The sequence below is a fragment of the Mobula hypostoma genome, chromosome 18, assembly GCF_963921235.1.
Source record: "Mobula hypostoma chromosome 18, sMobHyp1.1, whole genome shotgun sequence".
In the NCBI taxonomy this organism is placed as follows: Eukaryota; Metazoa; Chordata; class Chondrichthyes; order Myliobatiformes; family Myliobatidae; genus Mobula; species Mobula hypostoma.
The window spans coordinates 35,621,384-35,693,472 of record NC_086114.1 but is presented as its reverse complement, the minus strand read 5'-3'; the positions used below and the strand labels follow the sequence as shown (position 1 = coordinate 35,693,472).

Here is a 72,089-nt window from a genome sequence, read left to right as displayed (position 1 = left end):
GGGTGGTAAATTTGTGGAATTCAATGCCACTGACAACTGTGGAGCACAAGGCATTTGGTATATTTAAAATAGAGGTTGATAGGATCTTGCTTACTAAGGACGTCGTAGCTCATGGGGACAAGGCAGGGGACTGGAGATAAGAGGGATTAAAAAAAAGGCATGATGGAATGGCAGAGCAGACACAACAGGTTGAAAGGCCTAATTCTGTGCATATGTCTCATCAAACCCCCTCTGCCAATTTTCCACCCATATCTGTAGCTGATCTGGTGGAAAGGTGGCAGGTGGAATTTAATCTGAGGGAGTATGAGGTGTTGCACTTTAAGAGGTCAAATGTAAGGGGGGAACTATAGGACCCTCACGGCATTGATCAACAATCAGTGGCCACTTCATTAGGTATACCTGTATGCTTCTTAATGCAAATATCTAATCAGCCAATCACAAGGCAGCAACTCAATGCATGAAAACGTGCAGACACAGTCAAGAGTTGTTGTTCGGCGAAACAAGTGAGACCTGAGTGACTTTGATGCGGAATGATTGTTGGTGTCAGATGGGGTGGTTTGAGTATCTCAGACACTGCTGATCTCCTGGAATTTTTGCGCACAACAGTCTCTAGAGTTACAGGGAATGGTGTGAGAAACAAAAAACATCCAGTGAGTGGCCGTTCTGTGGGCGAAAGTGCCTTGTTAATGAAAGAGGTCAGAGGAAAATGGCAAGACTGGTTCAAGCTGAAACAGTGGTGTGCGGAAGAGCACCTCTGAATGAACAACATGTTGAACTTTGGAGTGGATGGGCTGCAACAGCAGAAGACTGGGTTCCACCCCTGTACCCAATAAAGTGGGTGTATTTGGACGGCAAGGGACCGCTGGACCGGAAGGGTCTGTTTCTGTGCTGTATCTTTAAATAAAGAAGATGGCACAGCTAGAATAAGTCCCTTTGACCGCTACCCATTCTCTTCTACAGACAAACCAGTTCTGAATCTATATGCCCAATTCACCATAGATACCATGCATCTTAATCTTCTGGCTGAGTCTCCCATGAGGGACCTGGTCAAACATCTTACTAAAATCCATGTAGACAACATTTACAGCTCTATCTTCATCAATCACCTTTGTGACCTCATCAAAAAACATTATCAAGTTAGTAAGACACAACTTAACCCACACAAAGCCATTTTAGCTCTCTCTAATTAGGCCATAGTTTTCCAAATGATCACAAATCATAAATCTATCCCTAAACATTCTCCCCAGTAACTTCTCTACTACTGACATGAGACTCACTGATCCATAGTTTCTCTGGTTCCCTTCTTGAATAATGGAACAACATTAGCTACTCGCCAGTCCTCCAGCACCTCACCTTTGGATAGAGAGGACACAAAGATATTGGTCAAGTCCCAGCAATCTCATCTCTTACCTCTCTCAATAATCTGGGGTATATTCCATCAGGCCCTGGGGACTTATTTACCCTAATGCTCTTTAAAAGTCCCAACACTACCTCTTCCTTTACCTCCTTTTCATCTGGTTAAAGCACAGAGAAATGAGGATCGGGTTAGGAATGGAGAGATCTTGTCTGCAGAGCAAGGAATCTCCATTTGTATGAAATTTAAACACAGAGAGAAATTTACAGAACTGACGAATGCACTTAATAATTTCTGCAGGAGAAGAAATATCAAGGTGATGGCACCAGATTACAGTCTTTGAGACCACGGAGCAGTGAAGTGTGATGCAAACACAATCGGCAAACTCGGAAGAAGGGAGAGCAGTTCAGGTGGATGGAGAAAAGTGAATCAGAGGTCGGAGCTTGTTGGGAGCCTGCAGTGTGAGAAATGGATCATCTTGTTGGCACCCACACATACACAGCTAGAATGGAGGCAGCAAAGAGGAATTACTACAAAGGGTGTTGGATACGGCCCAGTCTATCATGGGTAAAGCTTTCCCCACCATTGGGCATGTCTACAGGGAGCGCTGTTGCAGGAGAACATCAAGAACCCCCACCCCCAACTAGGCCATGTACTCTTCTTGCTGCTGGCATCAGCAAGCAGATATGGGACCCTAGGAACCCACACCCCCAAGTTCAGGAACAGTTATTACCCATCAACCATTGGGCTCTTGAACCAGAGGGGACAAGTTCACTGAACATCACTCACTCCAACATTGAACTGGGTCCACAACCTATAGGCTCCCTTTCAAGGACCCTTCATCTCATGTTCTCGATATTATTATTATTTTTTAATTTATGTGTTTGCGTAGTTTGTGTCTTTTACACACTGGTTGGTTGTCCATCTTTGTTGTGTGCAGTTTTTCATTGATTCTGTTGTGTTCCTTTTACTTACCGTGTATGCCCATAAATAAATGAATCTCAGGGTAGCACATGATGACATGTATGTGCTTTGATAATAAGTTTACTTTGTACTTTTTGTTTTGTCACTGAACTTGGTGCTGCACACTACGAATAACATCTAATAAAGTGCTGGCTGATGAAAGGAGAGGGAAGAAAGGTGGTTAGGATTTTGTGATGTTGCCAAGGCCCTTGTTTATCACTGATGCAGCCTGAGCACCCTTTGAAGTTTGTCAGAATTGTTTGTACTTGCAGCACCTTGCAGAGCAATGGTTCTAGTTCGTTGTTTGCTTGGGCATACATACGCCGAGTATTAATACCATGAAAGTTAACTTTCTTTTCAGCAGCATAGTACATTACCGATCTTACATACACAAGTTAACCATATGAAGAACACATGATGGCTCTGGGCCTGAACTCACTGGAATTCAGAGAATGAGGGGGGAATCTCACTGAAATCTATTGAATGTTGAAAGGCCTCGACAGTGTTGATGTGGAGAGGATACTTCCTATGATGGGATTAGGTGACGCAGGCTCAGAATAGAGAGACGTCCATTTAGAACGGAGATGAGCAGGAACCTCTTTAGTCAGAATTTAATCTGTAGAATTCGTTGCCACAGGCAGCTGTCATTGGGTGTATTTAAAGTAGAGATTGATTGGTTCTTGGTTCATAATGGCATTGAAGGTTACAGGGAGAAGGCTGCAGAATGGGGTCGAGAGGGTGAATAAATCAGGCATGTTTAAATGGTGGAGCAGACTCCATAGGCCAAATGGTCTAATTCTCCTATATTTTGTGGTCTTATAATTTTAACATAAGTTATACATCATTTGCATTTTGTACAAAAATAAAGAGCAATCTATGATACTAGTGCAAGATTGAGAATTAGAGTCTGAGGCAGGCTTTTTTCTAGGTCAGTTCATGAACCTGATGACAGTGGAGAAGAAGATGTTGTTGAACCTCAAGGTGTGGGTGTCAGGGTGCTTCGTGTAGACCAGGTGGTTTCAGCTCCAGGTAGCCTGGAAGTGGAGGCTGAACTCAACACGATTTACAGTGCATCCACTTCCGAAGGAGAGAAAGAATCACAGCGCAACCCTGAGAGGAGAGGGGAGGTTGGCAGGGCCAAGGCACTACTCCACCTGAGGCACAGGAGATGCTGTTCCTATTAGAAGATCTCTAAGAATAAGGAAACCAATTGAAAGACAGAACTTTAAGAGGCTGGAAGTAAGAGCCAGAAAGGTGAGCTTGTACAGTATGTGTGAGTAGCAGGAATATTGTTTTATGTAAAGAGAAATTAGCTTCATTTTTCACATGTACATCGAAGCATACTGTGAAATCCATGAGGGTTGTGCTGGGTAACCTGTGAGGGTCACCATGCCACCAGCACCAACATAGCATGCTCATAACTTACAAACCCTAACCATATGTCTTTGGAATGTGGGAGGAAACTCCCAGAGGATGCCCACATGGTCACAAGGAGTACATACGGACAGACAGCAGTGGGAATCGAACCCCGACCTTACAGCTGGCTCTGGATAGCTTTGCACTAACTGCCATGCTCACCTGCCCTACCCCGCCCCAGGAAAAGCAGGAGCCGCGTGATGTGTGGGTTACGGTGTCACCTGGTGGACATAAAGCACAGCCACCTTGTGTACACTGGGCAGAGCACGAGTAAAATCGGTTCAGTTAACCTAAATGTCTGGATGCTGATAATATATAAAATACGTGGGGAGGAGGAGGAGAAGATGGCGGCGCAAGGCAGCGCGCGCGGCCACTTCGGTGGTGATGTCTGTTATTTGTCAAGTAGGGGACCGTGCACAATTCTGATTTGATGGAGACAGATGTGAGAGTACAGAGGAACATCTGGAGAAACTTCTGAAATGCCCGCTTCGCTGCCGCTGTTACTGTGTAGTCCGGAATCTCCAGAGGAGAAGGCCCCAAATCCTCGGCTTTGCTTGATTCGGTGGCCGGGAAGAGGTCGAAGGCGCTCGGCAGAAGATGGCACTCGGGAGGCTGTATCGGAGGGGCTGGTCGGAGGCTCGAAGTTTTCGGACGGACGGACTCAGTGTCTGCTGTGGTTGGGTGCTTCCAATACATCGACAGTTGTCAGTGCCTGGAGGTTTATGGCAGGGAGTTTCTCCTTTTGCTGCCTGCTGTCAGGGACTCGGGAGTCGATCGACTCGGGACTTTGAGACTTTATTTACCGTGCCCATGGTCTGTTCTTTATCAAATTATGGTATTGCTTCGCACTGCTGTAACTATATGTTATAATTATGTGGTTCTGTCGGTGTTAGTCTTTGGTTTGTCCTGTTTTTCTGTGATATCACTCTGGAGGAACATTGTATCATTTCTTAATGCATGCATGCATTTCTAAATGACAATAAACAAGGACTGAATGTTCTCATAATCTAAAAAAAATACAGACCATTGCCAGTTAAAAAAGGGATTTCAATTTTACTCATGTCTGTAAATTGGAAAATATACAAAAATTACTCGCAATAGTAGCATACAATCTACAGTACTGTAGTGGATGGCACAACAAGCATATAAAACTGATAAGAAAGAACAATTATTGAAAGTAGAGAGAGGAAACTAATTCTCCATAGGAACAAACAATGTATAGTCAATTCGTTGGACCTTTGAACTTTTCATGTCTTGGAGCTTGTCTGTACGAGTACCCTTAAGCAGAGTGTCTGTAATCTGGGAAGGACCTGTAAATAGTAATTGGCAGACTTCAATGTGCCTCTTCTGGAACTTTGATATTGATCTTGAACTCCAGCTAGACAGTAAATAGTCTGACAGGATCCACTTACTGTTTTACTGGAACTATTCCCTATCTGAAACTATTAACTGAAACTTGGTCTGGCTCTTCTGATATCTGGAACTTCTGGTTTCTGGGACATTAGGGGCCTTTTTCTCTGGAATTTAATCAACAGACCCCCTTTCGTTTCTTTTACACTGACTTTATTAAACCACCAATTCAACTTAAAACAAGAATTTATCCTCCTTGTGCCTGGCGCATTCCAGCCCCTGCATTGCTCACTGGTCATTGAAAGCCTCCAGCAGGCACTTTTGGTAAATTTTCCCTCCTCCCCTTTCCCTCTGGCTCCCCTCTAATCTGTCCTCATCTCCTCACCTGCCTATTACCACCGCCTAGTGTCCCCTGTCGTCCCCTTTCTCCCATGGTCCATTTTCCTCTCCTATCAGATTTAGAAACATAGAAACATAGAAAACCTACAGCGCAATACAGGCCCTTCGGCCCACAAAGTTGTGCCAAACATGTCTTTACCTTACAAATTACCTAGGGTTACCCATAGCCCTCTATTTTTCTGAGCTCCATATACCTATCCAGGAGTCCCTTAAAAGATCCTGTTGTATCCGCCTCCACCACCATCTCCGGCAGCCCATTCCATGTACTCACCATTCTCTGTGTTTTTTTTAAAAAAAACAAACAACTTACCCTTGACACCTCCTCTGTACCTACTTCCAAGCACCTTAAAACTGTGCCCTCTTATGCTAGCCACTCCAGCCCTGGGAAAAAGCCTCTGACTATCCACACGATCATTGCCTCTCATCATTTTATGCACCTCTATCAGGTCACCTCTCATCCTCCGTCACTCCAAGGAAAAAAAGGCCAAATTTACTCAACCTATTCTCATAAGGCATGCTCCCCTATCCAGGCAACATCCTTGTAAATCTCCTCTGCACTCTTTCTATGGTTTTCACATCCTTCCTACAGTGAGGCGAACAGAACTGAGCACAGTACTCCAAGTGGGGTCTGACCAGGGTCCTACATAGCTACAATGTTACCTCTCGGCTCCTAAACTCAATCCCACAATTGATGAAGGCCAATGCACCATATGCTTTCTTAACCACAGAATCAACCTGTGCAGCAGCTTTGAGTGTCCTATGGACTCGGACCCCAAGATCCCTCTGATCCTCCACACTGCCAAGAGCTTTACCATTAATACTATATTCTGTCATCACATTTGACCTACCAAAATGAACCACCTCACACTTATCTGGGTTGAACTCCATCTGCCACTTCTCAGCCCAGTTTTGCATCCTATCAATGTCACGCTGTAATCTCTAACAGCCCTCCACACTATCCACAAAACCTCCAACCTTTGTGTCATCAGCAAATTTACTAACCCATCCCTCCACTTCCTCATACAGATCATTTATAAAAATCACAAAGAGTAGGGGTCCCAGAACAGATCGCTGAGGCACACCACTGGTCCCTGACCTCCATGCAGAATATGACCCATCTACAACCATTCTTTGCCTTCTGTGGGCAAGCCAGTTCTGGATCCGCAAAGCAATGTCCCCTTGGACCCCATGCCTCCTTACTTTCTCAATAAGCCTTGCATGCGGTACCTTATCAAATGCCATCTACGGCTCTACCTTCATCAATGTGTTTAATAACATCCTCAAAAAATTCAGTCAGGCTTGTAAGGCATGACCTGCCTTTGACAAAGCCATGCTGACCATTCCTAATCATATTATGCCTCTCCAAATGTTCATAAATCCTGCTTCTCAGGATCTTCTCCATCAACTTACCAACCACTGAAGTAAGACTCACTGGTCTATAATTTCCTGGGCTATCTCTACTCCCTTTCTTGAATAATGGAATAACATTCGCAAACCTCCAATCCTCGGAACCTCTGCCATCCCCATTGATGATGCAAAGATCATCGCCAGAAGCTCAGCCTTGCACGGTAGCCTGGGGTATATCTCGTCCGGTCTCGGTGACTTATCCAACTTGATGCTTTCCAAAAGCTCCAGCACATCTTCTTTCTTAACATCTACATGCTCAAGCTTTTCAGTCCTCTGTAAGTCATCCCTATAATCGCCAAGATCCTTTTCTGTAGTGAATACTGAAGCAAAGTACTCCTTAAGTACCTCTGCTATCTCCTCCTGTTCCATATACACTTTTCCACTGTCACACTTGATTGGTCCTTTTCTCTCGTGTCTTATCCTCTTGTTCTACACATACTTGTAGAATGCCTTGGGGTTTTCCTTAATCCTGTCTGCCAAGGCCTTCTCATGGCCCCTTCTGGCTCTCCTAATTTCTTTCTTAAGCTCCTTCCTGCTAGCCTTATAATCTTCTAGATCGCTATCATTACCTAGTTTTTTGAACCTTTCATAAGCTCTTCTTTTCTTCTTGACTAGATTTACAACGGCCTTTGTACACCACGGTTCCTGTACCCTACCATCCTTTCCCTGTCTTATTGGAACGTATCTATGCAGAACTCCTCGCAAATATCCCCTGAACATTTGCCACGTTTCTTCTGTACATTTCCCTGAGAACATCTGTTCCCAGTTTATGCTTCTAAGTTCCTGTCTGATAGCCTCAAATTTCCCTTTACTCCAATTAAATGCTTTCCTAACTTGTCTGTTCCTATCCATCTCTAATGCTATGGTAAAGGAGATAGAATTGTGATCACTATCTCCAAAATGCTCTCCCCCTGAGAGATCTGACACCTGACCAGGTTCATTTCCCAATACCGGATCAAGTACAGCCTCTCCTCTTGCAGGCTTATCTACATATTGTGTCAAGAGACCTTCTTGAACACACCTAACAAACTCCACCCCATCTAAACCCCTCACTCTAGGGACAAGCCAATCGATATTTGGGAAATTAAGATCTCCCATCACAACAACCATGTTATTATTACACCCTTCCAGAATCTGTCTCCCTGTCTGCTCCTCGATGTCCCTGTTACTATTGGGTGGTCTATAAAAAAACACCCAGTAGAGTTTTTGACCCCTTCATGTTCCTAACTTCCACCCACAGAGACTCCATAGACAATCCCTCCATGTCTTCCTCCTTTTCTACAGCCGTGACACTATCTCTGTTCAGCAGTGCCATGCCCCCACCTCTTTTGCCTCCCTCCCTGTCCTTTCTGAAACATCTAAAACCCGGCACTTGAAGTAACCATTCCTGCCCCTGAGCCACCCAAGTCTCCGTAATAGCCACAACATCACAGCTCCAAGTACTGATCCACGCTCTAAGCTCATCTGCTTTGTTCATAATACTCCTTGCATTAAAATAGACACATCTCAAACCTTCTCTATCACCTGCCTATCCTCCCTCTCGCACTGCCTCCAAGCTTTCTCTATTTGTGAGCCAACCACCTCTTCCTCTGTCTCTTCAGTTTGGTTCCCACCCCCCCAGCGATTCTAGTTTAAACTCTCCCCAACAGCCTTAGCAAACCTCCTCACCAGGATATTGGTCCCCCTGGGATTCAAGTGCAACCCGTCCTTTTTGTACAGGTCACTCCTGCCCCAAAAGGGGTCTCAATGATCCAGAAATCTGAATCCCTACCCCCTGCTTTAATCCCTCAGCCACGCACATTCTCCACCTCACTCTACTCCTATACTCACTGTCACGTGGCACAGGGAGTAATCCTGAGATGACTACCTTTGTGGTCCTGCTTCTCAACTTCCTTCCTAACTCCCTGTAGTTTGCTTTCAGGACCTCCTCCCTTTTCCTGCCTATGTCGTTGGTACCAATATTTCTTCTTCTCCAGCCCTTTAAATTTGTCCCAGTGAGGAAGATAAAGAATGGTAGGGTGAAGGAACCATGGGTGACAAGTGAGGTGGAAAATCTAGTCAGGTGGAAAAAGGCAGCATACCTGAGGTTTAGGAAGCAAGAATCAGATGGGTCTATTGAGGAATATAGGGAAGCAAGAAAGAAGCTTAAGAAGGGGCTGAGAAGAGCAAGAAGGGGGCATGAGAAGGCCTTGATGAGTAGGGTAAAGGAAAACCCCAAAGCATTCTTCAATTATGTGAAGAAAAAAAGGATGACAGGAGTGAAGGTAGGACCGATTAGAGATAAAGGTGGGAAGATGTGCCTGGAGGCTGTGGAAGTGAACGAGGTCCTCAATGAATACTTCTCTTCGGTATTCACCAATGAGAGGGAACTTGATGATGGTGAGGACAATATGAGTGAGGTTGATATTCTGGAGCACGTTGATATTAAGGGAGAGGAGGTGTTGGTGTTGTTAAAATACATTAGGACAGATAAATCCCCGGGGCCTGATGGAATATTTCCCAGGCTGCTCCACGAGGTGAGGGAAGAGATTGCTGAGCCTCTGGCTAGGATCTTTATGTCCTCGTTGTCCACGGGAATGGCACCGGAGGATTGGAGGGAGGCAAATGTTGTCCCCTTGTTCAAAAAAGGTAGTAGGGATCGTCTGGGTAATTATAGACCAGTGAGCCTTACATCTGTGGTGGGAAAGCTGTTGGAAAAGATTCTTAGAGATAGGATTTATGGGCATTTAGAGAATCATGGTCTGATCAGGGACAGTCAGCATGGCTTTGTGAAGGGCAAATCGTGTCTAACAAGCCTGATAGAGTTCTTTGAGGAGGTGACCAGGCATATAGATGAGGGTAGTGCAGTGGATGTGATCTACATGGATTTTGGTAAGGCATTTGACAAGGTTCCACATGGTAGGCTTATTCAGAAAGTCAGAAGGCATGGGATCCAGGGAAGTTTGGCCAGGTGGATTCAGAATTGGCTTGCCTGCAGAAGGCAGAGGGTGGTGTTGGAGGGAGTACATTCAGATTGGAGGATTGTGACTATTGGTGTCCCACAAGGATCTGTTCTGGGACCTCTACTTTTCGTGATTTTTATTAACGACCTGGATGTTGTGGTAGAAGGGTGGGTTGGCAAGTTTGCAGACGACACAAAGGTTGGTGGTGTTGTAGATAGTGTAGAGGATTGTCAAAGATTGCAGAGAGACATTGATAGGATGCAGAAGTGGGCTGAGAAGTGGCAGATGGAGTTCAACCCGGAGAAGTGTGAAGTGGTACACTTTGGAAGGACAAACTCCAAGGCAGAGTACAAAGTAAATGGTAGGATACTTGGTAGTGTGGAAGAGCAGAGGAACCTGGGGGTACATGTCCACAGATCCCTGAAAGTTGCCTCACTGGTAGATAGGGTAGTTAAGAAAGCTTATGGGGTGTTAGCTTTCATAAGTCGAGGGATAGAGTTTAAGAGTCACGATGTAATGATGCAGCTCTATAAAACTCTGGTTAGGCCACACGGAGTACTGTGTTCAGTTCTGGTCACCTCACTATAGGAAGGATGTGGAAGCATTGGAAAGGGTACAGAGGAGATTTACCAGGATGCTGCCTCGTTTAGAGAGTATGCATTATGATCAGAGATTAAGGGAGCTAAGGCTTTACTCTTTGGAGAGAAGGAGGATGAGAGGAGACATTTTAGAGGTGTACAAGATAATAAGAGGAATAGATAGAGTGGATAGCCAGTGCCTCTTCCCCAGGGCACCACTGCTCAATACAAGGGGACATGGCGTTAAGGTAAGGGGTGGGAAGTTCAAGGGGGATATTAGAGGAAGGTTTTTTACTCAGAGAGTGGTTGGTGCGTGGAATACACTGCCTGAGTCAGTGGTGGAGGCAGATACACTAGTGAAATTTAAGAGACTACTGGACAGGTATATGGAGGAATTTAAGTTGGGGCTTATGTGGGAGGCAGGGTTTAAGGGTCAGCACAACATTGTGGGCCGAAGGGCCTGTACTGTGCTGTACTGTTCTATATTCTATATTTACCTTTTCCACCTATCACCTCCCTATTTCTTACTTCCTCCCCAACCCTTCTGGCTTTGTCTATCACCTTCTAGCTTGTATTCCTTCTCCTCCCCCACCTTCTTATCCTGGATTTTTAATCCCTTCCTTTCCAGGCTGGAAACATCCACTGTTCATTCATCCCCATAGACGCTGCCTGACCGGCTGAGTTCCTCCAGCATTTTGTGTGTGCGGTTTTACACTTTATTCTGCATCGTTATTGTTTTACCTTATTCTACCTCAGTGCACTGTGTAGTGATCTGATCTGTAACAACAGTGCGCAAGACAAGATTTTCACTGTATTTTGGTACATGTGAGAATAATAAACCGATACAAGACACAATTGGTCATGAATGGAACCTCAGCAGCCTGCTCCCTGCAACTGTGAATGGTCACGTTGGCCGGACCAAGCAGCAGGGTGACGGTTAATTTTATTTTATTCCACTTCGAGATACAGTGTGGAACAGGCCCTTCAAACGATGCCACCCAGCAGCCCACCGATTTTAACCCTAGCCTAATCACGGGACCAATTAACCAACACGTCTTCGTAGAGTGCAAGGAAACTGAAGCACGTGGGAAGAACATACAAAACTTGCTTACAGCGCACGCCAGAATTGAACTCCCTGAACTCTGATGCCCCAAGCCATAATAGCGTTGCGCTGAGTACCCACGTTTCAGAGGGGCTTTTTTCCCCTTTTATTTTGGCTTTCATCCCCATGCCATTATTTTGAGCATCTTTTTATTTATTATGTTACCATGATTTTACTTACAGCATTACTAACAGCACAAAACATTACCCTCTCCGGACAGCACCCACTCCAGTCCCTGTATTGCCCACCAAACCTGGAAGTCCCCCAGCAAACATTACACCCTCTCCCTGGAATAGCCTGCTGGGAGCAAAATCTCAGAAGAATAGCCCCAGTTGGTTCAGTCAGTGGCCGGCCGCCTGGACCTGTGATTGGCCACGATGGCCAGGCCTGGGAACTGAGTGACATTAAAGATGCCAAGCTGACTTCCCCTTGGATCTCCTGTTAGGTAACAAATTAGGGCAGGTGACAGAAGTCTGTGTAGGGGAGCATCATAACACCATTAGTTTCAATTTGATCATGGACAAGTATAGATCTGGTCCTAGGGTTGAGGTTCTGAACTGGAAGAAGGCCAAATTTGAAGAAATGAGAAAGGATCTAAAAAGCGTGGATTGGGACAGGTTGTTCTCTGGCAAAGATGTGATTGGTAGGTGGGAAGCCTTCAAAGGGGAAATTTTGAGAGTGCAGAGTTTGTATGTTCCTGTCAGGATTAAAGGCAAATTGAATAGGAATAAGGAACCTTGGTTCTCAAGGGATATTGCAACTCTGATAAAGAAGAAGAGGGAGTTGTATGAAATGTATAGGAAACGGGGGTAAATCAGGTGCTTGAGGAGTATAAGAAGTGCAAGAAAATACTTAAGAAAGAAATCAGGAGGACAAAAAGAAGACATGAGGTTGCCTTGGCAGTCAAAGTGAAGGATAATCCAAAGAGCTTTTACAAGTATATTAAGAGCAAAAGGATTGTAAGGGATAGAATTGGTCCTCTTGAAGATCAGAGTGGTCGGCTTTGTGCAGAACCAAAGGAAATGGGGGAGATCTTAAATAGGTTTTTTGCGTCTGTATTTACTAAGGAAGCTGGCATGAAATCTATGGAATTGAGGGAATCAAGTAGTGAGACCATGGAAACTGTACAGATTGAAGAGGAAAAGGTGCTTGCTGTCTTGAGGAAAATTAAAGTGGATAAATCCCCGGGACATGACAGAGTGTTCCCTTGGACCTTGAAGGAGACTAGTGTTGAAATTGCAGGGGCCCTGGCAGTAATATTTAAAATGTCGCTGTCTACAGGTGAAGTGCCGGAGGATTGGAGAGTGGCTCATGTTGTTCCGTTGTTTAAAAAAGATCGAAAAGTAATCCGGGAAATTATAGACCGGTGAGTCTAACGTCAGTAGTAGGTAAGTTATTATAGGGAGTACTAAGAGACAGAATCTACAAGCATTTGGATAGACAGGGGCTTATTAGGGAGAGTCAACATGGCTTTGTGCGTGGTAGGTCATGTTTGACCAATCTGTTGGAGTTTTTCGAGGAGGTTACCAGGAAAGTGGATGAAGGGAAGGCAGTGGATATTGTCTACATGGACTTCAGTAAGGCCTTTGACAAGGTCCCGCATGGGAGGTTAGTTAGGAAAATTCAGTCGCTAGGTATACATGGAGAGGTGGCAAATTGGATTAGACATTGGCTCGATGGAAGAAGCCAGAGAGTGGTGGTAGAGAATTGCTTCTCTGAGTGGAGGCCTGTGACTAGTGGTGTGCCACAGGGATCAGTGCTGGGTCCATTGTTATTTGTCATCTATATCAATGATCTGGATGATAATGTGGTAAATTGGATCAGCAAGTTTGCTGATGATACAAAGATTGGAGGTGTAGTAGACAGTGAGGAAGGTTTTCAGTGCCTGCAGAGGGACTTGGACCAGCTGGAAAAATGGGCTGAAAAATGGCAGATGGAGTTTAATACTGACAAGTGTGAGGTATTGCACGTTGGAAGGACAAACCGACGTAGAACATACAGGGTTAATGGTAAGGCACTGAGGAGTGCAGTGGAACAGAGGGATCTGGGAATACAGATACAAATTTCCCTAAAAGTGTCGTCACAGGTAGATAGGGTCATAAAGAGAGCTTTTGGTACATTGGCCTTTATTAATCGAAGTATTGAGTATAAGAGCTGGGATGTTGTGATGAGGTTGTATAAGGCATTGGTGAGGCCGAATCTGGAGTATTGTGTTCAGTTTTGGTCACCAAATTACAGGAAGGATATAAATAAGGTTGAAAGAGTGCAGAGAAGGTGTACAAGGATGTTGCCAGGACTTGAGAAACTCAGTTACAGAGAAAGGTTGAATAGGTTAGGACTTTATTCCCTGGAGCGTAGAAGAATGAGGGGAGATTTGATAGAGGTATATAAAATTATGATGGGTATAGAGTGAATGCAAGCAGGCTTTTTCCACTGAGGCAAGGGGAGAAAAAAAACAGAGGACATGGGTTAAGGGTGAGGGGGGAAAAGTTTAAAGGGAACATTGGGGGGGCTTCTTCACACAGCAAGTGGTGGGAGTATGGAATGAGCTGCCAGACGAGGTGGTAAATGCGGGTTCTTTTTTAACATTTAAGAATAAATTGGACAGATACATGAATGGGAGGTGTGTGGAGGGATATGGTTGTGTGCAGGTCAGTGGGACTAGGCAGAAAATGGTTCGGCACAGCCAAGAAGGGCCAAAGGGCCTGTTTCTGTGCTGTAGTTTCTATGGTTCCCTGCACAGGTGATCAAATTGCAGGGGCATTTGCTGTCTGGGACTTTTCACTGATGCATTTGTTGCTTTGGGACTTTTCCTGGCGCTGGGGCTATTTCAAGGACGCGTGTGTTAGTATAATGGGGAGAGGTTTGTGATCGAGAAAATGTCGATAGACCCAGGGGTCTGGAGGAATGCATTGACATTTGCTGGTTGGTCAAGGGGAAGCATTTCGTTTAGGGAGGTACACTATGTTGATATACACTGGGGGCTCTGGGAATTTGTCAGCAGAAACAGAAGGCGCCCATACATAAGCACAGCTGTACTCTGCTTTCTGCTCAGATCGTATAACCTTTCCCCCTACTAAAGCGCTGAAAAAAACGTACGTTGAGTACGTGTAAATCGTGCCTCCTGGGAATGAGACAACATGCAACGATTTAAGATCAGCAGACACGGAAATAATTTCGTATCCTGCTGATTCTCAGAAACGGGGAACTTCCGCAAATTCAGAAGCTGTGATCTAATTTTTAGAAATCATTCAGTAACCACATCGGGCCATCCATCACCCCAGCAACACCTGATCACCGGCACTCGGGGGTGCGCTGGGGGAATGTTGAAATTAATGGGTGGCGCCAGTCCGCTCCGATTGGCTGAGCCGCATCAGACAAGCGTCCTGCCTGCTCCTGATTGGCCGCGCTGCCATCAGGAGCTCTCGCGCTGTCGGGCTGCCGCCAGCCGGTGTGATGGTGTCGCTGACCGGCAGTAACCCGGCCGCCGGCTGACGCAAGCGCAGTGGGCCCGCGGCGAATCCCCGGCCCTGTCAGCCGGAGTGCACCAGCCCGACGTGTTCTCCTTGTCCAGCACCTCCCACCCGCGCTCATTTTCTTATAACCCATTGCAAGGTAACGCTCGGTGGGTTGAGGGATGCTGTCACCATTGACACAGACCTTACTGTTTATTTAAAAAAAACACCACCACAGGGTGGGGAGGAGAAGATATCATTTTAAATTTCAGAGTGGATCGTAGTCTCAACTCATAAAGAGGGAAGGTTGCATTTAGCTGTCACTGCACAGCTCTCCAGAAAGTACATTAATGCCTTGCTGATTTGTGTCTGTGTGTGCGTTTGTGTTTGGAGTCACACACACACACACACACACACACACACACACACTCGCCAATCTGCTTGTCTGGACATCAGAACTAGGCCTGGATGGAGGTGGACCACAGCAAGGGCAAGAACAGTAAACTCAGGCACTGGTGGATGGCGGTCACAGGGTTTACAGCAGAGCCGGAGAGCCATTAACGTTGGCAGCGAACAAACTTGCACATCCACTCTTCCCCTTAATAACCCACCATATCGTGCTTTGTTCAGATCTCAGCCTTGAGGTGGCTTTTCTCTGCTGGGAACATATGATTCAGTTAACAGTAACCCACGCATAGACAGTCTTAAAACCACAGAGCTAAAGCTTAGGTTTCTAAAACTAGAGAGTGCAGTTTTGGTGTAAGGGTGTAAAAGGTCCTTGGAGAAGAATCTTTCACCAGAAGGTGGTCAAAATCTGTGGATAGTGGAGCCACACGCTCATGTAGGTTGTCTGGATGAGCACTTTAATCACAGACACAGGAGCCTATGGATTGAGTATGTATGCGACCAGTGTAGGTGGGTCAGCTTGGATTGGGTGGAATGCAGGGCCTGTTTCAATGCTCTATGAATCCATAAAGCAGAGAAAATCTGCAGAAATCTGAGCAACACACACAAAATGCTGGAGGGTTTGGGCCCGAAACATCGACTGTACTTTTTCCCCTCACAAATGCTGCCTGGCCTACTGAGTTCCTCTATGAATCCATGATGGCTATGTTGTGGAAGTCAGTCTCCACTTTATTCAGATCCTCCCCTGTGATACTGGTTATGCAAATCCACAATCCTTCTCTGATGACATTAGTACAAAGTTGAACTTTTTTTTGCTAACTGCTGATGGGCTGTGTTTAAGCTCACCCTGCATCAGCCTTGATAGTTGAGTGTCAGTATGAACGTACACTTATGCCGTGTCAAGAAAGTATCAGGCCACTTCCCAGTTGCAGAATCAGACAAAAATTGACAGCAATGGAGAAGAAGAAAATTGCGGAGTGCGGGGGCCTTGTAGATCAAGGCAGCCGACGACCCAGCTGTTGGTGTTGGTGGGGGGGGGCGGGTGGGAGGTGGTCGGGGATAGGAAACGGAGGGTGGACTCTAGGACACAGAGAGATCCTGGAGGGTGAAAGGATAGCAAAAGTCATGGAGATTGGGAGGGGAGAGGAGGTGATGCTGGGAGAGAAGTCAATTGTTTAACCTCTATGAAGTGAGAATGTTATTTCCAAACGTTTCCTTCAGAAGCAGTGGTGGGGGGTCACTAACACACGTCTCAATTCGTGAGAGGGGAAGTGAAGCAGCAAACAAATCTCCCATTGTATCTGGGTAGAAAACGCACAGAACCATTGGTAGAAAAATTTACTCTGCATCTTGTTGCAAATCATGAATGGTCATCTGAGCGAAGTGCTATTGACTCCCTGTGGAGCTGTACACTTAGGCAGAGGAGGGAGATTACAAAATATAGTATAAATGAAGATGAGAGCGAAGAGAAATGAAACATCAGGGCCTTTATCCAGTAAATTCAATCATTGCTCTGTTATGTTAAGTCATCGATCATAAACTGCAGAAACTGCAATGACAGACATGCTCCTATCTATGTTAATCCTACAGTCCTGCCTTTTAGCTCTCTCCACATTCCCATCGGCTCCCTCCAGATTCAACCACTCACTTTACAGTGAGTCAATTCACACTCATCCTGGGGATGAGGGAGGATATTGGAGCACCTGAGGGAAACCCATGTAGTCACATCGAGAACGTGCAAACTCTTCACCAGAGGACAGGATTAACATTTTAATTCCCATTCCCATTCCTGTTCTGACATGTCACTCCATGGACTCCTCTTGTGCCATGATGAGGCCACCCTCAGGGTGGAAGAGTAACACTTTATATTCCATCAGGGTAGCCTCCAACCTGAATATCAAATTTTCCTTTTGGTAAAAAAAATTCTTCCCCCTTTTCTTCTATTTCCCACTCTGGCTTCCTCCCTCTTCTCACCTCAGCTGTCTATCACCTCTTCCTGGGTTCCCTCCTCCTTTTGTTTCCCCTGGGTCCTCCCTCATCTACTATCAGATTCCTTCCTCTCCTGCTCTTTACCTTTCATACCCATCTGGCTTCATCTATCACCTTCTAACTATTCTCCTTCCCTCCACCCCACACCTTTTTGTTCTGGCATCTTCCCCATCCTTTCCAGTCCTGAAGAAGGGTCTCGGCACGATATGTTGACTGTTCATTCATTTCCATAGATGCTGCGTGTCCCGCTGAGTTCCTCCAGCATTTTGTGTGTGTTGCTTAGGATTAAAACTGCCTCACTGGAGCTGTGAAGCAGCTGCTGTACTGGCTGTGTTGCCCATTACTAATCTCCAGATCCAGGGCGCCTCTGCTGCTTAAAATGCAGCAGGAGCATGATTCCACACTACCTAACCATCCTGGTTCACACCATCAGACTTCTCAGATCATCAGTGATTGAGGAGGATTATATAAACAACTTGCCCAGAGGCCAGGGCTAGGAAACATAAATTTAGGAGAGAGATAAATGTAATCAGAAATTCAAGAGAAGCATGAACGGTGAAGAGGTATTACATGTAAGGCTGGACATGCAAGTGATGGAGAATGGAATGATGTTAGTGTTCAGGTGAAGATGGCGGGGAAGGCACGTATAAAATGTAAATGCCCGCACGAAGCTGCTGGGTTGAGTTGACTTTCTCTGTCTGTGCTGTGAATGCTAAGGACGCTGCTGATGACTACCCCCCGGTAGCTCTGATATCCACCATGAAGAAATACTTTGAGCAGCTAGTTGGGGCATACATCAATGTCACACTCCCAGGCAACCTCAGTCCACTGCAATTCACCTGCTCCAAAACAGATCAATGATGAACGATATCTCCCTGACTCTACACTCCGCCTTCAACACCATAACTCCAGGGAAACTCATCTCCACACTCCTAGACCTGGGAATCACTACCTGCTTTTTAAAATGGACCTCCTTGATTTCCTGACCAACAGACGGCAATGAGGAAGAATGGGCAGCAACACCTCTGCCACAATTTTCCTCAACACTGGCACTCTGTAAGGTTGTGAACTCAGCTCCCTACTTAACGTCGGTACGCTCAGGACCGTGTGCATATTCTGCTGTAACTCCACCTGCAAGTCTACAGATGACACCACTGCATAGTGGGCTGAATCTCAGATAACGATGATTTGGAGTGCTGGAAGGAGATAGCCTTGTGGCATAGTGTCATGTCAACAAACCTTCCCTCAGTGTCTGGTCATTGGCTTCAGCAAATGGAGGGCAGTGCACACTCTCCCATTTACGTCAATGGTACAAGGTTAAGGTAGTTGAGAGCTTCAAGTTCCAAGGTAGATATATTACCAATAGCCTGTAGTAGTTCAATCACCTCAATGCTATGGGCAAGAAATCAAATGAGTGCTTCTACATCCTCAGGAGGCTAAAGAAATTTCATATAATGCTGTTGACACTCACCAATTCTTAGCAATGCATCATAAGAAGCAGCCTATCCAGATTCTTAATGACTTGGTATGGCAACTGCTCCACCCAAGACCAGAAGAAGCTGTGGAGAGTTATGGACAGAGCTCAGCAGATCACAAAAGGCAGCCTCCCGTCCTTGGACTTTGTACACCCTTGTCACCGTCTTGGTATAAGCAGTGGACATAAACAAAAATTCCCCCCCTTTAGGACTTCTCTCTGCTCTTTTCTCCCACCCTGCTGAAGGTACAGAGCCCTGAAAGCAGGTACCACCAGGCTGAAGGACAGCTTCTATCTAATTGTTATAACACTATCTTTGGATCTTCATAGTCTACCTTCTCACCTTATTGTATGTTTGCACTGGCACATTCTCTGTCATTGTTGCACTATGTTTTGCATTGTGTTATTCATTCCCCTTTTTACTACTTCAATTGCACTGTATGGATGGTATGTAAAACAAAGATTTTCACTGCACCTTGGTTCATGTGGCAGTAATAAACGGATTTACAATTTAGATTAGATCTAGATTACCAATTCACAATTCAGACAGGGGACTGGCACACTACAAATTATAGTAGTCACGTATTCTTCTCTGTGGAACTTCAGTTAATTTGAATCCACAAACACAAGGACATCTGCAGATGCTGGAATTTCAAGCAACACACATAAAAGTTGCTGAACACAGCAGGCCAGGCAGCATCTCTAGGAAGAGGTACACTCGACGTTTCGGGCCGAGACCCTTCGTCCGGACTAACTGAAAGAAGAAATTTGAAAGTGGGAGGGGGAAGGGGAGATCTGAAATGATAGGAGAAGACAGGAGGGGGAGTGATGGAGCCAAGAGCTGGACAGTTGATCGGCAAAAGGGATATGAGAGGATCATGGGACAGGAGGCCTAGGGAGAAAGAAAAGGGGGAGGGGGAAGCCCAGAGGATGGGCAAGGGGTATAGTGAGAGGGACAGGGGGAGAAAAAGGAGAGAGAAAAAGAATGTGTGTATATAAAGAAATAAATAACGGATGGGGTACGAGGGGGAGGTGGGGCATTAGCGGAAGTTTGAGAAGTCAATGTTCATGCCATCAGGGTTGGAGGCTACCCAGACGGAATATAAGGTGTTGTTCCTCCAACCTGTGTGGCTTCATCTTTACAGTAGAGGAGGCTGTGGATAGACATATCAGAATGGGAATGGGATGTGGAATTAAAATGTGTGGCCACTGGGAGATCCTGCTTTCTCTGGCGGACAGAGCATAGGTGTTCAGCGAAACAATCTCCCAGTCTGTGTCGGGTCTCGCCAATATATAGAAGGCCGCATCGGGAGCACCAGACACAGTATATCACCCCAGCCGACTCACAGGTGAAGTGTTGCCTCACCTGGAAGGACTGTCTGGGGCCCTGAATGGTGGTAAGGGAGGAAGTGTAAGGGCATGTGTTGCACTTGTTCCGCTTACAAGGATAAGTGCCAGGAGGGAGATCGGTGGGGAGAGATGGGGGGGGGGGAACGAATGGACAAGGGAGTTGCCTAGGGAGCGATCCCTGCGGAAAGCGGGGCGGGGGGGGAGGGAAAGATGTGCTTAGTGGTGGGATCCCGTTGGAGGTGACTGAAATTACGGAAAATTATATGTTGGACCCGGAGACTGGTGGGGTGGTAGGTGAGGCTAATGCCCCACCTCCCCGTCGTACCCCATCTGCTATTTATTTATTTATTTGTCTATCTATCTATTTATTTATATACACACATTCTTTTTCTCTCTCTCCTTCTTCTCCCTCTGTCCCTCTCACTACACCCCTTGCCCATCCTCTGGGCTTCCCCCCTCCCCCTTTTCTTTCTCCCTAGGCCCCCTGTCCCATGATCCTTTCATATCCCTTTTGCCAATCATCTGTCCAGCTCTTGGCTCCATCCCTCCTCCTCCTGTCTTCTCCTATCATTTCGGATCTTCCCCTCCTGGTCCCACTTTCAAATCTCTTACTAGCTCTTCTTTCAGTTAGTTCTGACAAAGGGTCTCGGCCCGAAACGTCGACTGTACCTCTTCCTAGAGATGCTGCCTGACCTGCTGCGTTCACCAGCAACTTTGATGTGTGTTGCATAAATTTCTGGTATTTTATTTTCTTGCTGGCAGTTTGATTATCTTTAGAAGCTTTTTGTATGACGCATGGCTCCGGGGTTGACACCTAATTGGGTTTTTTTTTCCACTTTTCTGCTTAGTAGCCTTTTTTTTATTATCACAAAAATTTCTCAATCTTTAAAATAATGTTTTCTTTTTCTTGAAACATTTTAAGTGTTGCTTACTTCGATGTACTCGTGTTATTTTTTGAATAATAATAATAAAAAACAGATTTGAAAAGGAAGAAAGAGGCTGCTGCTGTTACTGTAAGTCACTAACACAGTAATGATTGTGGGTGCCTGAGACATGTCAAGACAGCAGTGAGGAGTGGAATGTGGGGAGGATTGACAAACAAGCTGTGCCTGTCAAGATCCGGATTCTTGTGTCTTGTGGATTTAAATGCCTTAAGAGGAAAACAAAGACAAATGATGATTTAGGCAGCAGCCAGAGAACTGGAAATGAATACCAATGAATTGATCCACTTGACCCGAAACAGGAGTGTGTGGGCCATGGCAGTCAAAGCTCAAACTGGGCACGGCACCTGATGTTGATGAAGGGAAGCAAAGAAAATATGGAGAACTGCTCCCAACCATCAAGGCTGCTGTTTCCATGGTTTAGAAATACCACAGTAAAGCAGTAATAAATTTATGTGGTGCCTTTCGCAACTGCACACCTGTTTACCGTCAATTATGTAACTGAATACCAGCCACTGCAGTAACCTCAGAAAAGGGCAAAGCCATTCTGAGCACAGCGTGAGATCCTGTAGACAGAATGCAATGAGGGTCGGGTCATGTCAGAAATACCGAATGGGAGATAAGTATGGATCAGGATGCAAGGTCAGTCTCCCTGCCCTTTGTGCAATTGGCAGTTCTTTATCAAGCTGGACCTGTTCCACGCTTGGCACTGTTGTCGGGGAGGTTGAATTAGCAGATTATTAACACACACAAGAGATTATATTCCTACAGCCAGCTAATGCACCAGCAAATCTAACATCTCTGTCTAATGGGGAAGGTGAAGTATAGAACTAGTAAATTAGTTTATTATTGTCATGTGAACCAGGATACAGTGAAAAACTTTCTTTTGCATACCATGCAGATGGATTATTTCATCACATCAGTACATTGAAGTAATACAAGGTAAAACCAATAAGAGAATGCAGAACATACACAAAAAAGATGCTGGAACCCGGCAGCTGATGCATCATCAATAGAGATGAATAAACAGTTGACATCTGGGTTGAGACCCTTCATCAGGACTGGAAAAGAAGTAGGGAAAAGCCAGAATAAGTAGGTGAAGCCAGGTGGTTGGGCGAGGGTGATGAAATAAGAAGTTGGGAGGTGGTAGGTGGAAAATGCAAAGAGCTGGAGAAGAAGGAATCTAATAGGAGAGGAGAGTGCTCAATGGGAGAAGGAGGAGGAGGGAAACCAGGGGAAGGCAATGGGCAGTTGAGGAGAAGCAAAGAAGGAAGAGGGTGGCCAGAGTGGGGATTTGAATAAGAGGGAAGGGGGAGGGGGAAAATGACCAGAAGCTGGAGAAATCGATATTCATGCCATCAGGTTGGAGGCTACCCGGACAGGATATGAGGTGTTGCTCCTCCAACCTGAGAGTGGCCCCATCTTGGCTGTAGAGGAAGCCATGGACTGACATGTCAGAACGGGAATGGGGATTGGAATCAAAATGGTTAGCCACTGGGAATTCCTGTTTTTTGCAGATGGAGTGAAAGTGCTCAACAAAGTAGCCTCCCGATCTACGCAGGGTCTCACCAACGTAGAGGAGGCTGCATCGGGAGCACCAGATACAGTAAATACCCCGACGGATTTGCAGGTGAATTGTTGCCTCACCTAAGAGGACTGTTTAGGGCCCTGAATGGAGGTGAGGGAGGAAGTATATGGCCACCTAAATTCTGTCTGGATGGAATGCAGAGCTTGTTTTTATGAGCCTTAATGATGCAGCTGATTGTCTCCTATGACAGTTCAGAATCACAGCGAAAGTCAGGTTTATTATCATTAATATACGTTGTGGAATTTGTTGCTTGTTGCCATCATTAGTCAAAGTACATTTATTATCAAATAATGTATCAGTTACATGACCTTGAGATTTGTTTGCTTACAGGCAGCCACAAAGCAAGAAACCCGAAAGAACCCAATTAAACTAAAACAAAATAAAGACCGACACCCGATGCACAGAGAAAGGGAAACAAAAACACAAATCACGCAAACAATAGAAGTGGGCAACAACATTCTGAACGAAAATGAGTCCTTAGATCCAGACCCCGGAGCAGGCCCAAAGCCTCGGTATCAGTCCATCATATTAGCAGGCATGGAGCACAGTAGGCAGGGGCAGACTTCGTAGCCTCTGCACCATGGAGAGAGGAGTAACATTGAGGGAGAGGTGAGCACAATTTCCACTCACCTCTGATCCCGACACCCTGTCTTTCCAGTATATGTGGGCCGGTGTTTAAATTGTCCAAAGAGCGCATCATACCTCACACCATGGCCTGGGCACTGATGCAGTGGAAGGCTCCAGGCCTAGAACACACTGCCCAGCGACTCACTCTTGGCCCAGGTTTCTCTGCCCAACCTGAAGCCGATCTTGGTTTCTTAAAATAGGCTTGGCCTCCAGAGCAATCCAACCTCGCACCCAGGCCAGTAGTTCAGGCATTGGAACTGCTCTGCCTTGACTTCTCCTCTTGGAACGACTCACTCCATCTGCATCGAAGTCTGCAACGTACCAGCACAGATCATCCCTCGAATTTGCTTCATCTTTGCTCACCACTTCATCGTTTGCAGTGATAATTTCCTACAATTTATTTCAGAAAAGGTGTTATTAGGAATGTTTTTAGTCAAATATCTTTCCTTTTGAACTACTAGTGAGCTGTCACAGGCGTTTGCTAGCACCATCTTAAACCGGAAGTTTACAGTAGAGCAAGACATAGAAAATACTATGTTATAATAAAGATAAATAAGTAAATAGTACAAAAATCGAATAATCAGGTAGTGTTCATCGGTTCATGAACCGTTCAGAAATCTGATGACGATGAGAAGACATGATCATATGCCTTGAAGACCACAGTCTTCATATCCAAATACCTTAATTAGTAGGGTCTTGGGAGTTCTGTCTCTGCTCACATGACCCTGATTGGAAAATGTGCAAGTGTTTTTCGTGTTGGGTAAGGTTTGGTCTGTTCCTTTCACAAACAGTCGGGAGTAAGTGCTGAAGTCTAAAGTTGGCCATGAGCGTGAGATGCAAGAGCACTATGCTGAACTGTAAACAGGGTCATTTCCTTTATAACTGGGGACAGGGATTCAATACATATTCAATAGTACTGTTTCACTGAGTGGAGAATTTAGAGGTTTTACTCACTCACTGAGCTCAGCTGCAGAGTTACACAAATCGAGGCAAATACACAACAACTCTACCCAAGAGACACCATTGTATCACCTCTCGACTCAGTAACATAGCAACCATGCTCTAATTGATTGGTGCTTTAACCTTGGGATTCATTAGCAGAGCAACAGGATTCTAAGCTCCATAACACAGGCATTCACTCTCCTGGGTGTCCTTTACATCCTTGCTTCTAACACCCTGTTCAAATAAACCCATTAATTGCATCCTGCAAATTCCAAATATCAGAATGAAAGTGGTTCAAAGGTTGTGGGGGGTGGGGGTGGGGAGGAGAATGGGGTAGAGGCTGGGTGGCTGGGGTGAGTGAGAATGATAGACAATGCGGTATGAGAACAAGGCGGGGTATTGATCAACTGTCCCAGTCACCATGTAAAGGGACTTTGTATGTTGCTTCAATATTTGCTGTGCAAAACTGTTACCTCTCCCTCCCAGGTCTGTCCCTCTCCCTCACCACAGTAAATGAAGACATAGATGGAACAGATTCAATGCAAACTTTTGAAAGGAATCTGGGAATAGCTTTTGAAAAACAGGTATCTACAGGGCCAAGGTTAAGGAAAATGTGGAAGGGGGCTAATTGGATCCATCTTTCAGGTCCATAACACTGGCGTGAAGTGCCCTTCTTGCTGCATGCCTTCATTCTATAATAATTTGCTTTTTAACTTGAGATTTGGGCAATAGATGTGATAATAGAATTTGCGCATCTCTGGAATTTTACACAGAGCGTTTACTTCGATCAACAATCCAGGAATAAATGGTGACCAAAAATGCACTCATTAATGAAACTAAATAGAAAATCTCCTCGAACCAATGAAATCACAAAGGATTTTGAACTTCTTAAAATAATAATTTTTTTTGCATTTAACAGCATCATTAAGAGAGATAACTTGGTGCTGACCGCAGAGTCAACACAAAAAGAAGCTCCAATCCCGGTAGTGGGAGACTTGGACATTTTTGGAGTTACCAGGTGTGGCCAACACACAGAAAGGCTGAAGGATATTAGCTAAGCCAGATCATGATGCCTAGCAAAAAATATGGATCAACTGGCATTCAGAAATATACAAGAACAATTAAAATATAGCCTAGTAGTCCACTTCAGCCACCCAGCCTCTGTCCCATTCTCCTCCCCACCCCCAAAAGAATTATAAACAATATGTTATAGTCAATGCTAAAATATGTAATAAAGTTACTTCTTTAAAGCCTTTCCTCTCCATTCGAGTGCCAGTTTGACCTGCACCATATCTGACCTGTCAGAGTCAATGGGCAAACATTCTGGCAATATTGGTATTTTCTTGCTGGACTCCAGTTGGTGGATCACAGCCTGCAGACCTACCACAAACAGTGAACAGGAAGTCTTAAGTTTTTCAATTTCACACACATTGTGTGAGAGCTGAGAGTTTACTGACATGTTGAGAGTGGATTGCTGGCAATCCAACGCAGAACTCTCACAACTTATTTCAGGAAAATCTACACAGTATGTTCAGTCCACCATCTAAGCATAAGTATATTCTGAATATCTCTGAATAATTGAATGGTCTTATTTCCCTGCTTTAATTGGTGTGTTGTAATAATTTTGGAGCATATAAGACTATTAGGATCTCAGACCTTATTTGCAAAGTTATTCAAAGATCCCCAAATGTACAGTAGTAATTAACTTGAGCTGGGAGCTGCTGTGTGATTGAGGCATTTTAAACACAAGGTACTTCAGTCATGAGGTGAGGAAAACTATTGATGTTATGCTATTGTGCTATGTTGCAGAATTTCAAGTGAATGGCACACTGACACAAACCAGTGGAAACTCCACGTAACAAAAACACTAGAAAATCCAAAGCAACACGCACACACAACATGCTGGAGGAACTCAGCAGGGCAGGCAGCATTTTTCTCGACGCTGTGGGCCGAGATCCCTTATCGGGACTCGAAGGGGAAGGGTCAGGCTAAGAAGGAGGGGGAGGGGAGGAAGAAGTACAAAGTAGCAGGTGATAAGTGAAACCGGGAGAGGGAGAAGCAGGTGAAGTAAAGAGCTGGGAAGTTGATTGGTGAAAGAGACAAAGGGCTGGGGAAGGGGGAGTCTGATAGGAGAGGACAGAATGTCGTGGAAGAAATGGAAGGGGGAGGAGGGGGGTGATGGGCAGGTAAGAAAAGAAGGTATGAAAGGGAAGCAAGAATGGGGCGTGGTGAAGGAGAGGAAACCCTAGATAAACCTGTTTTCAAAACCTCAATAATAATGGTTTTCATATCTGTTACAATGTACAAGCAAGCTGTGCAATCTTTTGCCTTCAATTTTTCATTAGATTACAAGTAACTTAGGTTACAATATGGTCAAACTGTGCATATTTCTGGTCTTTGCATATAATGTAAAAGAAGCACTGTAAAAATTCAGAACGGAATTTAGAGGTGACAATTATCTCAATAAGGTTTGAACTCTCCTTCAGGGAAAGAGAATGTCAAAGAATGACATAGTCAGAATCAGGTTTATTATCACTGGCCTGTGTGATAATAATACATGCCAAGGACTGGTTTGATGAAAACAACCAGGAGATCCAAGAATTGCTGGCAAAGAAGAGATCCACCCACCAGGTGCACCTTGCTCAGCCATCTTGTCCTGATAAGAAATCAGCCTTCCGCCTCATATACAGCAACCTCCAGTGCAAGTTTCAAGAGATTCAGAACGTGTGGTGGACCAACCTCGCAAAGAGTACTCAGCTTTGCGCAGACACTGGTGACTACAGAGGGTTTTATGAAGCCCTGAGAGCGGTGTATGGCCCTTTGCATCAGGTCCAGAGTCCATTGCGCAGTGCAGACAGTCAGGCGCTCTTCACAGACAAGGTGTCCACCCTGAACTGGTGGTTGGAACATTTCCAGACTCTCCTCAGCGCCAACCGCATGGTCCAAGACTCAGCAATTCATCGCATCCCACAACAGCCAGAGAAAACAGAACTGGACAAAATTCCAACCCTAGAAGAGACAGTCAAGGCCACAGAGCAGCTGAGAAGTGGCAAGGCAGCAGGAGTTGATGGAATCCCACCTGGAATTTGGAAGCATGGGGGCCCAGCGTTACACACCAAACTCCATGAGTTCTTTGTCTGCTGCTGGGAACAAGGTAAACTACCACAAGACCTCTGTGGTGCAGTCATTATCACCTTGTATAAGAACAAGGGAGAAAAGTCCGACTGTTCCAACTACTGGGGGATAACTCTGCTTTCAATCGCAGGAAAAATCCTCGCAAGAGTGGTCCTGAACGGACTGGTGCCCATCATTGCAGAAGAACACCTCCCAGAGAGCCAGTGTAGCTTCAGAGCCGGCAGAAGCACCACTGACATGGTACTTGTTCTCAGGCAGGTCCAATAAAAATGTAGGGAACAGAACAATGTATGTGATGTTTGTCAAAGCGTTCAACACTGTGAGCAGAGAAGGTCTGTGGTAAATCATGGAATGACTGGGATGCCCCCCAAAGTTCCTCAGCACGGTCATTCAGCTACACGAAGATCGGCATGGCCAAGTCAGACACAACAACGACCTCTCAGAACCCTTCCCAACAGGCAACGGAGTAAAGCAAGGCTGTATCCTTGCGCTGACTCTCTTCACCATCTTCTTCAGCATGATGCTTGAAAGGGCCACAGAAGACCTTGATGACGAGGACGGATACCGCACCGATGGCAGCCTGTTCAACCTGAGGCGATTACAGTCCCACACCAAGACATTGGAACAACTCATCCGAGAGCTACTCTTTGCCAATGATGCTGCCCTTGTTGCCCACACAGAGACAGCCCCGCAGCGTATAACATCCTACTTCGCAGAGGCTGCCGAGCTCTTTGGACTGGAAGTCAGCTTGAAGAAGACAGAAGTTCTCCATCAGCCCGCACCTCAGGAAGATTACCACCCTCCCCGCATCACCGTCGGTGAGGTAGAGCTGAAGACAGTTCACCAGTTCAGCTACCTGGGGTGCACCATCTTGTCAGATGCCAAGATCGATAAAGAGATTGACAACAGACTGGAAAAGGCAAACAGCGCATTCGGCAGGCTGTACAAAAGAGTCTGGAACAACAAGCATTTGAAGAAAGGCACAAAGATCAGTGTGTACTGACCACCCTCCTGTACGGCTCTAAGTCGTGGGTCACCTACCGTTATCACCTACGACTCCTTGAGCATTTCCACCAGTGATGCCTCTGCACCATCCTCAACATCCACTGGAGTGACTTCGCCACCAACATCGAAGTCCTCGTACAGGCGGAGATCACCAGCCTTGAGGCCATGCTGTTGAAGATGCAGCTGTGCTGGGCAGGCCACGTCTCCAGGTTGGAGGGTCATTGCCTGCCTAAGATTGTGCTGTATGTCGAACTCTCCACTGGCCACCGTGGCAGAGGGGCACTGAAGAAGAGGTAAAAGGACTCTCTAAAGAAATCCCATGGTGCCTGTCACATTGATCATCGCCAGGGGTCTAATCTAGCCTCCGATCGCGAGGCTTGGCGACACACCATTCGCCAGTCTGTCTCCTCCTTCAAGAACGCATGCAGGGCTGGCATTGAGGACAAAAGGAGAAGGAGGAAGAACCGTGACACAGCAGCACCAAACCCAGAATAGAATTTCCCTTGCAGCCGCTGTGGCCGGGACTGCCTGTCCCGTACTGGCCTCATCAGCCACCAGCAAGCCTGCAGCAGACGTGGGCAGCCCCCTCTTAAATCTTCATTCGTGAAGCCAAGCCATGATGATGTTGTGAAATTTGTTAATTTAGCAACAGCAGTACAATGGATATTATAGCAGTATATGATATTATAGAAAGAAAAAAAGTAAATCCATTACAGTAAATATATACATATACATATTGAATAGATTAAAATAGTGCAAAAGCAGAAATAAAATATATTTTTAAAAAGTAAGGTAGTGTTCATGGGTTAACGTATATTTAGGATTTCGATGGCAGTGGGGAAAAGCTGTTCCTGAATCACTGTGTGTGTGCCTTCGGGCTTCTGTATCTCCTTCCTGATAGTAACATTGAGAAGAGGGAGTATTTTATGAGAATTATTATGAATGCTTCTGTTTATGAGAGGCACCAATATTATACAGTGTAGGTGTTGTTTGAAAAAAAAGCTTGAATGTAATAAATTTGACTTCCTCTAGTGCTGTTAACAGGAAATTATTTTAATTTTGAGTTTAACAATTACAGCCAACATGTTCAGAAAAATAGCCTTCTTGTTTGAAGTTGGATGACATGGGATTTGTTTTCACTTGCAGTTAAAGGTTTGAGGGAAAATAAGACCATAAGATTTTGGTGCACCGATTCTGCTCTGCCATTTGATCAACCCCATTTTTTCTGCCTTCTCCCCATAACCTTTGACAACCATCTATGGCAATGAACTCCACTGATTCACCACTCTCTGGCTAAAGAACTTATTCTTCATCTCTGTTATAAAGGGATGATTTTGTACTCTGATGCCATGTCCTCTCTTCCTAGATTCCCACACTATGGGGAACATACATTCCGTATCCAGTCTATCTAGGCCTTTCAATATTAGATAGGTTTCAGTGAGAACCCTACCCACTGCGAAGTGTAAGATAACAAAGGCAGATGCATGGAATTGATTTTGTCCATTGGGTGCTCCCAGTAAAAGTAAGCACAAACTTAAACTTAGGGCTGGCCAGTCAATAAGTGACTTCAGGAAGAGTTATGTTGAGGTTCCACATAATATGGATAGATTTTATTGTGCAAGATATATGGAACAAAGGTAAGAAAATTGATTTGGACTACCATTTAGCTACATCCTGACTGAATGAAGGAAGAAGTTTAATGGGCTAAATGTAAAAAGGTTTTTCCTTTTCCTCTGGTGATATTTCTGGTGAAAAATTATACATTTTGCTTTATTTGCCAGCTGTAATTAACTCAAGATGGCCCTGGTAAGTGGGGACTCTGGGGACTCTTTGCATTCAGCTCTGATGGGAAGCATCAAATATTCCCATTTAGGACCACTACAGCTGAAAGGCACAGTCACAGCCATGGGTACTTGAGTAAGCAACATCATTCTAAGACTTTAAAAAATCCATTAATCCTGAAAATTGATGGACCCTGGATGGCAGACTCAGTTTGGTTCTCCTTTAACAAAACAGAAGCTGGGAAGACGGCTGGGGTACAGGTACGATTGAAACGCAACGGCCTTGGACCTCTACCCCTGAAAGTGTACAGTCTCAGGAAAATAAAACTGAATACCTCAGAGAAAGATTGCAGTACCAGAGGAACATCAGTGTACTTTTTTTTTTACAGAAACATGGCTATCCCCCGCTATTTCAGACACAGCGTTGCAGCCTGATGGCTTCACCATTCACTGTAAAGACAGGTCAGTTGGGTCTTTTAAGGGTAGATGGGGGGGCACACTTCATGATTAACTCATCATGGTACACAGATGTGACGGTTCTGTCTCAGTCCTGCTCACCCGACCTGGAACATCTAGCGGTCAAGTGTCATCTATTTTATCTGCCGAGGGAGTTTTCTGTAATGGTGTACATTCCACCTCAGGACAAAATCAGGCAGGTACTGGAGGAGATGGGCATCATAATCAGCCATCATAAAACAGTGCATCAGATATCTTCACTATCGTTGCGGAGGATTTCAATGAGGCCAGTTTGAAGAAGACTCTGACAATACCACCAATATATCTCCTGTGGAGCCAGAGGAGCCAACACATTGGGCCACTATCATACCACCATCAAGAAGGCTTACCATGGCATCCCATGCGTGCACTTTGGAAAGTCAGATCACCTGGCTGTATTACTATTCCTAGGGTATAGGCAGAGACTAAAGACCATAGCGCCAGTGGTGAAGACCAAAAAGATATGGTCAAGGGAGGTGGAGGAGCACTTACATGACTGCTTTGAGTCCGTGGGCAGTACAATATTCAGGAATTCATCTTCGAATCTGAATGAACACATTTCAGTTGCCACCGATTTCTTATTTTTATTTTTTTTTGCAATTTATTTTTTATTGAAGTTCATCATCAAACATTTCCATAAGATGTATTTCAGATCTTGTACATATTTATCATATAATCATATTTGCCACAAATCTCCACATGATACTTATCTGAGGTATACACCTATAGAAATGAGGAAAGAAAGAACAAGCAAAAGGAGAAAACTATGTACAAGTAGGGAGTGATTTTTTTTACAACATATTCATTGATTTGACTTGCCACTGATTCAATCAAAAACCGTGCTTTCGAGAACATACTGGACATACCCAAACCAAAAGCCCTGGATGAACCAGGAGATGCATAGTCTGCTGAGGGCTAGATCTATGACATTACAGAAATATACAAGAAGTCTGGGTAGGACCTATGGAGGGCTATTTTAAGAGCAAAAAATCAATTCTGATTTAAGTTAGAGACAGAATCAGGTGCACATCAGCTCTGGCAGGGTCTGCAGACAATTATGTCCTAACATCATGAATGGCTGCGCTGCTTCTCTCCCAGATAGCTCAATACCTTTTATACACACTTTGAGAGGGAGGATAAAATATCACCTGTATAAATAACACCCCTGATGGTAAACCTGGTATGATGCTGAAAACAGGTACCAACCAACTGGCAGGAGAGTTAAAAGACATTTTCAATTTCTCACAGCTGCAGTCAGAGGTTCCCACCTGCTTCTAGAGGGTGACATTCATTCCAGCTGCGTCAATGACTGTCACCGAGCTGCACTCACAGCTACTCTGGTGAAATGCTTTGAGAGGCTGGTCATGACCAGAATCGATTCTTGCCTAAGCAAGGACCTAGGCCTGCTGCAATTTGCCTATCATTACAACAAAGTCTGCAGCAGATGCAGTCTTACTGGCTCTCCACTCGGCCTTGGATTGCCTGAACAACAACAACCTGTTGTTGCAGTTTTCACACCATCGTACTCTCAGTTCTAATCAATAAGCTCCAAAAAAGCTGGGCCTCTGTACCTCCCTCAGCAACTGGATCCTCGATTTACTCAACAGGAGACTATAGTCTGTGCAGATCAGAAACAACAACTCATCGCTGACAGTCAACACTGGCACACCTCAAGGATGTGTGCTCAGCCCATTGCTTTACTCTCTCTACACCAGGTGTTTCGAACCTTTTTTATGCCATGGACCAATACTATTAAGCAAGGGGTCTGTGGACCCTAAGTTTGGAATCACTGCTCTACACCCACGACTGTGTGGCTAGGCACAGCTCAAATGCCATCTATAAATTTTCTGATGACAAAACTATTGTTGGCAACATTTCAAATGATGATGAGGAGGCGTACAGGAGTAAGATAGATCAGCTGGTTGAGTGGTGTTGCAGTAACGTCCTTTCAATGTCAGTATTACCAAGGAAATTATTGTGGCCTTCAGGAGGGGGAAGTCATGGAAACAAAAACCAGTCCTCACCAAGGGATCAGTGTGGAAAGGGTGAGCAGTTTCAAGTTTCTGGGTGTCAAGATCTCTGAAGATCTATCCTGGGTTCAAAATATTAATGCAATTACAAATAAGTTACGACTGCGACTATATTTAATTAGGAGTTTGAGGAGACTTGGTACATCATCAAAGGTTGGCAGATTTCTACAGATGTACTGTGGAGAGCATTCTAACTGGTTGCATCACTGTCTGGTATGGAGGGGCCACTGCGCAGGATCTTAAATGCTGCCAAAAGTTGCAAACTCAGTCAGCTCCATCGTGAGCTCTAGCCTCCCCAGCATCAAAGACATCTTCAAAAGGCAATACCTCAAAAAGGCAGCATCCATCATTAAGAACCCCCAATACCCAGGACACGCCTTCTTCTCACTGCTGCCATCGAGGAGATGGTACAGGAGCCTGAAGGTACATACTCAACGTTTAGGAACAGCTTCTTCCCCACTGCTATCAGGTGAACCCATGTACACTACCTCACTATTTATTTCTTCACTTCTTATTTAAATTAATTTTGTATTTTATATATATTGTAATTTAGTTTTTAAAAAATATATTGCACTGTACTCCTGCCGTAAAACCACATATTTTATGACATATGCCAATGATATTAAACCTGATTCTGAAATTAAGTTAGACAGCCTAAATCTAGTTTGTACTGGGCAATCTTAACGGTTCTTGTAATCATTCAAGTTTATCAGTGCAATTAATGATAGAGGTTTCAGTCCACATACTCACATCAGCGAACACTTCTGTTAGCCAATTTCAGCAAATGCATTAATTCGGTATTAGATGTGTTCAGCAGTGTCAGCCTCGATTTTATAAATTGCTTATTTGCAGTGACTTCTCCAGTCCCATTTTTAATTTATCGTGACTGATTTAACATTTGATTGGCCCTGTATATTCTTATATGTGATGTACCCAGAATCAGCAACTAATTGAGTAAAAGTCTATGTGAGTCACCAGTATGTAGGTGTGTTGCTGACAGCTTATAGGCAAATATTTATTCATCTACAAATTTCATTAAGTCTTTTTGAGAGAGGGAACGAGGGGAAAGAATTAAGTTGATTGATTCCCAGACTTGGCTCAAATGACTTTGGTTATTCCTCAGAGTTTCGATCTTAATAGCCATCAGTAAGTAGTGAGATAATATGTTAGAGCTGAATAAAAGTGACAAAAACATAAAAGACTGCTAATGCTGTAGTCTGGAGCAAAGAAAAAACAAATTGCTGGAGGAACTCATTGGGTCAGGTAGCATCTGTGGAGGGAAATGGACAGTTGACATTTTGGGTCGAGACCCTTCATTGACAAAACTTTCTGAGTGATTTGAATTAACTTCACCTTGTCGATTTAAGACTTGGATCTCAATTATGCAATCTTTTAAGTAAAATGCACCTTAATGTTTGGTTTCTCCAAAGTCCCAGAGTACAGCAGCAAAATGGTAATGTTACTTGAATAGAAATGAAATGGCCTAAATGAATGATTGACTTTAATTCAAATTCCATTGTGGCAGCTGGGAAATGTAAAATTCAGTTAATTAATAAGTAATAAAAAATATCGCTACGGTAATGGTCACCATGAAACCGCTGGATTGATAAAAAAAATGATTCTGGTTGACCAACTTCCTTTAGAAAAGGAAACTCGTTTTTCTTATCTGATGTAGAAATAACCCCTGACCAAAGTAAGCTGTGAAATGGCCTAGCAAAACACTCTGCAAAATAGTCAGAAACCTATTAGTCAGACCTGGGTACCAGGTTAAACAAGGACACATCCAAGCCAGCTCTCCAAGGTCCTTCATACAGAAAATTAGAGATCCGTGTCCAAACTGGGAGAACTGTTCCACAGTTTAATTAAGCAAGGTGAACTTGCAGTAATTTAGCAATAGCTTGCATCAGTACAGTGCTTTCACAAGACTAAGCATTATATGCTTTGCACCGGGGTAGGCAACCTTAAGCACAAATGATTTTCTAGCATGTGTTATTCATTAATTTGAGGCCAAACATAACTAGATGTATTTAAATAGATAATTCCCATATTTCAAGTTTTTTATGGCATTTATCTGGCCCACTGTCCGGTTATTAACACGCAATCTGGCCCACAGAGGCAAAAAGGTTGCCAGCCCCTGCTTTGCACGTTCTAGGATGTGGTTGCCCCATCGTTTAAGCATTTTCAACGGTTTAGTGGTTCCATTTAATATCAGAGATTGTATACAGTGTACAACCTGAAATTTGTACTCTTCGCAGACATCCACGAAAACAGATGAGAACCCCTAAGAATGAATGACAGAAAATGCAAGAACCCCAAGGCCCCCTCTCACACTCAAGCAGCAGCAAAACATCAGTCCTCCCCCCCCACTTATTTCAGCAAGAAGCTTCAGCACCCACTAACTACCAAGCAGGCAATAGCAAAGCCCCCAAGGAGAGACCACAATCTGCAGTCCAACAAAAACTATTCTTCACCCGGCAATTTGATATGCTACAGGCTCTCTCCCTAACAAGGGACAGCGAGGTGTCACCCTTTCCAGAGTGAGGGGAGACCAACAAAACAAGCAGTTGCCGGTTCAATGTTATAGTCTGCTGTGTCGCTTTTATTCTGAGCTTCTCCCACTTGAGAATCGGCAGCAAACTCTTGCCCCACCATCAAAAGCGAGAGAGTGATTGCCTGAGTTGGGTCCTTCAACAGCTGCATGCGCTGTCGCAACGTTCCGTTCTCCCGCAACGCCTGTTGGTGACTCCAGCTTGGAATCTGTTCATCCTCAAGGCCGCAGGGCCTTACCCCGAAGGCGCATGTCTTTTAGGCTGCTTCCTATGGATATCGAAAACGGCTGGTGGTGAGCTCTGGGAATGGGGACCAAAGCCGTAAAGAACCACATTGCAGGCAGAGAGGGAATGGATGGCTGGTATCTAATGAAAATATTGACTCCTGAGTACTAGAGATAATGGGAGTAGAACCAGAGTCAACTCAGCTGTACAGAGTAGAGTAACTGGGAGAGCAGTAGAAATAAGCTTTTGAAACGACTTAAGAATACATTGACGTGCACCCTAAAAGCATGTGATAGCCCAGTCACCTGCTTGGAGGGAGGAGTGGTGAGATGGAGGAGCACTTGACCAAGGGCCAGGAAACGTATCCACAAGGAGGCGGCCACTTGGCCCCGCCGTGGTTCCATATGACCACGGCTGACCTATTCCAAGTTTTGTTCCTCTTCTATACCAGTTCCGCATAGCCCTCAATTTCCAGATCTTTCACTTTTAAGTTAAAAATACAGTAGTCTAGTCTCCATAGAACCATAGAACCATAGAAACTACAGCACAGAAACAGGCCTTTTGGCCCTTCTTGGCTGTGCCGAACCATTTTCTGCCTAGTCCCACTGACCTGCACACAGACCATATCCCTCCATACACCTCCCATCCATGTATCTGTCCAATTTATTCTTAAATGTTAAAAAAGAACCCGCATTTACCACCTCATCTGGCAGCTCATTCCATACTCCCACCACTCTCTGTGTGAAGAAGCCCCCCCAATGTACCCTTTAAACTTTCCCCCCCCTCACCCTTAACCCATGTCCTCTGGTTTTTTTCTCCCCTTGCCTCAGTAGAAAAAGCCTGCTTGCATTCACTCTATCTATACCCATCATAATTTTATATACCTCTATCAAATCTCCCCTCATTCTTCTACGCTCCAGGGAATAAAGTCCTAACCTATTCAACCTTTCTCAAGTCCCGGCAACATCCTTGTAAACCTTCTCTGCACTCTTTCAACCTTATTTATATCCTTCCTGTAATTTAGTGACCAAAACTGAACACAATACTCCAGATTCAGCCTCACCAATGCCTTATACAACCTCATCATAACATCCCAGCTCTTATACTCAATACTTCGATTAATAAAGGCCAATGTACCAAAAGCTCTCTTTACGACCCTATCTACCTGTGACGACACTTTTAGGGAAATTTGTATCTGTATTCCCAGATCCCTCTGTTCCACTGCACTCATTAGTGCCTTACCATTAACCCTGTATGTTCTACCTTGGTTTGTCCTTCCAACGTGCAATACCTCATACTTGTCAGTATTAAACTCCATCTGCTATTTTTCAGCCCATTTTTCCAGCTGGTCCAAGTCCCTCTGCAGGCTCTGAAAACCTTCCTCACTGTCTACTACACCTCCAATCTTTGTATAGAAACATAGAAACATAGAAAATAGGTGCAGGAGTAGGCCATTCGGCCCTTCGAGCCTGCACCGCCATTTATTATGATCATGGCTGATCATCCAACTCAGAACCCAGCCTTCCCTCCATACCCCGTGACCCCTGTAGCCACAAGGGCCATATCTAACTTCCTTTTAAACATAGCTAATGAACTGGCCTCAACAGTTTGCTGTGGCAGAGAATTCCACAGATTCACCACTCTCTGTGTGAAGAAGTTTTTCCTAATCTCGGTCCTAAAAGGCTTCCCCTCTATCCTCAAACTGTGACCCCTTGTTCTAGACCTCCCCAACATCGGGAACAATCTTCCCGCATCTAGCCTGTCCAATCCCTTTAGGATCTTATACGTTTCAATCAGATCCCCCCTCAATCTTCTAAATTCCAACGAGTACAAGCCCAGTTCATCCAGTCTTTCTTCATATGAAAGACCTGCCATCCCAGGAATCAATCTGGTGAACCTTCTTTGTACTCCCTCTATGGCAAGGATGTCTTTCCTCAGATTAGGGGACCAAAACTGCACACAATACTCCAGGTGTGGTCTCACCAAGGCCTTGTACAACTGCAGTAGTACCTCCCTGCTCCTGTACTCGAATCCTCTCGCTATAAATGCCAGCATACCGTTCGCCTTTTTCACCGCCTGCTGTACCTGCATGCCCACTTTCAATGACTGGTGTATAATGACACCCAGGTCTCGTTGCACCTCCCCTTTTCCTAATCGGCCACCATTCAGATAATAATCTGTTTTCCTATTTTTGCCACCAAAGTGGATAACTTCACATTTATCCACATTAAATTGCATCTGCCATGAAGTTGCCCACTCACCCAACCTATCCAAGTCACCCTGCATCCTCTTAGCATCCTCCTCACTGCTAACACTGCCGCCCAGCTTCGTGTCATCCGCAAACTTGGAGATGCTGCATTTAATTCCCTCATCCAAGTCATTAATATATATGGTAAACAACTGGGGTCCCAGCACTGAGCCTTGCGGTACCCCACTAGTCACCGCCTGCCATTCTGAAAAGGTCCCGTTTATTCCCACTCTTTGCTTCCTGTCTGCTAACCAATTCTCCACCCACACCAATACCTTACCCCCAATACCATGTGCTTTAAGTTTGCACACTAATCTCCTGTGTGGGACCTTGTCAAAAGCCTTTTGAAAATCCAAATATACCACATCCACTGATTCTCCCCTATCCACTCTACTAGTTACATCCTCAAAAAATTCTATGAGATTCGTCAGACATGATTTTCCTTTCACAAATCCATGCTGACTTTGTCCGATCATTTCACCGCTTTCCAAATGTGCTGTTATCACATCCTTGATAACTGACTCCAGCAGTTTCCCCACCACCGACGTTAGGCTAACCGGCCTATAATTCCCCGGTTTCTCTCTCCCTCCTTTTTTAAAAAGTGGGGTTACATTAGCCACCCTCCAATCCTCAGGAACTAGTCCAGAATCTAACGAGTTTTGAAAAATTATCACTAATGCATCCACTATTTCTTGGGCCACTTCCTTAAGCACTCTGGGATGCAGACCATCTGGCCCTGGGGATTTATCTGCCTTCAATCCCTTCAATTTACCTAACACCACTTCCCTACTAACATGTATTTCGCTCAGTTCCTCCATCTCACTGGACCCTCTGTCCCTTACTATTTCTGGAAGATTATTTATGTCCTCCTTAGTGAAGACAGAACCAAAGTAATTATTCAATTGGTCTGCCATGTCCTTGCTCCCCATAATCAATTCACCTGTTTCTGTTTGCAGGGGACCTACATTTGTCTTTATCAGTCTTTTCCTTTTTACATATCTATAAAAGCTTTTACAGTCCGTTTTTATGTTCTCTGCCAGTTTTCTCTCATAATCTTTTTTCCCCTTCCTAATTAAGCCCTTTGTCCTCCTCTGCTGAACTCTGAATTTCTCCCAGTCCTCAGGTGAGCCACTTTCTCTGGCTAATTTGTATGCTACTTCTTTGGAATTGATACTATCCCTAATTTCTCTTGTCAGCCACGGGTGCACTACCTTCCTTGATTTATTCTTTTGCCAAACTGGGATGAACAATTGTTGTAGTTCATCCATGCAACCTTTAAATGCCTGCCATTGCATATCCACCGTCAATCCTTGAAGTGTCATTTGCCAGTCTATCTTAGCTAATTCATGTCTCATACCTTCAAAGTTACCCCTCTTTAAGTTCAGAACCTTTGTTTCTGAATTAACTACGTCACTCTCCATGTTAATGAAGAATTCCACCATATTATGGTCACTCTTACCCAAGGGGCCTCTCACGACAAGATCGCTAATTAACCCTTCCTCATTGCTCAAAACCCAGTCCAGAATAGCCTGCTCTCTAGTCGGTTCCTCGACATGTTGGTTCAAAAAACCATCCCGCATACATTCCAAGAAATCCTCTTCCTCAGCACCTTTACCAATTTGGTTCACCCAGTCTACATGTAGATTGAAGTCACCCATTATAACTGCTGTTCCTTTATTGCACACATTTCTAATTTCCTGTTTAATACCATCTCCGACCTCACTACTACTGTTAGGTGGCCTGTACACAACTCCCAGCAGCGTCTTCTGCCCCTTAGTGTTACGCAGCTCTACCCATATCGATTCCACATCTTCCCGGCTTATGTCCTTCCTTTCTATTGCGTTAATCTCTTTTTTAACCAGCAACGCCACCCCACCTCCCCTTCCTTCATGTCTATCCCTCCTGAATATTGAATATCCCTGAACGTTGAGCTCCCATCCCTGGTCACCCTGGAGCCATGTCTCTGTGATCCCAACTATATCATAATCATTAATAACAATCTGCACTTTCAATTCATCCACCTTATTACGAATGCTCCTTGCATTGACACATAAAGCCTTCAGGCGCTCTTTTACAACTCTCTTAGCCCTTTTTAATGCTTGCCCTGGATTTGTCGGCCTGCCACTTTTACTTTTCCCCTTTGTACTTTTTGCTTCTACGCTCACTTTACACCCCTCTGTCTCTCTGCACTGGTTCCCATCCCTCTGTTGTGAACTAACCTCCTCACACCTAGCCGCTTTAATTTGATTCCCACCCCCCAACCATTCTAGTTTAAAGTCACAGCAAACTTGCTGATCCAATTTACCACATTATCATCCAGATCATTGATATAGATGACAAATAACAATGGACCCAGCACTGATCCCTGTGGCACACCACTAGTCACAGGCCTCCACTCAGAGAAGCAATTCTCTACCACCACTCTCTGGCTTCTTCCATCGAGCCAATGTCTAATCCAATTTGCCACCTCTCCATGTATACCTAGCGACTGAATTTTCCTAACTAACCTCCCATGCGGGACCTTGTCAAAGGCCTTACTGAAGTCCATGTAGACAATATCCACTGCCTTCCCTTCATCCACTTTCCTGGTAACCTCCTCGAAAAACTCCAACAGATTGGTCAAACATGACCTACCACGCACAAAGCCATGTTGACTCTCCCTAATAAGCCCCTGTCTATCCAAATGCTTGTAGATTCTGTCTCTTAGTACTCCCTTCAATAACTTACCTACTACTGACGTTAAACTCACCGGCCTATAATTTCCCGGATTACTTTTCGATCCTTTTTTAAACAACAGAACAACATGAGCCACTCTCCAATCCTCCGGCACTTCACCCGTAGACAGCAACATTTTAAATATTTCTGCCAGGGCCCCCGCAATTTCAACACTAGTCTCCTTCAAGGTCCGAGGGAACACTCTGTCAGGTCCCAGGGATTTATCCACTTTAATTTTCCTCAAGACAGCAAGCACCTCCTCCTTCTCAATCTGTACAGTTTCCATGGTCTCACTACTTGAGTCCCTCAATTCCATAGATTTCATGCCAGCTTCCTTAGTAAATACAGACGCAAAAAACCTATTTAAGATCTCCCCCATTTCCTTTGGTTCTGCACAAAGCCGACCACTCTGATCTTCAAGAGGACCAATTTTATCCCTTACAATCCTTTTGCTCTTAATACACTTGTAAAAGCTCTTTGGATTATCCTTCACTTTGACTGCCAAGGCAACATCATGTCTTCTTTTTGCCCTCCTGATTTCTTTCTTAAGTATTTTCTTGCACTTCTTATACTCCTCAAGCACCTGATTTATCCCGTTTCCTATACATTTCATACACTCCCTCTTCTTCTTTATCAGAGTTGCAATATCCCTTGAGAACCAAGGTTCCTTATTCCTATTCAATTTCCACAACTCACTCTCAAGAGAATTCACCAGGTAGAGAATTCTACAGGTTTACTTGTGTGGAAAACGTGGCAGTGGGAGAGGTTATGGTGGTGGTAATCATAATTCACTTTGGATTATGGAAGGATAAAGATAGGGCCAAAGCTCATTTTACTGACTTGAGACGTGCTTCACTAGAACACAGAAAAGCAGCAGCTTCCCTGAAAACCGGTGAGTGGGAGACATCCAAGGTGCAGATAGTGGAAGTTCAAAACAAATAGGTGTGCTTCAAAATAGTAGGGAAGCTCTCAGCTTCAGACCTCCTTAGCTATCAAGGGCATCATTCCCTTCTAAAGTACTTTGAGGCAAATTTGTACTGTGTGTATTTTGCGAGGATAAAGACTCAACAGCTATGTAATGTAAGGTTACCAAGATGAGGTGCAGCATAATTACTCATAGTTCATTAATTAAACAAATTAGAGCAAAGTATTTATTTCTAAATCTGCACTAGATCACGTGCACATACTACAGAAATTCCTACCAGACTTGCTGTGTTCTATCAGATCAGTAAGAATATTCATCTTAATATAAAATCAAAAGATTCATAGTATAAATGAAAACCTGCAAAAGTGCTGGACAATAGCAACTTATCTGCAAGAAACAATGAAAGTTTGTTATGCTAAAGCTTTTAAGAGCTGTTTTCAAACACCATTCTGAATGCTACTGTAGGATTTAGTGAATAAAACGGGAGATGTTTTATGTGCTTAACAAAAGCTGCAGCTTTCCACCATTACAAACCTAAAGCAGTTGCCTTAAACTGACATCATTGCGTCACAGTCTCTTAAAGTGAACACAATGCAATGACTTGAATGCCTGTGAATTATGTAGAAGAGTTTCTATTATAAACAATATGTGTCATCTGTCACCCATTACATTACCCTACACTGAAGTCTGAGAATACTTTATTTCAGTGCTTCCACACAAGGCACCGGCAGAGAACAGTTCCAGCAACCAACTCGAAAACCCCCCAACCAATTAGTGAAAATGGCAAAAAAATAAAATGCAAGAGAAAGGAAGTTAAATTGTTTATTTTAAATATTGCCTCTGTTAAAACAGGAACAACTGGCACTGATACAAGTGCATAAAGATCAACACAATAACATGACTCACAGCAGGTTCCAGACGACAGTGTTGGTGAACAGGAGATTGCCACACTTTTGGGATATTGACTTTACAGAGTGTTCTGCTCAGAGTTGCTGATTGGCATGATTAGTAGTTGTTCTTCAAGCTCTTGTTAAAGTGGATACATCAAGCAAAGGCAAGTTGGGATTCTGTCCCATGGTTTAATAGATTCCAGCTTCTGCAGACCCATTGCCAGTATTATTGTGGGATGTAAGCGTTTCATTTGAATACAGTGGAGCAGTACATCTCTGCAACTTGGTGTTGTTAAACCTTCTCCCCTCATTCCTCCCAAGATGAATCATTAAGGTTGTAGGTGAAAGGAATATTTTAATTAAGTGATAGGTTTGGCTTCCTTCAAATTAAGGGAATATCTTAAATCACAGCACATTGCAACTCATAACCCAGCTAAGTTTCACAACCTGTGTAAAACCAAGTTTGTCTACTAGGCGAGGTCAGCTTGCAATATAAGTAGCAATAGTGGAAAAGTAATGAATTACTGGTGAAATTTTTGTTACAAGCATCTAGCAAGTCAGGTAGTTTACTAGAATTTACTTTAACCCTTCAATCCAACTATTTGGAAACAACTCGTGTCCAGACCACATCCAGGGGAAATTATCAACCCTTAACTCTGCACTAGAGGGTTATCTGAAAGGAGAAATTCCAGAGGCAAGAGCAGGAGCTGGAGGGGGGATAAAAATCTCGTAAGTGTCATTACTGCTGTTCAAAGAGCAAACTGACTTCAGCTATTACCCATTTATGAGGCACCCGAAACATTTGCTCAGCCATTTCTGGATTGAAGCCCAACCTACTCTACATTCACTGTAGCTCGCATTGTACTGTGGGAGGATGCAAGAGTTGCTGTGTCACAGGTTCTGGAACAATGCTGTGCAGCAAGTCGAGTTTTAGGAAACTTAAATCAACCCTGGAGACCTGGGACAGTTTCAACAGCAAGTTTTTTTTTCTGCAGTGTTTTATATTAGTATTTCAGCATGATTATTGAAGCACAACATTCAGTCTCACAAAATACAACAATGGCATCACACCTTACACCAAAAAGGAAATTCAAAGACTTGGAAAAAAAAAAAATCAAGAATAAAGCATCTTTCAAAAGGAAACTTCATATGCATTCTTGACCATATAAGTTCCATCTCCAGCGAGAAAAAAAAATCCACAGGCAATCCTGTACATTGATACACTGAATTAGTTGAAACAAAGATTGTGTTTGGTGCAGGTAGATCCTCACCCTCAGTAAAGTTTGGTGTGAACTATCATATCAATCATTATCCAAGTGTACAGAGCACAATGTGTGCTAATGCTCAATTCTCCCCGTTCCCCTGTAAAGGAAGCTAAACTCTGGCTTTCAGTTTATTAGAACTGTTATTTACGTTCATGAGAAAGTGAGGTGGAGAGGGGAATGGGGAAAATGCAGTAGTGTTGAATGTTTGATGCACACAAAAAAAAATTAGTAACTAAACATCTGTCTTCCTTGGGTCAAAAACAATATTACTGGTCAGCATGGAGGGAGATCAAGGTTGTGGATTGAACTGATTGGGTGATCTTAAGGCCAATACCCCACTCAAATGCTGACAAAATAAATTTTAAAAATCAATTAATGATCTAGGGTACAGAGTTTTGCAACTACAAACTTAAAGAAAATCAAAAATTATAAAAGGCAATGGGTATAAGTGATATATTGCATGGTTATTGAATGTGACAAACTTGAAATGTTGAATAGACAGCAATTAATGGCATGCCATCAACCTTTGAAAGGACTCTAGAGTAGCCAGAATTTGAGGCACCTCAATCTCAATCCAAATCATTTTCTGTATCATTAATGCTGGCATTTGGCGCCAAATATTTGCAAAAGTACTTCCCTCTAATCCAGGTTTTTGTTTTAAATTTGTATCCCTAGCACCTGTTTGAGGGAGTTAAGATGGAATCCTTTAAATGCAAAATCTGTTACCTGTGCAAGGAATCTTTGAAGCAGGGGTATGTGTGGAAGGGGGTTAGGAGCTTACAATGCTAACACATTGGTACTAAACAGTTCTGGTAAAACGACAAGCTGTATACCTGATGCCCCAAAGATTACCTTTCAACAAGGTGCCAATTCCAAAATTCAGCATGAACCATGTCTACTATCAATAATGAAGCACAATTGTTATATTTAAAGCGGCCTTCTATTCTCAGGTCTTTCATCAGTTTACTGGTATGTGGATAGAAGACTTCTTAAAAAGGATTCCACCTTAAAAATCATAACTGCTGACAAAACTGCCTTCGTGACTGGTGGAGTCTTTGGCATTGGGGGAGCAACAGAGTATGTTGACAGTCTGCTCACTCAAGCACGCTCAGCCACTTCTGATGCTGCCATCACCAGTTCTCCGCCTGCGGGCCATAACCACCTCCCGCGGGGCCTTCTTACAGTTACTGGCCAGCCCGAGCCAACACACAGCGTCGATGAAGCAGGTGGTGATGTTCCCTCGCCAGCCATACTCACTGGTTGAGTAGTCATACGGGAACGTGTGGTGGTAGTTGTGGAAACCTTCTCCTGTAAAGCAGGAAAAGAAACTTGTCAAAACCAATTTACTAGCAGCATCCAGAAATTCAATTAATTGTCAATTAGTTTATTATAACAAGAACCAAGATAGGGTATGAAAAAAAATCTTTTGTTCTACATGCCACTGAGACAGATCACTCCTTTTACATCAAGATAGCACAAAATTAAAAATTAATGCAGAATATACTGCTACAGTTGCGAAAGTGGGGTGTAGACAAAGCTCAATGGCCATAGCAAAGTATATTGACATTATCTTTATTGTACAAGATGCTTGTTCATGAGTTTTGTAACAGTGAGATAGAAGCTGAACTCGTGCCTGGTGATACATGCTTTCAAGCTTTTATCTTATCCAATGGTGTGGGGGGGGGGGCAGGGGGAGGAGGAGAAGAGCAAAAAAACTGACTGAGGTAAAAAAGGTGATTGATTACACTGACTGCTTTCCTGAGGTGTGGGCACGTGGCCAAGTAGTTAAGGCATTGGACTAGCATCCTAAAGGTCGTGAGTTCCAGCCCCAGCCGAGGGAACGTGTTGTGAACTTGAGCAAGGTACTTAATCACATATTGGTATCACTGGTGTCAAGCTGTATGGGTCCTAATGCCCTTCCCTTGGACAACATCGGTGTCGTGATGAGGGGAGATTTGCAACATGGGCAACTGCTGGTCTTCCATACAACCTTGCCTAGGCCTGCACCCTGGACAGTGAAGACTTTCCAGGCACAGATCCATGATCTCACAAGACTAACGGATGCCTTCACTTTCCTGAGGCAGCAGATAGTACAGACAGAATCAGTGGAGGTGTCTGTGTTGAACTGGGCCGCGTTTTCAACTCTGCAATTTGTGGTGGTCTTGAGCAGAGTGGTTGCATGCCAGGGTGCAGTAGATTTGGACAAATCAGAATCAGGTTCATTTCAACTGGCACAGGTCATGGAATTTGTTGTTTTATTACAGCTGTATATTCTAATACACAATAAAAAACTATAAATTACAATATATAAATTAAATAATTAGTGCAAAGAGGAAAAATAGTTTTCATGGGTTCACTGTCCTTTCAGAAATCTGGAGGAGAGAAATAAGCTGTTCCTGTAATGTTGAGCACCTCTCTTTAGACTCCTGTACCTTCTCCCAGAGAAGAGGTCATGTCCTGGGCGATGCGGGTCCCTTTAATGATAGATGCAGCCTTTTCCTGATCCTGTGCAGTAGCTCCTCCATACTAGACAGTGATGCAACCAGATAGAATGTTCTCCACCATACACCTGCAGAAATTTGCAAGTGTCTTTGGTGATATGCCATGTCTCCTCAAAATTCCTAATAACAGTCACTGTTGTGCCTTCTTTGTAACTGCATCAGTATGTTGGACCTTCAGAGATGTTGATACTAAAACTGCTCACCCTTTCCACTGCTGATCAATCCCTTGGCAAGTGCATGTTCCCTCAACTTTCCCTTCCTGAAGTCCACAATCAATTCCTCGGTCTTACTGACATCGAGTGCAAGGTTGCTGTTGCGACAGCACTCAACCAGCTGATCTATCCCACTCCTGTACATCTCAGCACCATCTGAAATTTTGCCGATAGTTGTGTCATCAGCAAATTTGCAGATGTTGGGGCTGTGCCTAATCACAAAGTCATGGGTGTAGACAGTAGAGCAGTGGATTAAGCATGCATCCTTGAGGTGTACCAGTGTTAGCTGTCAGTGAGATGTTTTCTCCGCAAGTCAGTCAAGGATCTGGTTGCAGAGCTTTCTGCTGCGTATAAAAATTGGGTCATTGGAGACACGCCAAATTACCTTTGCTTTTGAGGAAGTAGAGGCACTATATGCTTTCTTGGCCAGTGTCTGGTACAACCAGAACATGGCATCTGAACAACATACCAGGCTGCTTGTTTCTGAACGCAAATATGTACAACTACAATTTGCAGACAGATCCAATGACTAAAACAGTAGGTGGAGTCTGGAAGATCTGGCCATTGTCCACATTTTGGTAGCTCCAGATGGAATAATTTTAACACCCACTTTTGCATAAAGCAGAATTTGTCCAAAAGCCTGTACTCTGGCCTGATTTCTGACTTGTTTCATATGTTATTTGCTAAATCTCTCTGTGCGCTTTAGTCTAATACCACTTCAAAACTAAAATTCCATTAAAACATTATTCCTTTGGGACTTTTAAAACACTTGAGGCTCTGATTACTCCTTCAGTTCAGTCTTGCAAATCAAACTATGCCGCATCTCATCTTGGCTCCAAAACAAGCACCTTGCCCCACCATCAAACTCCTCTTCCCCTCTCCTTCAAGATGTTCCAGAAAACCTATTTTGACTAGAGTCACCATTAGGTAGTTCTGTGCCAAGTAAGACATAACAATGGTCTTGATGGGTTTACATTAATAGAAGTACATCTTCAAGTCTGTATGTACACATAAAGGAGATTCACGAGGATGTTGCTGAGATTGGAGGATTTAGTTAGGATGGCTAGACTGGATTCGTTCACACTGGAGTGAAGATAACCACGGTATATAAAATGACGAAAAGCATTGATCGTCAAAACCCTTTTTCATGGTAGGATTATCAAAAAAAAAGGATAGTTTCAAGGTGAGTAGTTTTGAAGTGGGATCTGAGGGGAAATTCTTTTATATATACACACAGCAAAGATGATACCTAGAACATGCTGTCTTAGGTGGTAGGATGAAATACAATCACTACATTTAAGAGGCATATAAGACAAGACTTATAGGTGTCAATATAGGATACAGTCTTAATGCAGACAAATCTGTCAAGTGTGCCAAGAGGCCAGCATGGATGCAGCAGACTGAAAAGCCAGTTTCTGTGTTTATGTCAGTGACACTAATACAACAGTAAGTATTTTTGAAACAAACTGATGAATGTTGTTTTTTTAAAAATTTTGTGTGCCATACTCTGCAAGAGCCTCAGCGACCACTTTTTAAAGTGGTTGTCTTGGAGGAAAGATTCTGAGTGGTCCTCCACGTCCTTCTCACAGCGCAGTCTTTTTTTTTTTACGAGGCCGAGTTGTGAGCTCAATACTCAACCCGGCATGGATGGAAAGAGTGCTGGGAGCGGCCCAACTGGGTTCGAACTCGGGCACCTTCGCTCCGGAGTCCGGCGCTGATGTTACTGCGCCACCAGCCGGTCATGTTGCTTTTAACAAATGCAAAATGGTGGGTGCTGGAAACACTCAGCACATCAGAACTGGGATCCAACCTCCCCAGCTCCAACCAGGCAAACTGGCATGAATATATTTCCCTGCACACCTGCTCCCTAGTTCAACCATTTTCAGCAGCTTGAATTTCATTACCTCTTACCACAAGTCTGCCCTCATCCTCATGCGATATAAGCACTGATAGTGTGGTTAACTTGTTTCCATCATTTTTCAATAGCACGAAAACTCTGACCATGACCCAACTCTGACTTTAACAGACATTGCCAACTGCCTACTGATAACCCAGAAATGATCATTTCTCTCAGCACTGCCTACAGCCCATCAGCTGAGATAGCGTGCATTGCTCAGGGAAAAATATTTGCTATTTGAAAAACATACTCCCAGAAGCTTAAATACACATTATGAAATCTTGTTGATTTTGTCAGCAATAACTCAAAGCCTTAGTCTACATTTAAAAAAGAGCCAATGATAAACAACTGAAGTGGCCTTTGAGATGCATGCAATTCAGAACCAGACCTTTAAACAGGTTACATGGTTGATGGTTAATAATTTCTCAGCTCAAATATTTTGACTGGCTCATGAGGTGTGAATAATGTTTTCCTACTCAAGGCCCATTGACCATCATTTCCTTTGATAAGCATAGCACGTATTTCCTTATGATAAGCAAACCCAGCATTACAACCTTTATTGGATTTTCACTATGGTAGTGCTGTGGCTTTACCACAAGCCCCCATACTCTGGAATTCTCTTCTATACTTGTCTCTTTTCTTTAAGAGTCTTCAAAGCCCAGTTCTGTCAAGCTACATGCATTTTGTGGCTTGAAGCTTTAGTATCTCCATTAAGCTTTTAATGGATGGGGGGGGGGGCAGAATTAAATCTTATCCAATTTCTCTTCCATTATGCCTTGAAGTCTATTACACCACGAGGGGAAAAATTAGTGTTGGTTGTTTTAAATTGCAGTTTATTTTGAGTATTGGTTGGAAGGGCAGGGCTGATCAGAGATTTCGATTTAAAAAATCCTAATGAAAACTTCTTAAAAATGTCAAATTAACCCAAAACAAGATTTGTACTGTGCAAGACCATAGGTACAGTTCTTATAGGAGAAACACTGGCCACTTAAAATTGATTTGCAGACCACAGTCAAACAATTTCAGATGCTAATTTTTCAGAGATTTGCTGGATTGCCTTGGAGGCTGAGGGAATATTTATTTAGTTCTTCCCTCAGAGATGGGTTGAAAATACAACAGGGAATAAAAAGTGGAAAGAACATGAACAACAAGATAGTTTCTCAGTGCTCGGTTGTATCTTTACATTGAGACAACCTTCAAGCAGGTTACACTGTGACAGTCCACTCTTTCCCTCAGCCAGAGCTATAGGCATGCTCACATTTCTCCCAATAACCCAATGCCAAGTTCTTAACCTCTTTGTGAGCAAAAAGAATACATGTTCTACACTCAAGTTTAAAAAAAGAATCACTTTTTACTGCGCAATGACCAAATTGAATACGGAAGTCAGCTAGCAGGAGATAATACACAAAGGCCAGCATGGTCGTGTAGTTAGTTAGCGCAACACCTTACAGTACTAGAGACCTGGGTTCAATTCCCACCACTGCCAGTAAGGATTTTGTACGTTCTCCTCATGACCACGTGGGTTTCCTCTGGGTGCTCTGGTTTCCTCCCACAGTCCAAAGACATCCTGGTTGGTAGGTTAATTGGACATCGTAAATCATCCTCCAATAAAGCCAGGATTAAATAGGTGGTTGATGTACAGTGTGGCTTGAAGGACTGGAAGGGCCTATTCAGCGCTGGCAATAAAGGTAGTCCACGATTATTATGGAACCGACTCACACTCTAAGACAGCTACCCACCAGGCACCTCCTAAATGGACCTCATCCAAATGCAACCGTTCACTCACTTGTTCTCCCCATGGTTCTTTTCTCAGAAAGTTTCAGATTTTAAAACCATTTCTCCAAGACCTGATCCATACAGTTTCTGGATCCTGTGCAACTCTACAGCCCTCAAACCCTTTCACATTCCCCTTTCTGGCAGTCTGTGCATCCTGGCTTGCCCCTGTTTACCATCTGTGGCTTCAGATGCCCATGCCCCATACTCCGATCTCTCCTGAAAGATTCGCCTTCAAGAAGTCTGACCAAGCTTCTGGTCATACCTCCACTTGGATAGCAAAGTCAAAAGTTATGTCTGATTGTACTTGTACAACAGTTGACTAGATTAGCTCAAGAATAAAGAAGCCAAATAAGCATTATATTGTGGATAAGGAAAACAATGACAGCCAAGCAGAGATGGTTACATGAATATCAGCAACTGAAGTTGTAAAGATCTGAAAGAAAGTTGGATAAAATTAGAAGTGCAGGTAGTGTCCATTGGAGGACCAGAGACTTATGCAAAATCAGGCAGATTTCTTACCTATTGCCCCAAATGCAACAAATCTGTTCTCCCGGGGATTAATCGTTCGGTCATAAGGTCGATTGCCAAACATGTGAGCTGCACTGTTCACCAGCCAGGTGGCATTCAACACCAACGTGTAGCGCAGAATGGCAGCCAGGAAGTAGGAATTCCAAAGAGTCTCATTCCAGAAGTACCAGGGAACAAACGTTGGGAGGGCAAAGCACAGTAGCACCACAGAGGGTTTATAGTACCTGAAAGAAGGTGGTACTTGTTACAAGGAAAATACCTGGAATTGATGATTAAATACATCGACATTGTGATTGGCTGGATGTAAATGGCTATAACTGGTTGTCAAATGGTTACTGTATAGGCAAATGGGCATCTGTAGCAAAAAATCATCCCTCAAATTGAAAACATGCAATTCAGTCTCTCTACGTCTTCATTTATTCTACCCACTGCCAGCACAGTATATCCTCAGCTGAAAACTGGGCAAAATGATGGCAACTACAATACCAAACTAGTAACTCAGTTTTAAGTAGCAAACACACACGATACCTTATGCACTGTCAAAAGGAGTGGAGCTGAGGATTGCTTAAAAAGAAAAAAAAGCCTCACTAACGTTGTACCACTAATTCCTGTGCCAGGTTGTGGTTAACTCAATATACTGAGGTTCAGTCAGCAAGCTTTCAAGTCCCACTCAAGAGATCTAAGAACCACACCTAGGTCAACAGTTACATGGAGTGCTGCATTATTAACTACCTGACACTATGGGGGAAAAAAAAATGTTACAACTGGAAACCCTATCAGCAGTCAAGTATGAAGATCCCAGGAAGTTATCTCAAGAAACATGGGATTCCCTTCCAGTGATTGGTTGGAAAATAAATGTTAACCAATGGTGTTATTCACTTCACCTTGCATAAATTAGCTGCCAATCTACCATCAAGCTTAGAGATACTCTGGAATATTTTCAGGTGAAAATACTCTTAATGGCCCTGCAGTGTAGCTCCCATGATCATTTTAGATCAAATACCAATTGAGGCAAATATTAAGTATTCATCCCATTAAGACAAACTTATGGTAAATTGCAGCTGGAAAAGTAACATTTAAACAGCCTCAGCATTCTTGTATGGGGAGCCAAGTTGGAGAAACCAGCTTGCCAAGGCAATCCAATTCCATTTTTCGGTTAGCTAAACAAATCAGGTGGTGCAGAGCGCAGAGACAGCCTCTGGTTCCAAGGAACCCTGGTGCACTCTTGCTCCCATTAATTAGTGTAAAGATAACAATGGGCAACTTTTTTCTGGCTTTCATCCCAAAGTTTAGGGTGCACCACATATGCTAAATTCCAAAGTTGGACAGTTATTGGAGCAATAAAGAACTTTCTGCTGAAGACTGGTTGTTGCATTGGGTTACACATGATATTGCAGCTCAAAGCCTAACTTAATACAATTATCAGGAGTGGGCCATGCCTGGACAGCTTGGCATAGTGAGCATCCAAACCTTCTTTTTCCCCCCCAAGATGACATTTGCTATTTTTATTGAAAGCCATTTTCAACTTGTGAAAAGGAGACAGATCACGTTTAAAAAAAGCTAACAAATCTGCTCTACAGGGCCAAACACAATTCTCCACAAATTCGGAAAGCTCAAGATGCAGTGAGGACCGTGCATTCCATATCTAATACCCATCACCATCAGACTTGATTACATTAAAGAATAGCTGCGCATACTGTGTATTTAATTAATGCTGCCTTGAAACTAGGATTTCAGTAGTACTATGTCAGATCTGGTATCAACCTTCAGCATTTCACGTTTCAAGTTGTAGAGCAGGGGCCCCCAATCTGGAGCCCACAGACCCCTTGGTTAATGGTAGGGTCCATGACATAAAAAAGATTGGGAACCCCGCTGCAGAGGAATGTTCCTACACATTCTGCTTCAGTATGGTCTTAGCTCTAAACTTAAAGTCCCAATGTTCCCATATTCTACACTCTGCCCTTAGTTATGCATAGCTACTTGTGTCCTCCCATTGCACCCAAACCATGCTGAACCACAGGCAGATATGTAGCAGGTTTCTATGAAGCTGGAATGAGTAACAGAATAGATCTGCATTTCATCATTGGATTGGATGAAAATTGTCACTTGGAGTATCTTATGTTTAACATTATCATGTGCAAAACTTGCAGACACTAGAAGTACTACTAACTTTTTCTGAAACATGACAACAGGGTCTGCCTTCAGATCACTAAGGTCCAGCTTCTTCCCCTTCTCAATCACATCTGGATGCTTCCGAACCATCAGCCAACCAACGTGGGAAAAGAAAAAGCCACGGGAGGCGTTGTGAGGGTCAGCATCTGTCTCAGAGAACTTGTGATGCACCCGATGGTCCCTTGCCCATTCATAAATATGGTTCTAAATGAAAGGGAAAATTAAGTTAATAAATGCAACACAAGCGATTCAAATGTCTTTCCTTTACCCCTTCCTCCACGATGCATCTTACCATCCAATGCTGCCAGGACATTCCTACCCAAAGTCTATTAGTTTACAGCGTTCCTTCTCACACCAGCTAACCAATACCACATACACATATGCAGTCCTGATGAAGGGTCTTGGCTTGAAATGTCGACTGATTATTCACTTCCATAGATGCTGCCTGGCCTGCTGAGTTCCTCCAGCATTTTGGATGTTTTTGCCTTACGATTTCCAGCATCTGCAGATTTTCTCGTGTTTGTAGCATGTACACTGTCTGGATTAAGCAGCAAGGCAGAATTTTGCGCTTTTTCAAGTGCTCTCTTGGTATAAGATCTTGTCACTTTAACATCCTTGCATGCCAAGTGGACTCAGGGTAGTTTAAATTTTGCACAGCACAAATCTAACATGCTGCACAAAATGTAAACAGACACTGCTACATCAGATGCCAACAAGCTGGTGTAGTTTTATTGCATTTGTGCACCAATGTAGAATACTGTAAATACTCCGCAGGTCAGGTTATCTGTAGAAAGTAAGCTCTCATTACAGGTCAATGAGTTTTCACCACGAACATTCACCTGCTAAACATCTCTGGTTACATATTTTCAACAAATGTAGATTTTCTTGCTTTTAGAATTTTCTGTTAAAATTAAAAGTATTGAGTATAGCTTTCACAGAGTACTATAATTCACAGTGCAACATTATTGTGGACTGTTCAGGGTGAAACAAAAAACAGGAAATTTTACAGCATCTGTAATCTAGGAACATTTCTTGAGCCACTGATAAAAAAAACAGTACAAAATGAACCTACGCTGTAGAAGGATGGGTGTAGTCAGTTAGGGTTTAAAGAAGCAAAGGAAAATAGATTAGGCAAAGGAACTGTAGAACTCAGTTGTACAACAGAGCAAATGTACTGTACAGTAAACCAAGGACAGAGTCAGATTTGAAAGAACATGAGTGTAATCGTTGATTTCATTAACAGTGACAAAGCTTTTAAGATCATTTTGCAGAATAGCAATAGCTTAACTGAATTATAGTATTATATTCTTTATTTTCATAAATATCACACAAGTTTGGATTTATCTGTGTAATTTCTTACAACAGCCAAAGAATGATAGTGAATTCAGGATACAGGAGATGGGTCCCTTGGCTCATTGTGTCTGTGCTGATTGATAAAGAGCAACCCAACCTAATCATAAACACAAGAGATTCTGAAAATCTCCAGCATATTGTGCATGTAGGCAGCTTAACATTTTCCCCAGGAGCATAAAGGCCTGGAGGTCAACTCTCCAAGTGTATTTATGGTAGCTTTTGCTTTTTTAAAAAAAACACACTATGGCAAGTGCTTGCCTTTTAACAGTGGAAGAGCACCTTAATGCATCACACAATCTCTAATCTCATCAATTATGTCCCTGATTTTTGACCCCATTTCTAAAGAAAAACTAGAGTAAATAAGGACCTATCTAGACCTCTCAGTTTAATGGCCCTCACATTAGTCTTTTATACTCAAAAGAAGAAACCATTAAGGACATTTAGAGACTCTTAGAAACATACATAGATGAAAAAAAAGAGCTATTTGGGAGGCAAGCATTGAGATTGATCTTGGAGTAAGTTAAAAGGTTGGAACAACATTGTGGGCCACAGGGTCTGTACTGCTCTGCGCTATTCTGTTCTAAAGCAGCTCATCAAATTTTTCCTTCAGTTAACCAATTTCTAGTGCTGGCAACATGATAGATTTCCTCTGCATTTTCTTCAGCAGCCACATCTTTCTTGCAATGTGATGACCAAAGCTATGTATAACACTCCAGCTTTGATCCATCCGGACCTGTTCTGAAACCGTCTCCTTGCTCTCTTAACGTACGCCTCAGCTAATACAAGTTAACCATCCCATAAGCATTTTGAACAGCCCGTTGAACACTCCAAGGCCCCCCCAACTCCTCCACTCAAGATCAGGCCATTTACTCTGCATCTTCTCATCTTGTGGCTCTTTCTGAATGCTATGAACTTTCACTTTTGACTAGTCAATCACGGGGCCTTGCCAAAAATCCCAATATACAGAATTCACTACTTACTATCAGCTAAAAAATAAGTCAGGCACAACTTTTCCCAAAACCTAGAGGGTAATTTATTTGGGCTTTCCTCAATGAAAATTTATTCTGAACCCCTGCGTGGATTCCAGTAATTTGCCCGCTGCCGAATCAAACCAATCTGCCCTGTAATTCTCATGCTCCTATTGCCATTTTAATAACAGTTCATGAACTGTCCTCCGGCACCATTCATGTAGCCAAAGGAAAAAAAAAGTCAAAGCCTCTACAATTTTCTCCCTTGCTTTTATAAGAACAGCCTAGAAAGCATTTCATGTAAGCCTGGTGATTTATCCACCTTCTAAAAACTCAGTCTCTTTAATACTTATTCTTAATGTTAATCCATTCAATATTTTGCAGTCATTTCATTTTAAACCACAAAATCACTATCTTCTTTTGTGAACAGAGTCACAAAATACTCATTAAGAACCTTACTCACATCCTCTGCCTTTGCTTACAGGTCATCTTTGGTCCTCCATAGAGCCTACTCTCTAGTTTGTTAACCTCTTGATTTTTTATATAATTAAAACTGCTTTGATCCTGGCTTAATTTACAACAAAACATTTGCTTTCATACTTTTCAGTTTCACTGTGCTCCACAAGCCCTTCCATAGTCTCTCCTTTTGATTATCCTAACCTCATGCATGTAATTATCTAGAGGACAAGTTTTGGTTGCTTTGTGAGAACACGTCTATTCCAAATCTCTCAAACCACCTCTTAAAATTCCTATTAATTTCAAGTAGCCTTTCCCCAATTCACTTCAGCCTGACTGGCCTTCGTCTGGAAATTTTGCTCCCATTTAATCTTGCCTTCTTTCATAACCATATTAAACTAACAGAATGCCCTCACTGCTACTCCTTCCCTTTGCCCAGCTACATTTCCCAAAAACAAATCAAGAAGTGACCACCCTCTTGGTGGACTTTAATATTCTAGCTATAAAATCATTCTCCCACTGCTGTGCTCACACTGCTCCCCCCACCCCCACTGACTGTATTGCAGTTTGAAGATAACTGTAATTTTCCACTATTACTGCCCTTGACTCAGACTGTTGGGAAGTTTATAGTTTGCTTCCAAATGTGAGTTTTTCTGCTCTTCAATCCAAATATCTTCACCATGGCCCTCCGAACATCAGTGACCATTCTTTAGCCAATGTTGCTATACCTCCATCTCATCTAGCCAGGACATGAAGCTTCGGAACTTGTCCCTTACTTTAGCTATTATTAAAAAAAAACACCATGCACTTTAGCGCAACTAGACTCCATTTCTGTATTTTCCAACTTGTGCTTTTCAATTTTTCCTCAGTAAACCAATGGCCTCCTCATCCCATTCTTCCCATTTAAAACATGAGGTTCCCATCCCCGTCCAACTACTTTAAACGCTCTCCAAGGACACTTTCAACTCTAGCCATGACAGCATCGTTCAGATCTTTTTGAGCTACAATACCATGGACAGTACAGAATGTCCCAAACCCCCGGGAATCTTGAGCCTTCCTTTTAACAGGCGATTTCCAACTCAGTGGCATTAGAACCATTGGGAGATTTCTAACTTTGTTACTTTTTCTTTGCTCTTTTTCTAACCTGTTAAATGATATTCCGATGTATCAATGAAGATAAAACTGTTTTATGATTTTTACAATTCATTCATTGAACACGGATGTCACTAGCAAGACAGTCAAGTAGTACTCTCATTACTGTACATCCCCAAGAATTAACATTAATAGGTCTGAAAATTCAAAAGGTCATTCTAGGTAAAGGATTTTCTTCCTCAATAGACATTGGTGAACCAGATGCATTTTTAAAACCACAATTTATATGAGTTTCATGGTTACTATTACAGAATCAACTTAAAATTCTAAATTACTCTAATTTCAATCCCTCAACTACTATGCAGGGTTTAAACTCTCATCTCTGGATCAATGGCCCAGAATTTTGGCTCCTAATTTCTTACAACATTGATGGCAGCCATTCAGCCCCTAAAGTATACCCCAGTTCTTACAGCAACCCCACTTTAGCTTCCCCTGTAACCTTTCCACTCTCACATAAACCAGAAGCAGTTTACTGGGACCAATTAACTTACCAACCAGCGCATCTTCATTGTGTGGGAGGAAACCCACACAGTTATAGGGAAAATGTACAAGCTCCAGTAAATGGCAGCAATGAAACAAGGTTACAAGCAACTTGTGCTACTCTCCCCGACCCGCTATCTTCCCTTCGTTATTTTACCTCAGTTGATCAATGACTCTGCTCAGTATCAAGAATTAAGAATGCATAGAACACCCCTTTAATGAATAAAGTCTTCCGTCGTTATCATTCCATTGCTCCAAAGATGGAGGCTATTTTACTGAGTTCAAAATTCTCCAATGGATGGAGCCGGGAAGAAAAACAAGTGAAACATGACTCCGTTTGTTTAAAATGCAATATTGATCTGAAATTTTAAAAAATCCTGGAAACAAGCAGGTCAAGAGTCATCTGTAGGAAGGCAAGCTTGAGTTAGTTAACTGCATTTCTATGTACTGAATGCTTCTAGCATTTACTTCCACCCCTCCCTCCCCACGGTTGGCCGGGACAAATTTATTATATTCGTCCTCTGTTGTAATCATTGAGCGAAAAATTATAATGGGACCCCCCCCCACCTTACCTGGAAAGCCATTGAATTGGCGGTGGCCAGGAACACTCTGAGCGGCGTGGTGGCAGAGTAGGATCGGTGGCTCCACAGTCGGTGGGCGCCCGCCGTCACCCCAAGGGCGCTCAACAAGAAACAGAAGGCGGCTGCAGCGGAAGAAAAAGACGTAGTTGAAGCAGCCAGTGAAAACCTCGATAAAACAACTGCAACCCGGCTTCCACCACTGAGGGTGAAGAGAGAGAGAGAGGGAGAACAAAGGATAGTGCGAAATACTAATACGCAGCGAACATTCAGACTGAAACCGTGCGCCATTGAGAGCTCGGCACCTGGATTACATCGAAGAACGAAAGTCAATCCAACCGTTCAAACAGCACGTTCATTTTAAATAGCATTTCAATCGAACCGCAACGGTTAAACCACTATGACGCATGTTGTTTTACTTGAACGTTACAAATTTTAATATTTGAACACATGGCTGTAAAAATATGAAACTACATCGAATACTATGAAGGTTAATTATAAAATAAAAGGTTATCTTACACCAGAGCCAGGTCAGAAGCTTGGCAGAAGGCACCAGGGTGACGGCATAGATTGCCGAGAGATGGAGGGCCCCCATCAGGAAGATATTCCGCCACACCAGCCTCATGGGCGGTTTGGTTTTCTTTTCCACATACGTGGTGTCGAAGGCATCGTCGACCAGCGGACGGTCGTCCACGAAGTCTGACGGGGTTGGGAGCTCGGAGTCGGAGTCGGCGGCCGGTGCTTGGTTCTGACTGCGGGCGGTGGTAGTCATGTCGCCGCGGCAAATTGCAGATGAAGGAACTCCAGATCCCCGTCCGTGGCGCTGTGCTGCCTTCCAGATACTGATAGACAAGTGGGTGTTGTTGGGGATGAAGATGATCAATAAAGCCGGCTGATACTTTTCGGAAGACGGAATCGCATTGCATTCATTGGTCCAGCTTGGTTTGGTACCACCACACCCCAGTCCTGATTGGTTCTATATTGGTGGCATGTTATGCTTGCAACACTCCCGTATAGAAGCAATTGCATATCTAATATACGCGCAACGCAATGCAATTTTTGAATTATGCATTAAATGAGGGCGGAATAGCTTATAAATTTTCAATTAATGCAGATAATTAATGATCTAAATTTATTTTAAAACTTTAAAAATAAATTTATTTCACGTATTGATGTTGCAGCACTCTTTAATTTTCAGTTGTTGCAAGGCAACGTGCCTTTCTGGTTGGAGGCAGCGAAGCAGCACCTGAGCGGGCGAGTCAACGGCCTACAGTAACCCAAGGAAAATGTGGGTCATTGTGCCAGGATTTCCTGCAGGTCCTAGCGTCCACCATTTCTCGTCGGTAACTTGAAATTTATGCCATTTTAGTGACTTAAAAAATATTATCCTATTATTTTGCTCCCTACGATGCCCTGTAAGCATGTGTTATAAAATTAAATCACAATTTCTGAACCCAGATTTTATTTTTAAAAAATTGTTATACTAATATAGCACATTTATAATTCACTCACGTTATAATACTGAGACACAAAAAAACATTTGTTTATTGGCGCTTTGATGAAATTATTACCTCGAAGAGACATCAAATCTCCGCGGAACTCATTCCATGACAATTAAATGTATATAGGAGGCACGGCCAGTGGGGGAAATCTAAACTGCACTTTCTGTAACTCAGCATGGTGGCAAAGCAATATTTTTATACAGTTTAGAGTTGAAGCATACTAAATAATGCGAAAGGGTTTTTTTCAGCTTCATTGATATTGCTGCATTTCTTTCCCAAACAAGCACAACATGCGCTGTAATTTTAGGCACATGGTAGAGTTCCCATGGGAGTTTTTTTTAAGATTCCCCCAAACCTTTAACTGCACTACATTAGCTACATGTGGTTACCATTATGTGGTTACGCGAGGGGGCAGGAGGGAACGATACGATTCACTTTGATATTTACAATCAAAGGCATATTGTGCTCGCTGATTCCTACATGTTCTTATTTGGCTCACGGCCTGACTTAACTTTATCCGATAGTAACCTCCGCGGTCTCTGGTCACGTGATCGCCTGGGCGGGACCTCCGGCGGTGTTGAGCAAGTAAAAGCGAGAGGTGAAATTTGACACACTCCCTCGTCTCGCGTTTTTCGTTGGAACGCGTTAAAATAGCGTACAACAGCAGGATTGGCACCGTCCTTTCAATTACAACATACCTCGCTCCTTATCTTTCTCCGATACTAATACATCTCATGAGTAGTGAATACTTGCAAATTTCTACTAATCTAATCTCAGAGGGGTGGCAGTAAATGTTGCAGTTTGAAACCAATCCATGTTCACGTGCTCGAGAAAGTCTGCAGATGCTGGAAATCCAAAATCCAAGCAACAAACTCAAAATGATGGAGGAGCTCAGCAGGCCAGGCAGCATCTATGGAGAAGAGAAAACAATCGATGTTTCGGGCCGAGACCCTTTATCAGATGTCGTCTGTTTACTCTTTTCCATAGACGCTGCCTGGCCTGCTGAGTTCCTCCAGCATTGAGTGTGTGTTCCCTGTTTCATGTTCGTGTGCATCGGCTACTAGTGTGTTCCAATTAAACAAAAGTGATCTAAAAATAAAGGCAATTGAAAGAATCCACAACAATTCAAGTGGAAAAATACATTCCAAAATTCTTTGCATTCTGATTCCAGGTTCAATAACATAATTAGCAGGACTGATTTGATTAGATGATGTGAGGTGGAATGAATCATATATATTTGATGTAGACTATTGAGAGTAGAGAAAAAGCACTGGTGAGCAAGATTAAGGAGAATCTCAAAGCATTTTATAGGTATATTAAGAACAATAGGCTAACCAGGGAGGGAGTAAGACCCAAAGTAGCAATCTGGATGGAGCTGGAGCCTGAGAAATGAAGACTTTTCACCTGTTTTTACTGTGGAGAGGTCATAAAATAATCAGAACAGGAGTGGATTCCATCAAGCCATTCGGTATGACCATAGCTGATCTGCCCCAGGATCAACTCCTCCTCTGTTTCAGATCAACTCAATTCTCTGATCTTTAAAAATATATATTTACTTCCTCTTTAAATACCTCCAAACATCTAATCCTTTGGGGTGAGAGAATTGGGCCTCTTGTGGAGAAGGACGGAGAGTGTCCATAGGAGGTTTAGAAGAAGGATCCTGGAAATGAAAGGGTTAATGTACGAGGAGCGTTTGATGGCTCTGGGCCTGTGCTCACTGGAGTTTCGAAGAATGAGAGGGTACTATTGTGATGAAATGATGTGTATCTTGTGTACGCCATCTTTCAAGAATGGGAATCATTGAAACCCACCAAATACTGAAAGACCTGGATAGACTGGATGTGGAGAAGATGTTTTCAAATGTGGGAGAGTCTAGGACCAGAGGGCGCATCAACAGAAGGATATCCCATTAGAACAGACATAAGGAAGAATTTCTTTAGCCAGGGAGTGATGAATCTGTAGAATTTATTGCCACAGATGTCCGTGGAGGCCAAGTTAATGGGTATATTTGAAGTGGAAGTTGATAGGTCCCTGATTAGTAAGAGTATCAAAGGTTATGAGGAGAACAGGAGTGGGTTCCCACAAGCCATTCAATTTGATCATAGGTGATATGCCCTTGCCTCCTCTGTGCTAGATCCACATAACCAGTAGCACTTATATCCACAGAGCCGGTAGCACTTACATCCACAGTGATGAAATGTTTTGAGAAGCTGGTGTTGAAGCATATCAGCTCCTGCCTGAATGGTGACTTGGATCCAAATTCACCTACCGAAGCAATAGGTCTACAGCAGATGCTGTCTCATTGGCTCTTCACACAACCCGGGAACATCTGAACAGCGAAGTTGCAAAGATCAGGATGCTCTTTAACGATCACAGCTCGACATTCAACACCATCATCCCCTCAAAACTAATCATTAGACTCCAAGACATGGGCCTCAATACCCCCTTGATGCAATTAGATTTCCTCACTTGTAGACCCCAGTCATTTCGGATTGGCAAAAACATCTCCTCCACAATCTCCATCAGCAAAGGAGCGCCACAGGGCTGTGTGCTTAGCCCCCTGCTGTACTTCCTTTCTACCTATGACTGTATGGCTAAGTACAGCTCCAAAACCATATACAAGTTTGCTGACAACACCACTGTTGTTGGCTGCATCAAAGGGGGTGATGAATCAACAAAGAGGAGGGAGACTGAAAACTTGACTGAAAACAACAACCTCTCACTCAATGTCAAAAAGACCAAGGAACTGATTGTAGACTTCGGGATAGGGAAACCAGAGGTCTACCAGCGAGTAATCATCAGAGGATCAGAGGTGGAGAGGGTCAGTAACTTTAAATTCCTGGGTGTTACTATCTCAGAGGACCTGTTCTGGACCCATCATATAAATATTATTGCAAAGAAAGCACGGCAGTGCCTCTACTTCCTCAGGAGTCTGTGGAGGTTCGGCATGTCATTGAAAACCTTGGCAAACTTCTATAGATGTGGGGAGGAAAGTGTTCTGACTGGCTGCATTGCAACCTGGTGTGGGAACACCAATGCCTTTGAGTGAAAAATCCTACAAAAGGTAGTGGATTCGGCCCAGTACATCACAGGTAAAACCCTCCCAACCACTTGAGCACATTTGCATAAAACATTGCTGTCATCAAAATTCCTAACTACCCCGTCCATGGTTTTCTCTCTGTGCCACCATTGGGTACAAGGTACAGGTGCCTCAGAACTCACACCACCAGGTGCAAGAACAGTTGCTACCCCTCAACCAACAGGCTGTTGAACAAAAGGAACACTTCTTTAAGTGCTCTGTTATATTGTTATTTGATGCTTGTTATTTATTGCTATTTATTCATATCTGCATTTGCACAGTTTGTTTACAGCTAACAGTTCCTGATGTTTACAGTTTACACTTACTGTTCTGTAGATTTGCTAAGTATGCCTGCAGAAAAAGAATCTCAGGGTTGTATGTGGTGACATGTATGTACTCTGATAATAAATTTTGCTTTGAAATTTCAAACTTTGAATAGGGTTGAAAGGGAAAATAAATCAGCCATGATCGAGTTGAGGAGGAGACTCGATGGGCTGAATGGCCTAATTGTGCTCCTATGTCTTATGGTCTTATGGTATTTACAATTGGAAGCTGGGGCATGGTAGTCGGACCCTTGCTGTTTGTTTGTACAGTAATGAAAGTTGGAGGTGTGTTTAATAATTCTGAGCATAAGACAAAGATTGATAATGTTGTATTGTCAACAGTGAGGAAGATTGTCTTTGGCTTCAGAATGATATTGATCAGTTGGTAATATGAGCAGAGAACTGCCAGGTGGAATTTGATCATGGAATAAGTGAGTTGGTACATTTTGGGAAAACTCATAAAGCTAGGTATAGACTGAACGAATTGTTGGGCCCTGGAAAGTACAGAGGAAGAGCGGGACCTTGGTACATGTCCAAGGTGGCAGCAGAGGTAGATAAGATGTTTGAGAAGGGAAATTCAATACAAAGATTGGAGGTGTAGTGGACAGTGAGGAAGGTTTTCAGAGCCTGCAGAGGGACTTGGACCAGCTGGAAAAATGGGCTGAAAAATGGCAGATGGAGTTTAATACAGACTAGTGTGAGGTATTGCACTTTGGAAGGACAAATCAAGGCAGAACATACAGGGTAAATGGTAAGGCACTGAGGAGCACAGTAGAACAGAGGGATCTGGGAATACAGATACAAAATTCCCTAAAAGTGGCATCACAGGTAGATAGGGTCGTAAAGAGAGCTTTTGGTACATTGGCCTTTATTCTTTCTTTCTTTTTAAATCTTTTTATTAGTTTTTCAAAATTATAAACTCATTAACAAAGTTGGTACAAAGAGATTGGAAAAATATTCATCAGCATATATAAAATAAATTTTAAGTAACATAGAAATAAAAGACTTCCAAACTCATAATGAGATTAAACATTAACAAAGAAATAAAAAGAAAAATATATAAACAAAAAAACCCAAAAGAAAAAGAGAAAAAAAACCCCCAAAAAAGGCAAAGCAGGGCTAGAGCAACAGCTTGTATCAGACATGATCAATAATGTCATTAACTCCGCTCCTCTCATCATATAATTTTAGAAAAAAGATTTGGAAAGGTCAGATTACATCATATGAAAATGTTGCATAAAAGGTTTCCAAGTATCTTCAAATTTAACCGAAGGGTCAAAAATATCACTTCTAATTTTTTCTAAATTTAAACTTAATATGGTTTGAGAAAACCATTGGAATGTAGTTGGAGGATTAGTCTCCTTCCAGTTCCACAAAATAGATCTTCTCGTCATTAAAGTAACAAAAGCTATCATTTGAGAGGCTGAAGAAGACAAAGATCTATGTTCTACCATTGGCAATCCAAAGATTGCCGTAATAGGATGGGGTTTTAAATCAAAGCATAGACTGTTGAAATAATATCAAAAATGTCTTTCCAATATTTTTCCAAAAGAGGACAGGACAAAAACATATGAGTTAAGGAAGCCACTTTAGAGTGACATCTATCACAAGTAGGGTTTATATGGGAATAAAAACGAGCTAGTTTATCTTTGGACATATGAGCTCTGTGTACTACTTTAAATTGTATTAAAGTATGTTTGGCACATATAGAAGAAGTACTAACTAAATGAAAAATTTTATCCCATTTCTCTATAGGTAGGGAAAGTTGAAGTTCCCTTTCCCAATCATTTTTAATTTTATCAGATATATCTGGCTATAATTTCATAATTATATCATAAATTATTGCTATTAATCCCTTCTGCAAAGGATTAAAACCTAAAATTTTATCAAAAATGCCAGAAGGATTTGAAATCGGAAAGGTAGGCAATGTAGTATTTAAAAAATTTCTTATTTGTAAGTATCTAAAAAAATGGGATCTAGGCAAATCAAATTTCTCAGATAACTGCTCAAAAGACATAAAGCAGTTATCCAGAAATAGATCACGAAAACATATTATACCTTTCGTTTTCCATATCAAAAAGGCTTGGTCCATTACCGAGGGTTGGAAGAAGAAATTAGATATAATAGGGCTTGATAACATAAATTCGTTCAGGCCAAAAAATTCACAGAATTGAAACTATATTCGCAATGTATGTTTAACTATAGGGTTGAAAATTTGTTTATTCAATTTAGATAGTGCAAAAGGCAGTGAAGTTCCTAAAATGGAACCTAAAGAAAACCCTTGTACAGAATGGCCTTCAAGGTTTACCCAATGTGGACTTGGAATTATATTCCAATCTTGTGTCCAAAATATTAAGTATCTGATATTAATTGCCCAGTAGTAAAATCTTAGGACAGGCAATGCCAAACTGCCCTCTTTCTTTGATTTCTGTAGAATTTCTTACTTAATCTGGGATTTCTATTTTGCCATATATAAGAGGAAATTTTTGAGTCAATAATATCAAAAAAAGATTTAAGAATGAAAATCGGTATCACTTGAAATAAATATAAAAATTTGGGCAAAATAATCATTTTAAAAGCATTAATACGGCCAATCAATGATAGAGACAAAGGGGACCATTTAGTAATCAGTTGTTTAACCTGATTAATTAATGGTAAAAGGTTGAAACTGAATAGACCCTTATGTCTCTTAGTAATTTTAACTCCCAAATAAGTAAAATAATCAGTAATCACTCTAAATGGAGAGTTTCTATAAAAGGCAACCTGCATATTTAATGGAAAGAGTTCACTCTTACTTAGGTTCAGTTTATAACCAGAGAAACTACTAAACTGAGCAAGCAAAGTTAATACTGTCGGAATAGATTTCCCTGGGTTAGAAATATATAATAGTAGATCGTCTGCATATAGTGATAATTTATGAGTCTCATTTCCACGAGTAATACCAAATATATTAGGGGAGTCACGAATGGCAATAGCTAGTGGTTCCAAGGCAATATCAAATAGTAATGGACTAAGAGGGCAACCCTGCCTAGTACCACGGAATAAATGAAAGAAAGGGGATCTTTGATTGTTAGTAAATACCGAGACCAAAGGGGTAACCAGAAAATGAATATCGGCCTAAAATTAAATTTCTCAAGGGTATTGAATAAATATATCCATTCAACTCTATCAAAAGCTTTTTCAGCATCCAATGAAATGACACATTCTGGAATTTTGGGTGAAGGCATATAAACAATATTCATTAATCTCCTAATATTAAAAAAAGAGTAACGGTTTTTAATAAATCCAGTTTGATCAGCAGAAATAATTTGGGCTAATACATTCTCCAATCTCGTTGCCAATATTTTAGAAAAAAATCTTAGAATCAACATTCAGCAGAGATATAGGTCTATAAGATGCACATTCAGTAGGATCCTTATCTTTTTTAAGAACTAAGGAAATAGAAGCTCGATAGAAAGATTGTGGTAATTTACCTATTGAAACTGCATCCCTAAAAATACTACATAGCCAAGGAGTTAGTGTAGTTGAGAAAAATTTTTAAAAATTCTACTGTAAATCCATCTGGACCAGGTGCTTTACTTGAGTTCATTGAAAAAATAGCATTCTTTATTTCCTCTACTGTAATAGGTACATCTAGTTTTGAACATTCATTAGATGATAATTTTGGAATATTCAGTTTCTTAAAAAATTCATGCATTATAGTGGAGTCATCAGGAAATCCTGATTGATAAAGGGAGGTATAAAATTCTTGAAAGGATTTGTTAATCTCGTCATGGTCAACTGTCAAAGTGCCATCTTGTTTATGAATCTTAAGAATCTGTCGTTTAACCGAGGCCGATTTCAATCAACTAGCTAAAAGTTTCCCAGTTTTATCACTATGTACATAAAATTGACTCTTAGTTTTGATTAATTGACTTTCAATTGACGATGATAATAAGAGATTATGTTCCATTTGAAGTTCAACTCTCTGTTTATAAAGTTCTTGATTAGGAGCTATAGAATATTTCTTATCAACTTCTTTAATCTTGTCAACCAGTTTAAGTATTTCCTTATTAGTTCGCTTTTTTAGTCCAGCAGTGTATGAAATAATTTGTCCACGAATATATGCTTTAAAAGTATCCCAGAGGATCCCACTGGAAATATCATCCATGGAATTCAGAGCTGGAATGTTATGATGAGGTTGTATAAGGCATTGGTGAAGCCGAATCTGGAGTATTGTGTTCAATTTAGGTCACCAAATTACAGGAAGGATATAAATAAGGTTGAAAGAGTGCAGAGAAGGTTTACAAGGATGTTGCTGGGACTTGAGAAACTCAGTTACAGAGAAAGGTTGAATAGGTTAGGACTTTATTCCCTGGAGCGTAGAAGAATGAGGGGAGATTTGATAGAGGTATATAAAATTATGATGGGTATAGATCGAGTGAATGCAAGCAGGCTTTTTCCACTGAGGCTAGGGGAGAAAAAACCAGAGGACATGGGTTAAGGGTGAGGGGGGAAAAGTTTAAAGGGAACATTAGTGGGGGCTTCTTCACACAGAGAGTGGTGGGATTATGGAATGAGCTGCCAGAGGAGGTGGTAACTGCGGGTTCTTTTTTAACATTTAAGAATAAATTGGACAGATACATGGATGGGAGGTGTATGGAGGGATATGGTCCGTGTGCAGGTCAGTGGGACTAGGCAGAAAATAGTTCAGCACAGCCAAGAAGGGCCAAAAGGCCTGTTTCTGTGCTGTAGTTTTTCTATGGTTTCTAAATGTTATCCTTGTCTTTATTAGCTGGGGCTAATAAAGGAGAGGGTACAGCTATATAAAACATAAATTGGACCACAGATGGGGAATTGTATGAGTCCCTTTTGTCACACCGTAGGAAGAAGTGTAGACGGTGCAGAAAAAAAAATCACCAGGCTGTTAAAAAATAGGCCACTGGAAGAACATAGTGACTGAAGCAGCGTCTGTGGACGCAAAAGGTGTAAATGGGCATTTTGGGTCAAGACTGATGTGGGATCTCAACTTGAAATGCTGATTTACACCCTTTGTCTCCACAGATGCTGCCTGACCCGCTGAGTTTTTCCAGCATACTGTTTTTAGTTGCAGATCATAGCATCTGCAGTCTCTTTTGTCTTCACTGGGATGTTGTCTGGGATAGACTGCTTTAGTTGTGACTGCAGACAGTATGCACTGAATTTGTTTTTGTTTGAGTGGAGAAAGCGGAAGATGGCCCTGGTTGTGCCATAGAAAATTATGAGGGATATGGATAGGGTAAACGGTAATAAACCTCTTTAGCAGTAATGTATATGAGCAGGAATCCTATGCTTAAAATAAGAGGCTGAGTATTTAGTTACTTATTTAAAAATACAGTGTGTAACAGGCCCTTCCAGCTGGGCCTTCAGCAACTCCCGATTTAACTCTAGCCCAATCAAAGGACAATTTACAATGACCAATTAGCCTACTAATTGGTGTGTCTTTGGAATGTGGGAGGAAACCGGATCACTCGGAGGAAACCCACGCACTCGACGAGGAGGACGTACAAACTCCTTACTGGGATGCTGGGATTGAACTCCAAGCTCTGATGCCCTGAACTGTAATGGTGACGTGCTAACTGCGATGCTACCACGGTGTAAGGGATTTGTGGAAGAATCTTTTCACCTATCAACTGATTGAAAGCTGGAACACACGGCTTGAGTGGGTGGCAGGGGCACATACTTGCATGTCATTTAATAAATATTCAGATAAAGATTTGAAAGGCCATGGCATAGAGGCTTTGGGATGTGTGCTGGAAAATGAGTACTTGATGGCAGTCATAGACACTGTGGGCTGAAGGGCTTGATTCTGTGTGTGCAGTTCCATGATTCTATACAACTGTGGCTGCTGGGAATATTCAGCAGGTCAGGTAACATATACAGAGAAAGAGGGACAGAATCAACAGAACTGGAAGTCAATGACCTGAAAAGTTAACTCTGTTTTGTTTTCTCTGCAGATGATAGCTGCATCTTTATTTTTATTTCAGATTTTTATTCATTGGTTAATCGGGTTGAAAAGCCTGTTTCTGTATTGTGAATTCCATGTACTTCTGTTCAATTGATAATATCAGCAGGCTGTTTGACAAGTTTGAGATTACTATAAGCTCCACCTACATTTGTTGGGCATTACTATTGAGTGCAGGTTCCATCAGGAAAATCTTTTCCACCCTATCCCAGCTCACCCACCTCCCAATAAACACCCTTTCACTCTGGCCAAGTTGCATGACCCGTATTGTTGTTTGTGATGAGAGAACAGCACTGCTCTGGCAACAACCACGGGGTAAGAAGCAGCGGAGATAAGTTTTTATTTTCGATTTTCAGTAGCAATGGCCTTTTGCTTTTGAAATCAGTGCAGGCCAATGACGAAACTGGAATCTTTCTAGGCCAGAAGCAAGTCCCCTTAATTTACCTGGATTTAACCTTGGACCTGAGTTTTACGATAGTTGAGGTAACCAAAAGTGAAAGAGCTAGAGAGCAGGAGAGAGAGAAGCAATTATATGGAGAATATCTTAGAGGTGACAGATCTGCAGATTCTGTCAGCACACACAAAGTGCTGGTGGAACGCAGCAGGCCAGGCAGCATCTATAGGAAGAGGTACAGTCGATGTTTCGGGCCGAGACCCTTCGTCAGGACGAACTGAAAGAAGCAGATTTTGTGACTTCTTTTGTGATCGTATTGTAAGTATCTTTTTGTATAGAAATCTCAGCTTTATTTACCACACATACATTGAAAAATACAGTGAAATGCATCATGTGTGTTAACAAGGATAGGGGCAGCCCGGAGGTGTTGCCACACGTTGCAGCACCGACATAGTATGCCCACAATGTTACACAAAACAACACAAGCAGCAAGAAAAAAACAGCATACAAACAGCAAAACAAGCCCCTTTCCCATCCCTCCCAGCCTCCCACCCGCCAACTCAAGCACCTGGCAGGCACCCCCCCCCCAACCTCAGGACAGTCTGCCTTCGAGCCCCCAGTCGTTGTGCCTGGATTCTCAGACTCACGTACACTGGGCTTCCAACTTCGGACTTCACCCCAGAACGCCGATCACAGATTTGACCCTCAGGCCTTGACTTCCGGATTTGCGTGGGCCTCCTATCCCAGTAACTTGGGCCCTCATGACTCCTGCGGACCATAAAGCATTAGGCAGTTCAGGCTGCCATCAAGGCCTAATAGATTGAGGCTAAAGACAACATACAGAATTGGTTATTAGAGTCATTATTGTCACATGTATGGAGGTATAGTGAAAAGTTTGTTTTGAGTGCCAACAATAAACATCACTTAATCGCCGCATAACATCAATTACATAGTACTAATGACAGCAATAATAAAAAATAACATTCTACAGTTACAGAGAAAGTGCAGTGGAGGCAGGTAATAAAGTGCAAGACCATGACAAGGTAGATTGTGAGCTTGTCGAGATATTGATAGATAATATCAGGTTAAAACATATGTAGAACTTTTGTAAAAGATAATGTATGAAATTATAATCTTGAGTTACTGGAAATAGAACAGAAGATGGGTAGGAAAGAATTCACTTTGCTACATTGAAGAAGCGTGCAGCAAAAGAATTATATGGAATGAGAATGTTCTAGAAATACATTGGGTATAAGTGGAACAAAGTTTCTTTGTCCGGCAACCCATATTATTTTCTCTACACTTTAAACTTTGGCCACAAAAATAGTAAGATAGTGACTTCACTGTTAAACCGTACTCTGTCCAATACTGCTGCTCACAAAGGCCTCAGTATCATGTTATAGACACAACAACAAAGCTGTCATAACTTCATTAGGGTCCAATTGCCAATTTAACTTAAGGTCTCATTTGGGTATTACCTGAGCACCTTCATCAGGTGAAACCAGGCGACAAATGGGTTAGGAGGCCAAAAGAAGCCTGGAAATATTTTGTTCTTTTATTTTCTTGTAGGTCAAGAGACACAACAATTTCACAAAACCCTGACTTGTGCTGCCTTCTCCATTCTAGTGTATGATGCATTTACCTGACTACCAGAGACTGTTCCTTTTGGTCCCTGAATGGGCCACTTCCTTTTCTTCAGCAGCCCCTGAAAGCAGCTCACACCTGTTGATCAGCACAGGGTTTTCATCGGTTATAGCTAGATTACTGCTAGTCACAATATAAACAATTCCTAAGAGATAAAATGCTGTGGACTGATTAGTTTGTTCTGGACTCCTCCCTGCCTGACTCCAGCCACAACTCTAAATCTAAGCTGATATCTTTGTAGGTCACCTTGGGAAAAAAAAAACCTGCAAGATACATTAAGAATTGCAGTGGTGGATTATACAAATTTGGTAAATTTAAATTTGTAAACTGGTGTATTATTTTTACAGGTACTGCACTATGTTGCCCGAAACGTCGACTGTACTCTTTCCCGTAGACGCCAATGGAAGGTAGCCTGCAGAGTTCCTTCAGCATTTTGTGTGTGCTGCTTGGATTCCCAGCATCTGCAGATTTTTATCTTGTTTGTGGTATGCTGAAAATCTTGTCTTGCATATCATCAAACTAGATAATTGTGATAGTACAGGGTAAAACTATAACAAGAGTGCAGAATAAAGTATTACAGTTCAGGGAAAGTGCAGCGCAGTCAGACAGCAAGGCGCAAGTTCTCAAGCACAGTAGACTGTGAAGACAAGAGTCCATCTTATTGTACTTTTCAATAGTCTTTTAACAGCAGGATAGAAGCAGCCCTTGAGCCTAGCGGTACATGCTTTCTACCTGATTGGAGGGGTGGGGGGAAAGAAAAAAATATCTGGGCCGGATGGGGTTTTCCTTAATTATGTTGGCTGCAGTACTAAGGCAGTGAGAGTATAGACAGAGGGAACCTGGTTTTCGTGATGTGCGGAGTGCTGTCTCTGCAGTTTCTTGCAGCCTTGTGTAGAGCAGTAGCCATACCAACCCATGATGCATCTGGATAGGATTTTTTTAATGGTGCATTGATAAGATATCTGGAGGTATATCAGTATAAAGTGGATGTCTTTTGATCACTACAGTTCAAAGAATAGAAAAGAATTGCTGTTTTTCTGGGTGCTATAATTTTGATTTGCTGAAGGGAGTGAGGTCTTAATATCAATATTTAGGCAGAGCGGCTGTGATTTCATTGTAATTTTGGCTCAAGGCCTTAACCTGGTGCCATCCTGTGTTCCCCACCAGATTGAGCCTGTAACAAACAGATCAGTGGTTTGAGGTCTAGAAATAACCATTCAAGAGGTAAAAATCTTAGTCACAATCCTGCTCAAACATTTGTTACCAGGGTGACGAGTAAGGCCCGCTGTCAAGCCTGGTGTTCCCTCCCTCTGCCCCTAGTCCAGACGATCTCTGCCAGCCATTGCTGTGCCTTTCAATGCCATGCAGCTATGGAAAAAAATAGGCACGATGAGACTAGGTCCTGGGAAGTTTCAGGAGTCTCTGTATGGAATATGAACCTGGATCCCATTGGAAGGTAACAATAAAAACTTGAATTGCTCCCTTGCAGAGTTAGGGGCATCTTACCTCTTCCTTCAATCCTAAATCTTGAGATTCATCTAAATCT

The 72,089-nt window shown here is 42.9% G+C and overlaps 1 protein-coding gene across 1 annotated transcript; it reads right to left on the bottom strand.

Annotated features, from left to right (window-relative positions):
* Nucleotides 1-42,198: 42,198 nt before the first annotated feature.
* Nucleotides 42,199-58,509, bottom strand: LOC134358461 (acyl-CoA desaturase-like). Its single transcript, XM_063070701.1, has 5 exons — nt 58,138-58,509; nt 57,613-57,743; nt 52,630-52,835; nt 50,451-50,683; nt 42,199-44,853 (listed from the first exon to the last, which is right to left on the bottom strand). The coding sequence occupies exons 1-5, from the start codon at nt 58,388-58,390 to the stop codon at nt 44,654-44,656; spliced, it is 1,023 nt and encodes a 340-aa protein (XP_062926771.1). The 5' UTR covers nt 58,391-58,509; the 3' UTR covers nt 42,199-44,653.
* Between the last annotated feature and the right edge of the window lie 13,580 nt (nt 58,510-72,089).

Coding starts and splice junctions, on each gene's coding strand:
- LOC134358461 (XM_063070701.1), bottom strand. CDS start 58,390: ATGACTACCACCGCCCGCAGTCAGAACCAAGCACCGGCCGCCGACTCC. Junction 57,744..58,137: donor GCTTCTGACCTGGCTCTGGT/GTAAGATAACCT, acceptor CTTCCGCTGCAG/CCGCCTTCTGTTTCTTGTTG. Junction 52,836..57,612: donor CCAATTCAATGGCTTTCCAG/GTAAGGTGGGGG, acceptor CCTTTCATTTAG/AACCATATTTATGAATGGGC.